This window comes from Erythranthe guttata, chromosome 14 (genome assembly GCF_056151865.1).
Source record: "Erythranthe guttata isolate IM_541 chromosome 14, IM_541, whole genome shotgun sequence".
NCBI classification, from domain to species: Eukaryota; Viridiplantae; Streptophyta; class Magnoliopsida; order Lamiales; family Phrymaceae; genus Erythranthe; species Erythranthe guttata.
This window is the reverse complement of record NC_142546.1, coordinates 14,347,876-14,414,020: the sequence shown is the minus strand read 5'-3', so window position 1 is coordinate 14,414,020 and position 66,145 is coordinate 14,347,876. Positions and strand designations below refer to the sequence as shown.

At 34.0% G+C, this 66,145-nt stretch overlaps 10 protein-coding genes and 1 non-coding gene across 15 annotated transcripts; 5 read left to right on the top strand and 6 right to left on the bottom strand.

Moving 5' to 3' along the window:
- Positions 1–6,380: 6,380 nt before the first annotated feature.
- On the bottom strand, positions 6,381–12,786 carry GOS12 (golgi snare 12). Of its 3 annotated transcripts, XR_016029686.1 has the most exons (8): positions 12,426–12,737; positions 11,111–11,307; positions 9,545–9,634; positions 9,386–9,457; positions 8,412–8,541; positions 8,195–8,317; positions 6,900–6,926; positions 6,716–6,835 (listed from the first exon to the last, which is right to left on the bottom strand). XR_016029686.1 is itself a non-coding variant. In XM_088813621.1 (7 exons), the coding sequence occupies exons 1-6, from the start codon at positions 12,544–12,546 to the stop codon at positions 8,220–8,222; spliced, it is 708 nt and encodes a 235-aa protein (XP_088669747.1). In that variant the 5' UTR covers positions 12,547–12,745; the 3' UTR covers positions 6,381–6,926; positions 8,195–8,219. The 3 variants fall into 3 exon arrangements, 2 of the variants coding, with proteins under 2 accessions (XP_088669747.1, XP_012845620.1); XM_088813621.1 differs by having other exon boundaries at positions 6,381–6,926; positions 12,426–12,745; XM_012990166.2 differs by lacking the exons at positions 6,716–6,835; positions 6,900–6,926 and having other exon boundaries at positions 7,994–8,317; positions 12,426–12,786.
- Positions 12,787–13,502: 716 nt separating this feature from the next.
- On the bottom strand, positions 13,503–22,178 carry TTN1 (ARM repeat superfamily protein). Its single transcript, XM_088814633.1, has 17 exons — positions 21,838–22,178; positions 20,624–21,171; positions 19,808–19,910; positions 19,507–19,683; positions 18,883–19,065; positions 18,485–18,601; positions 17,938–18,042; positions 17,544–17,714; positions 17,220–17,435; positions 16,787–16,985; positions 16,336–16,541; positions 16,015–16,239; positions 14,906–15,400; positions 14,577–14,819; positions 14,398–14,442; positions 14,095–14,280; positions 13,503–14,004 (listed from the first exon to the last, which is right to left on the bottom strand). The coding sequence occupies exons 1-17, from the start codon at positions 22,024–22,026 to the stop codon at positions 13,708–13,710; spliced, it is 3,705 nt and encodes a 1,234-aa protein (XP_088670759.1). The 5' UTR covers positions 22,027–22,178; the 3' UTR covers positions 13,503–13,707.
- A 1,443-nt stretch (positions 22,179–23,621) lies between these two features.
- Positions 23,622–24,439, bottom strand: LOC105965572 (pectinesterase inhibitor 9). The gene has a single exon (XM_012990135.2). The coding sequence runs from the start codon at positions 24,376–24,378 to the stop codon at positions 23,740–23,742; it is 639 nt and encodes a 212-aa protein (XP_012845589.1). The 5' UTR covers positions 24,379–24,439; the 3' UTR covers positions 23,622–23,739.
- Positions 24,440–28,849: 4,410 nt separating this feature from the next.
- LOC105971202 (uncharacterized) lies at positions 28,850–31,070 on the top strand. 2 transcript variants are annotated; one of them, XM_012982334.2, is made up of 3 exons: positions 28,850–29,032; positions 29,945–30,270; positions 30,363–31,070. In XM_012982334.2, the coding sequence occupies exons 2-3, from the start codon at positions 29,947–29,949 to the stop codon at positions 30,933–30,935; spliced, it is 897 nt and encodes a 298-aa protein (XP_012837788.2). In that variant the 5' UTR covers positions 28,850–29,032; positions 29,945–29,946; the 3' UTR covers positions 30,936–31,070. The 2 variants fall into 2 exon arrangements, with proteins under 2 accessions (XP_012837788.2, XP_012851508.2); XM_012996054.2 differs by lacking the exon at positions 28,850–29,032 and having other exon boundaries at positions 29,864–30,270.
- Positions 31,020–32,685, top strand: LOC105971235 (uncharacterized). Its single transcript, XM_088814210.1, has 3 exons — positions 31,020–31,646; positions 31,748–31,982; positions 32,063–32,685. The coding sequence occupies exons 1-3, from the start codon at positions 31,020–31,022 to the stop codon at positions 32,542–32,544; spliced, it is 1,344 nt and encodes a 447-aa protein (XP_088670336.1). The 3' UTR covers positions 32,545–32,685.
- Positions 32,686–33,681: 996 nt separating this feature from the next.
- LOC148765255 (uncharacterized) lies at positions 33,682–34,922 on the top strand. Its single transcript, XM_088814190.1, has 2 exons — positions 33,682–34,274; positions 34,347–34,922. Exons 1-2 carry the CDS (start codon positions 33,870–33,872, stop codon positions 34,806–34,808), a joined length of 867 nt encoding a protein of 288 aa, XP_088670316.1. The 5' UTR covers positions 33,682–33,869; the 3' UTR covers positions 34,809–34,922.
- Positions 34,923–37,729: 2,807 nt separating this feature from the next.
- LOC105965597 (myosin-4 protein (DUF641)) lies at positions 37,730–41,017 on the bottom strand. 2 transcript variants are annotated; one of them, XM_088814664.1, is made up of 3 exons: positions 40,852–40,979; positions 39,881–39,920; positions 37,730–39,206 (listed from the first exon to the last, which is right to left on the bottom strand). In XM_088814664.1, the coding sequence occupies exon 3, from the start codon at positions 39,160–39,162 to the stop codon at positions 37,894–37,896; it is 1,269 nt and encodes a 422-aa protein (XP_088670790.1). In that variant the 5' UTR covers positions 39,163–39,206; positions 39,881–39,920; positions 40,852–40,979; the 3' UTR covers positions 37,730–37,893. The 2 variants fall into 2 exon arrangements, with proteins under 2 accessions (XP_088670790.1, XP_012845619.1); XM_012990165.2 differs by lacking the exon at positions 39,881–39,920 and having other exon boundaries at positions 40,852–41,017.
- On the top strand, positions 39,512–57,456 carry LOC105965580 (Leucine-rich repeat protein kinase family protein). The gene is made up of 5 exons (XM_088814662.1): positions 39,512–39,534; positions 53,739–54,568; positions 55,154–55,414; positions 55,522–56,376; positions 56,667–57,456. The coding sequence occupies exons 2-5, from the start codon at positions 54,109–54,111 to the stop codon at positions 57,149–57,151; spliced, it is 2,061 nt and encodes a 686-aa protein (XP_088670788.1). The 5' UTR covers positions 39,512–39,534; positions 53,739–54,108; the 3' UTR covers positions 57,152–57,456.
- Positions 45,964–48,443, top strand: LOC105965582 (UDP-glucuronate 4-epimerase 3). Its single transcript, XR_016029947.1, has one exon. It is a non-coding gene; the product is annotated as a UDP-glucuronate 4-epimerase 3 (transcript).
- On the bottom strand, positions 49,194–51,500 carry LOC105965583 (uncharacterized). Its single transcript, XM_012990147.2, has 8 exons — positions 51,210–51,500; positions 50,983–51,102; positions 50,540–50,687; positions 50,327–50,416; positions 50,064–50,118; positions 49,840–49,962; positions 49,690–49,746; positions 49,194–49,579 (listed from the first exon to the last, which is right to left on the bottom strand). Exons 1-8 carry the CDS (start codon positions 51,353–51,355, stop codon positions 49,455–49,457), a joined length of 864 nt encoding a protein of 287 aa, XP_012845601.2. The 5' UTR covers positions 51,356–51,500; the 3' UTR covers positions 49,194–49,454.
- A 41-nt stretch (positions 57,457–57,497) lies between the features above and the next one.
- CRR4 (Pentatricopeptide repeat (PPR) superfamily protein) lies at positions 57,498–59,662 on the bottom strand. The gene has a single exon (XM_012990145.2). It carries the CDS (start codon positions 59,559–59,561, stop codon positions 57,720–57,722), a length of 1,842 nt encoding a protein of 613 aa, XP_012845599.2. The 5' UTR covers positions 59,562–59,662; the 3' UTR covers positions 57,498–57,719.
- Positions 59,663–66,145: the final 6,483 nt, after the last annotated feature.

Sequence of the window (66,145 nt, the reverse complement as noted above, 5' to 3'; positions counted from 1 at the left end):
AAACATATAACATATAGGCCTTTCTCCCAAACAAAGTTGAATGCCCAAAGGGCGTGACCCTTTGTCCCCATATTTTGATATAAATACAGCTCAGTACTTCTCTACTTTTCCAATGTGGGATAACTTAAAATCCCACTTTCCTTATATTTTTGGACTAGTAATTTTTCATTCACCACAAAATTGGTTCTAATCCAAAATTCATTTATGTATTAGACCGTACACTAATATTGATAAAAATTGTTCATGACTCAATTTTTAACCAATTTTCCCAACAGTTTGATGTATCGATATATATATAATCCATATACATACATACGTATAGAGTTATAGAGATAGAAGAAATGTATGGTCATCGTCGTCGGCATTCCCAATGGATTTGTGTGTGTGTGTGAGTGTGTGTGTATTAGTGTGAGAGAGAGAAAGTAGTGCATGCAGATGCGGCAGAGGTGGGGGAGAGGAGTGAGAAAGTGACTTGTGCATGGGGGCCATTATCTCTCACTCATTCACCCGTTGTTTTCACAGTTATGAACATCAATTCAATTTTGAAGATAATAACTTATTTTTATATATATTAGGGTAAATTACAGTCACCGGCCCCTGAGGTATGGTCAAATTACGAAACCCCCTCAGTTTGAGTAATTACAACCACCTCCCTCGACTATAAATCTTCTTACACGTCCACTCTTCCGGTTTCAAATTTAGTGGAATATAATCTTCTTGATTATAAGGAATATTATCACTTTTGTACCCGTTTTATCCCATTCGAGCTCTACATTTTGAAGCAAGAAGATCATAAATGTGTTTTTTGCTTGTATATATATATATATCAGATTGTGAGGCATCAGAAACTGTATTTTTGCACAAAACGAGTACAAATTAGAGACCATTACATGGAATCTAGATGATTATGTTGAATTTCACACCATAATGGTGGAGGTCTAAGAAAATTCATAGTTGAGGGGTAGATATAATATAATTATCCAAACAAGAGGGGATTTTCGTAATTTAACCATACCTCAGGGGTGGTTGTAATTTACCTTATATATTATTTTCACCTTTTATTATGTTATTTAAGTCTGAAATATATTCCATTTTCCATAATATATATTGGTAATAGGAATTCAAATTAGGGTGGACTTATAATTAGAAGTTACGGAGCGGCTGGGATATTTTTTTCTCTCTTTCGATTCATTCACATACAGTAGCACAGAATAACTACGCGAATTACCTTGTGATGGAATAGTTGATGTGTTCGGTGGATACTTCTATGACAAGAGAACGAAGCAGAAAACTTGAAAATGAACAGATACGCATAAGAATGTAACGCGGAGTATTAATTTTAAGAAACATATTTTGGCCTTAATTTGTGGATGGTTAAATTACGAAAGTTCCCCTCCTGTTTGGGTAATTACAAGCACCCCCCTCAATTATAAATCTTCTTATACGTCCACTCTTGCGGTTTCAAATTTAGTGGAATCTTCTTGATTATATGGAGTATTATCACTTTTGTATCCGTTTTATCACATTCGTACTCTATATTTTGAAGCAAGATGATCATAACATGTGTTTTTTGGCTTGTATATATCAGATTGTGGTGCATTATAAACTGTATTTTTACACAATACGACTACAAGATTCAAACTAGAGCATGCACATTCCCCGGAATCTAGATGATTATGTTGAATTTGACACTATAAGACTATAGGGTGGAGGTCTAAGAAGATTCATAGTTGAGGGAGTAGATATAATTATCCAAACAAGATGGGGATTTTCGTAATTTAACCATACCTCATGAGTGGTTGTAATTTACCTTATATATTATTTTCACCTTTTATTATTTTATTTTATTTTTAAATATATTCCATTTTCCATAATATATATTGGTAATAGGAATTCAAATTAGGGCGTGGACTTATAATTAGAAGTTACGGAGCGGCCAAGATATTTTTTTTCTCTCTTTCGATTCATGATTCACATGCAGTAGCACAAAATAACTACGCGAATTACCTTGAGATGGAATAGTTGATGTGTTTGATGGATACATCCATGGCAAGAAAACGAAGCAGAAAACTTGAAGAAGAACAGATACGCATAAGAATGTAATGCGGATTACTAATTTTAAGAAACATATTTTGGACTTTGTGGATGGTCAAAATTAAATTATTTGAGCTTGAACACAACCTTGCCAAAGGATGGCTACGCCACTGTGCAACCGACTATCGATCGAATATAGTGTTCTATTGTATTAACAATATTTTTAATAGTGGCAATCAAACGAGTTCTTAATTGATTAAACTAATTTCTTGATACAAATTTAATCGATGGATAACTTTAAAATTAAGTACGTGACACATGTGATTTACCTAGTGCACCTCGAATAGATGAGAATTCATTTTTATTTTTAATTCAAGTATTCAAGTTCGAGAGTGGGACATATATACCTTCAAAAATAATTTATATTTTTCATGACTTAGATTAATTAAAAAAAAAAATTATTGAGAATCAAGCCTTAATTAAATGGCGGGAACCTATCCTCTGCACTTACTATTATTGCTTTATAAGTTGGGATATTTTATGCCATCACAAGCCAATTTTGCTTTCTTTCTATTTTCTTAGGGATATTTTGACACAAACAACTTAGTTCATTACTATATTAAATAAGTTAAAGTCTCTAGAGATTTATATGTATATGTAGGTTATTGAGATGCTGCACTCGGTGAAATAGACCGAGTAATTATTAATCAGTAATGTGGTGAAATAACTTTTCATAAAGCACACATACACATGGGTGTGTCTGTGTGTGATTACGTGCAGATCAACAATTAATAATCACCCAATACATTGCATCGGGTGATTGTGTGGTTAGATTGAAATAAAAAGGCATCGGCGCGGGAATTTGAATTCAAGTCATTTGACTCTACGCTGTTCTACATCACCAATTAGGCCACTTTTACAGGTGTTTATTGTAATTTCATTTATGATTGTTGATCGAGAGAACTCTTAGAAGAATAATAGGCATACGACAAATCTCACTTAAGTGTAACATCGAGTAAATAATGTTACTAGTTGAATTCGAATCCCATTGTTAATGGTCGTTAGATCGAGCTTGTCACACATCTCTTATATGATTTACAAGCTATTATATTAGAATGTAAGTTTACCCGGTGCACCTATACAAAATAATTGAACGATTTTCTTGACGGTTTAAAGACGATCTGTTTAATTGACAAGAAAAATAGATCATGGGTCCATATATATATATATATATATATATATATATATATATATATATATATATCTTGATTTCTAATGTAACAAAATAAAAATAAAAGTTTGACAGACTCAATTAAATATTGGAATTCAAGCATTTATTACATGTCGTCTTTTATATGTTGGCCAAAAGTTAGGACCACTTCAAATTTCAAAAACCAGTTGTACAATAGCCTACTCTACATGCATCAATAATAATAATTCAATTCATACAAAGCCAAAGCAAATATTTTTCAGTCTTAATTCAACTTCTTGTGATTCATATTTCTAATATAATCATTAGTTAATAGGGAAAATTACGACCAGGCCCTTGAGATAAAGTTAAATTAAGAAAAAAAACCTTATGTTTGAGTAATTTACAACCACCCCTCAATTATGTATTGTCTGCAAAAAAACCCCTCTTTAATAGGTAAATTTGACTTCGTAAAGGTGGACGTGTAAGACGATACATAGTTGATGGGTACGATTGTAATTATCCAAACATGAGGGGTTATTTCATAATTTGGTCTTACCTCAGAGGGTTGGCCGTAATTTGCTCATATTGTCATAGTATTTATTCCAGCTCTTATACTTGGTATACATACATGATTTATGTATGGGTAAATTACAACCACCCCCATGAGGTATGGTCAAATTATGAACCCCTCCCCCGTTTGAGTAATTATAACCACCACCTTCAACTATAAATCTTATAACACGTCCATCCTTGCGGTTTTAAATTTAGTGGAATCTTCGAAATTATATGGAATGTTATCACTTTTGTACCCGTTTTGTCCCGTTCGAACTCCACATTTTGAAGCAAGATGATCATAATCTGCATTTTTTGACTTGTATATATCAGATTGTGGTGCATCAGAAATTGTATTTTTACACAAAACGAGTACAAATTAGAGCACATTCCACGAAATCTAGATGATTATGTTGAATTTGACACAATAAAGGTGAATGCGTGGAGGTGTAAGAAAAAAACATAGTTAAGGGGATATATGTAATTATCCAAATAAGAGGGATTTTTTCGTAAATTGCCTATACCTCAGGGTGGTTGTAATTTATCCTTTATATATTATATATTTGCCATGTTCAAATATTTTAGCATGTTGTAAAAATCAATTGTAGCATGTTGTAATGTACTTTGAGATAGATGAATAAGTAAATAAATGTGATATATGCAATAACATTTTGGATTATTTTCAATTATAATCTATATATAAAAATTAAAGTGAGGCAATTATATATAGGGTAAATTACAAACACCCCCTGAGGTATGGTCAAATTACAAAAACACCCCTCTTGTTTGGATAATTACAACCACCCCCTCAACTCATCAAATTTAGTGGAATCTTCGAGATTATATGGAATATTATTACTTTTGTACCCGTTTTATCCCATTCAAACTCTACATTATGAAGCAAGATGACCATAATATGTGATTTTTAGCTTGTATATATCAGTTTGTGGTGCATCGGAAACTGTATTTTTACACAAAAGAGTACAAACTAGAGCACATTTCACGGAATATAGATGACTATGTTGAATTTGGCACCATAAAGGTGGAGGTCTAAGAAAAAATCATAATTGATGGGATAGATGTAATTATCCAAACAAGATGGGGGTTTTTGTAATTTGACCATACCTAAGCGGGGTGTTTGTAATTTACCCTTATATATATTATTACTAAGGAACAATTACAAGTACAGAAAATTAAATGATGGTCATTATTTATTTTTATTTTAATTCTGATTTGACAGATCGATCAGACTCTCTCTCCCCCTCTCTCTCTATCTATCTCTCTCTTCTCTCTCTCACACAGACACACACACAGATACGTAATTGTCAGTGAAAGCTGAAGACAGACATCTTTTTCATTTATGTATAGCCTTTTGTCCTTACATTATTTTCTGCAACTCCCTTTGGACTATAATGTATATTTATGTATGCATCTTTGTAATTTTTTTATTTTAATTTCATTTTATTTAATATAAATAAAATATATATTATTAAAAAAAAAATTAAATTAAATTAAATTCTGTTTTTCATTGTTGCCCAATTAGCAACCACAGAGAGAACAAAGGCCTAGAAGATTTTGCTGAAAAAGAGGGCTGTCACTTCTTTAACATATATATAATTATATATCACAACTATCACATCCAAAATCTTCAACCTCGTCTACTTAAAAAAGAATCATTCTTAAACAGAATCTTATTATTTTGGGATTATATTCATTTTTGTTATTTTTATTACAAGTTTTTTGTTAGATGCTATGAAATGAAAATTTGGTTATATTTTACCATTTTTGGTTTATGGGGTAGGAGTTAATATATCATGTACGTCGTGTTGTAGTGCACACCACTCATGCACGAATATGACTACATATAACTGTGTAACACTGTATATTTCAGTCAACTCGCTATTTACGCACCGGAAGTTCACTATATTTGTTCGGCATTGAGGACATACTGCAATTTCAATCACGTAGTTAAGTTTGGGTTATTGTTTTAATACCATTGTTGGGGCCCACGAGCTAGCACAAACTCTATATTAATATCGTATTGTCTATTTTGGGCCGAGTTCAATTGATTTTGCTCTTGAGTTTTCCCAAAAGGTCTCATACCATTAAAATTGTTATCCCCTTCTTATAAACGAATGATATTTTTCCATATTAAACAATATGGGAAATTAAATTGAATACTAAACACTAAAATTTATAACCCAACCCCTCCTTATAAACGAATGATATTTTCCCATATTAAACAATATGGGAAATTAAATTAAATACAAAACACAAAAATTTATAACCATTTGGGTTGTCTTTCTAATTCAATTGGATGTATTTTTTTAATTATTTTTTTTTATAATTACCTAATCTGGATGTCGGGTGAGAAAGTTATGCATGAATGAATTAACATCAACAACAATTTTGGTATTTTGAGTTTTCTGAGATTCAAATTGTAACTCTTTCGTGCATAACTCTCGCTCTGACATTCAATCCAACTAATTTAAGTTGGATTACAAACCTACTTAAATAACCACAAATTAGGTGCCTAAGTTTTGCCAAATTCAGAATCGAAAGATGGGAAATCACATTTGAAGTCGGAACGGTACCAACAAAATTGAAACAACGTTTAACATTTATATATATTTATAAAAAAAAAAAAAAGAGAGAGAATTTCCAAAATTATTTCACAAATTATCAGAAATAGGAATCGTATGTATTCCAATTCCGATCTAAAAGAAATATTTGAAAAGAAAAAAACTAGAAATGAAAAAAAATGTTCCAAATTCGATTTCTTTTACTCGAAATTCACATATTCCGTTTCAATTTTCATCCCCAGTCCGACTCAATAAAGAATGTCATATTATTTGAAATAGAAGATTCTATTTGTAAAAGTAACATTCAAACCACTAAACATTACAACAACCAAATGATAGATAAAAAAAAAAACCATTTGTTTTGTTGTTATGTTTATTGCTTAGATTGTGTCTGTGACAATGCAACTGTCACCCACCTGTCGTTGTTACTTTACAGCAAAATCCCATGCCCCTCAAGAACAGTGTTTGCATTCATGTAAACCAACATATTATGTGTACCAACAAAATAGATTGACAGATATAGATGTCTATTATGTCATCTCTGTACTTAGGCAGCCACAGTATACCTAATTCAAATAAATAATTAAATTAATTAATTAAAAAATAAGTAAATTAAAAAGCAAAAACCCCCAAAAACATTTTTTTATTTTCCAGAAAATAAATTATCTCGAATAGAGAAAAATTGTCTAGAGAATTTTCCGGAAAATAGTTTATCGAAATGAAATTAAATTTCGACTAGATTTGACTCTAGCCGACGGATCAGATCGGAATTAGCACTTTCGAATTCAGTTATACGAAGAAAAAAAATGAAAAATCTTCGGAATTTGGATCGGAACTGAAAAAATCCATTCTTTCATTCACCTATAATACATAACACATAATAAGATAAATATTAAGAATATTATTTTCCGGAAAAAAAAAATTCAGAATTTTCCGAAATGTATTTTCTAAAATAATATATATTTTTTTTTATTGAAGTCGGCGGAAATCGGAAATCGAAAATCTCGTTCCAATTTCTACTACCACCCCCAACACACACATACACACAAAAAACAAGAATCATATATGATATGCACAAAATTCACACACACAAAACACACACTGAAGTGTGAAATTCATTCATCAAAAAGCAGGGGACTGAAACATGTTTTTAGCATCTCGTAGGCTTTGTCTTTTCTGTGCATATAATTCATTCATCATTCATATTGTATAGCACGTACGGCATTTATACATAGATTAGCTACCACACTATATCTATATATATACATACATACACATATAGCTATATAGATAAGTACCTCTCAGTTGAAAATAATACACACACAAAAACAAAAATAAAAAAAAATCCAACACACATACTCAGTGGTGAAAACTGTGCAGCTCACCTATGAGATCGACTCCAGGTATATATATATATATATATATATATATATATATATATATATATATATATATATATATATATCTTCCCATACTTGGGTGTTGGTGAAAAAAAGAGAGACAAAAGTCAAATATTGGACCTAGTTTTCTGTATAGCTACTACCTAAATAAAGTTGTCACCTTAATCACACACTTTTGGAGCTACATTGGTAGGGAAAGATTCTTTGACTCTCTCTCTCTCTCTAACAATCAATGAAAAATGAAATTTTTATGAATCTCTACTTTAAAACTAATATATAGATTCAGTATATAATTTCAATATAGGCCGATGATGAATTGACGAAAATTATAATCATCTAATATGTCGTTTGCGCAACGAAGTAACCAAAATGCATATAATTGATTGGAAAAAAGAAAAAGAAAAAGAAAAGACGGCCGATTTTCTCTCACTTACTTTTGAACCAAAGTAAAATGTCCGTTCACTTTGAGAGCCAGTAGATGATGAGGAAGAGCGTACAAGCAGCGATAACAGCGGAGAGGATGAGAGTGTCTCTTGATTTTTTTCTTCTGATCGAGCCTGTGAGGGGGATTAGGGAATGTTCGAATAATCAAGTACGGAATTTTCTATTTTATTTTTTTAAAAGTAAAATATTTTTATTCGGAAAGTTTACCAATTAGACCACGAATGACTGGGAATTTGTCGCCGAGTATCTTGACTTTTCCTTGAACGTCTCCGAATAAGGTCCTTTGAGAACCCAAGGCAGCTCTAGTTGCTTGAGCTTGACTAATCACATCATCAATCTGATAACAAGTTTGACCGAAATTGCCGATAAATTAAAGATGCATAATTGTACAAAAGCTGTAAAGGGTTTTATGTCGAAAGGCCAAAAGCGTAAAAAAAAGACAAACAAGAGATATTTCTTCACTTCTGATATGTCAAGTGATTCATGCATGTACTCTTTCTTCACTGGGGCCAAACAGTAAAAGTTTCATTGCCACTAAGAAACCCCAAAATGTCAAATTTCGTCTTCTACTAATCGTTTTATTGACTTGGGCCCCTCGTTTGGTTGGTAAGATTAACCATGATTAATTAAATAATTAGACATTATTTGATGTTTGGCTAGTCCAATAACTTTTTGGGTCGGCCCGCAATCAAATTTTCGTTAGTGGGAAATTGTGTATTAGACCTCCTCCAGTCCAATTACACAATTGGGTTCTCATAAAATTCGGTAATCTCATCTTGGCTAAGCCTATCTTGACAACCAAACGAGGACTAGATGAATTAGAGAGCCAATAATTCGATTAAATTTCACTCGCATGGAAGAAATAGCAGCAGGTTCTAACACTATATTGTCCAAGAAACCTCAGATCTGGAACATGTTAAATAATCTTGATATTACAGTTACAGGTTATAAATGGCTGTCTACTAGTTTCCACAGGGTAAATGCATTCGAACCCAAATGCATATTCAACCCTCATCCAATGAAACAATTCTCACTATGCCACCTAACCATATCACGAAGCAAACATTTTCTTCTGTAAAATTCACCCAGATAAACACAATATAGCCACACAAAAAAAAACATAATTAATAAAAAAATAAAATAAATAAAAGAAACATAATATAGCAGCTCATAGATCTTACATGAGATATGCTTCCATGTATGGCAGCTCTCTCACGTAATAATTGCATTCTTGGAGATACGCTGCCAGAGGCCTGCATAACAAATTATGAACTGTTAGCTAAAAGGGGCAATTATGAACAAATTTGTTCACATTCGTAGTTGTATTAAAATGTTCTTACCTTGTACTCACTGATATCGTCTCGCACAGAACTAAGAAGTTCTGCATGTTCCTTCATTGAGTTAATATTTCCCTTGATACGCCTAAATTCCTAGAGAAATAATCTTAAGTCAATTTGACCAATCTGCTATATCATTATTATAGTGAAACGGAAAGAACATTGCTATATAAAAAATAGATATATGTGTGCGTGTGTGTGTGCGCGTGTGTGTGTGTGTGTATTTAAAGGAAAAAAAGGGCTTCATGGCATATTGGTACAAAGCCATGCAGATACACGAACAATTTAGTTCAAACTCTTTGGAGTCCTAAATTTCATAACCACGATCCAATAGTTTCTAATCTGCCACATCCCAAATTATCATAAGAACGCAGGTTCAGGAAAATGGAGATATAAACCACTAGAAGTTGATTTCTGTTGCATGTGAAAGAAAAAAACGAATAAAATAAAATATAGGGGTATAATGGATTTAATCAGATTTTGATAAATCGAATATATAGTGGTAAAAGCTAAAACACTAACTTTAGATGATTTATAAGTGACCACATCACTTGTAAATGTATTACTGGTTCATTAGCTGAAAAGTTTTATATGTCAATCCATAAAGATGTGCAAAAGCTCAAAAGATTCACTATGTACAGAACTAGAATGTGGGACCACCTTTCAGATGATGCAGCTATATCCTTCACATCTTACGAGTCCACTAACAGTTTCACCACTTTTTGGAATATTAAAAAAAAAAAAAAAAAAAAATGCAGGACAAGTATACTCGGATGAGATTCCAATCAGCCTCAGACATAAGCAACATACAAGTGCTTCATCACTGTGGCAGAGAGTTACTTTTTATTGAACACCAAGAGATCATCCGAACAAGATCTTACATATTTATTGATCTCTCATGGGAAGAAAAAAATCACTTGTATATCAGAAGCACAGGAATGCGCTCAACATAAAAAATATTATTAGGAAATTTTAATATAGCAATTCATCAATCAGATATCATCCATGAACACAGAAGCCAATGCTATAAATTTCCGTAATGCATAGATATTAAGATATGATAGCTTAACTATGGTCCGCAAGTATGGTCAAACGCTCCAAGAAATTCTGATGAGAATCTCAAATGGGAGAGTAAAAAGTGGACCAAGTATTAAATGTATAAAGAAAATCCCGTGGACCAAGTACCAGGCCATGTGTATAGCTATCACTACCCACCCAAAACATGCAATTTTGACTCATCAAGATTCAATATATTAGGTGCTAAGTTGGAATTTCATTCTAACAAACAATTCTTGTAGTTAGTAGGAAGGACATTGTCACTTAATAATTCTGGATTTGATGTCGCAGAGTCGCAGACAATAGATTAAACTGACTGTCTGAAAATATTCGCAAAAGGATAAGCGCTAGTGTGTGATCCAATCAACACCATAATACCTATTCCGGATTCATCATTATTTTGAGCAGAAAGGCAACAGAACAAAGTAAAGCACAAGACCTTTTTACTGAAAAAATATATATTACTTCAAATCATAGAGTAACGAAAAGATCACACATGATAGGAAAATAAACCTGGGTAAACTCATGCAGTATGTCCCTGTGTCTAGCAAGCTTTTGAGTAACTGAAGTAGTAGGAGCAGCAGAAGCAGCACATCGACTCATAGAATCATTTATATCAAGTAGCTTCTCCAGCAAGGACTCAATCTCCATGTCCATAGACTTCCATGACCTGCTTGAGCCAAGAGTTGGTGAACCAGAATCCACATGACCTGGAAACCAGTCCAACGAAATGGTTTCGGTTTATTTTAGCAGGATTTTTTCTTAAAAGGCAAAAACATTTGATCACATTCAGAAAAAAAGGAGATGACTCGCTAGTCACTTGTGCTGAAAAACAAATATGCTTGAAATTATAATGTAATGATCCTAAACATTCGTCTAGGTTCCAAAATAATAGTAAATGAGTGCAAAACATACGTCCATATGCAGCACAAAATTTACTGATAAGGAATGCAAGCCCAGCTCCCAGAGCTAATTTTGTCTGTTTGACATACTTCCCAAAACCAAGAACTATTATCATGTAATCAAAATTCAACTTTTTAGCAGGCACAACTCCGGAGTGTTAACTGTAACTCACTTCTGAGGTAGCTGAAAAGATGCTGCTATTACTATATAATAGAGTTATTTTGATCACCTGTTTTCATCTTCATTGAGGAACAGCTGAAGAAGTAGATAGATTTATAAATTATAAGGGCTTCTACGTATCTTTCAAATTTCCAACTCACGGAGAAGAATTTCTTAATTTAAAGTTACTTTATAACGGGTGGTAAAAGCCACCTAGCAAAAATGAAGTTACTCGTATGGTACCAGAAGGCAGAATGCATCTACAACCATGTCTTGTACAAATCGAACCTCATATTTCCAACTGTTAAGACAATTGCTCCACATACTGAAAATTTCGATATTACTAGAGCTTCTAATTATCAAATTGATATTACTAAAACCAACACCTACATCGTCCTTCTTTCGACCAACGAACAAATTCACAATCTAAAGTCATTCATCAAATTTCGCACCCCGAAAAGCAGCATGAGACAAAATTACTGTACTAATTACACAAACCAAACGATCAATAACAATAAGCGATTAAAAATCAGAAATCGGCCAAACGTAAGCTCATATAATAAATCATGAAATTCAAACCCTCATAGATGTGCAGCAATAAAAAATTTGCTCGATCTGTAAAATGGTTAGAATTCAAAATTGTACAGGCTCAATACGATTAAAAAAATTGCGGAATTCACAGTATCAGAATAAATCCAACAGTCAACAGCAAAAACAACAGATTAATGAAAATTCGCGGCAGATTTTTCTCAAGTGGAATTCGTACCTCCTTGGTTGAAACGAGCGCCGAGCTTAGCGTAGGAAGATAGCTTGACATCGAGATCGCCTTCGATTTTACGGGCTTCTTTCCGGAGCTCCTCCCAACCCGATTCCTGCAGCGCATCCATATTCTGAGTGTGATCTATACGGATCCGACCCGTTTCCTGGACTGCTGCTTCCCTTCGACTGTGTACGGGTTATGACCCGAATCCGGTAGTTTGTTAACGGTTGAATAAAAAGCGGGTTATGGAATCCGAGGAGCACAACACAGTGTGTATGGTGAGAGTGATGCAGCAGTTTGAATCAGAAATGCGAGGAGAAATCTTCACTTTCATTATTTTTCATTTATTAATTAATATTTTCTTCACGAAAATGGTCCATTTTACCCTTTTACCTTTCGTAATATTTTTCTTGGGAAAAATTCAATTTTCGTCCCTCAAGTTTGCACTGATTACACATTTGGTCTCATTTGTTTATAAAAAATACAGTTGGTCCCTCATGTTTAAAAAATTCAACACATTTAACCCTTTCCGTCAATTTTCCGTTAGTGCTAACGGAATCATGCTTGTGCCTTTCACTGCCTTAACTGGCGGACTAACGGTAAATTGACGGAAAGGACAAAAAATATTGAATTATTGAGACATTAAGGATTAAATGTGTTTTTTGTGAACATGAGGAACCAAATGTTAAATCGATGTAAACTTAAGGGATGTAAATTGTATTTTTCCCATTCTTTTTGTGTTCCTAATTTATTTGCTTTCTTTAATTACTTACAAAAACTCATACATTGGAAATATGAATTTTGCGGAATTTATATTGTTTTATTGAAGTCCAAGTTATATACCACACCAATGGATAAAGTAGGACCTAAGTAAGAAGAAATAGTTATAAAGGGATCTTAATTGGAAAATGATAAAACAAAAGGAACCCGCAAACAATTATATAGGTGCACTGGGTAAACTTACACTATAGTATAATAGCTTGCATTGCAAACCATACGAGAGATCGTCAACGCTAACCATATGTGACGATCACACATATTAAAATATGTACAAAGTGGATAATTATCTATACACGTGCTTGGTGAGATTTAATTCGATAAAATTTATCGAAAATAGCATCGAGAATCAACACATGAAATAGGCTCATGTTCATTAATCATTATAGCTTTGAGGTTTTCACCCTTTCATTAAGCCTATTAATTAGGCAAAGTTCATACTTACTTGAGTTCATACTTACTTAAGCTTTAAAACACACACACACACACACATTGCAAGAAAATTATACTGCTAAAATCCAGCAGATCCAACTAAGGAAGAGTAGGAAGAATTTTCGTCGGTGGACACAACTTTCTGTCGAACAATATCCTTCTTCGATTCTATCTCGGTACCATTTAATAATGTTTGTGCATTTCCAATATTAGCCATTTCACATAACTGTACCTTTCTCTTCTTCGCTTCTTCCACATCCCCTTCCCAACAAGTCTCCGTAATAATTTCGTTCGCTTCATCTAATTTCTCCTCTTCCATTAGACTCTCGTTTTCCAGAAGAACAAGATACACTTGTTCAGCGGCAGATTTCCTGATCTGAAAACGAAAAAAAAAATTGTCTCATAATATGATATAGAATACAAATAACTCATAAGAAAATCGACTTTTATTTTGGCAATTGTAGACCTTGGGATATCTGTGGCCGAGGAAAGTGAGTAGATGGGAGAATGCCCTTGTGTTTATAGGGTCCGAAATTGAAGCAATATATCCGAGTATTGCAATTCCTGCATTTAGTTTGGAGAAGTCCTTTGTTCCTTTTAACTCTATAGCCACAGAATCCAAAACTCCCGCGCAGAAGACTGGAGTTTGAGCCTGTGAAATAAATCATTTAGATGCATTATTGAGAAAGTAGGACTGTAAAAATGGGATATTTTCAATGAAAATTTCATTTTTTAAAATTCAAAAAAATAAGATGAAAAAGATAATTACCTCCATGTTCAACAGTAACTTTCGGCTGAAAAGGATCTCGATAGTCTGAAACAAAGATGCATTAAATGGTAAAAAAATTCAAAACACACACAATTAATACATACAAATATATATATATATATATATATATATATATATATATATATATATATATATATATATATATATATATATATTACCTTCAAAGAGGGAATAATGACTCTATCACATCTTCGATATTTCTGAAGCACCCATAGAATATCTATTGACAGACTGAACTGTCTCGAGTCATCAAGAAGATAGTCTAACAAAGAAGTGAGTGATGCCTTCTTCAAAGAATCTTGTAAACCGCCAATAGATATAACTAGCCCCGACACAACATATTTACTATAACAATCAAATTGAAGAAGTTGTACAAAACGAGGATACGAAAACGTCGGCACCTGCATGGAAAAATTAGAATAAATAAATAAATATATATTTATCAGCAAATATTAACAGGATTCACTTGCTATTTATTTTAACTCACCCCCCACTTAAAATCAGCCTCGTCCGGAACTATATTTTCGAGAGTATCCCTTTCTGGTATATGTGGGACGAAAGTTGTTTTATTGTATAGAATTCTCTGGAGAATCTTTGCTGCTGATTCCCTTATTTTATCCATTTTCTCCACAGCTTGCTTCAAAATGCCTCCAACTAAATCATTTGCCAAAACGGGATCGAAATACGAATCTTTTTCTTGATTTGTAGAATCCCTCGTGCACAGAATATATGTGCATTTTTCAAGGCCATCCATTGCAGCCTCACGTACCCAAGAACCTACATCGCCCCTGTTGTCAGTGGAGTAATCATCCAGAGCTTTAAAAAGACTGCACATAACTTCATTTCTGATGAAATGGAATAGGTTGGACTCGTCTTCTTTGGTAAAGCAAGATTCTCCAGCTTCGGTTAAGGTTTCACAAACAGATACAAGTCCTTTGACAGCATTGACTCGTGCTTCAGCGTCCCTTTCTTCAGCATTATTCTGAATAAAACCAGAATCATTTCGTCAGAAAAGAATGAGGGGTGAAAATTGGAATGGAATTTCCGATTTCCACAGATTCCGATCCAAATTTTTCCGACTTTGGAACAGTATTTTTCATTCAGGATTCTCAAATTCCGATTTTTCCGAAATTTCTAAATAAATATAAGATTCCGATTTTCGATCCGATTTCAAGTCCGAGAATTCCGATTTGTTTTATGAAATCTACGCTTATAATATCAAAATTATTATGTATTTTGTATTTCAGGTGACTAAGAATTGGAATTTTTAGAATTCCGCTGATTCCGATACGAATATTTCCGATTTCGGAACTATTTTCTCATTTTAATTTCCAAATTTCCGACGTCCAATTTTTCCCCTTTTTTTTAGCAGAACTGGAATCAGATTTTCACTTTCGAAAAAAATCGGATTTTTTTCCGAAAGTGCTAATTCCGACTCGATCTGTCCGATTTTCATCTCTAAGCATAACAATGCCTTCGAAATTTTTTTCCAACTCTATATGGATTCATATATTTACCCTCCTCTATTTCTCATTTGTAACAGGACTTGAATGCAAGAAAAAAAAAACGAAGGAAAAAGAAAAACTATACACATACCTCAATTTCACAGGAAGAACAGAGTTTTGTCAACACAGATTTCCACCCTTGAGACAGAAACTCGAAAGGCAGAACACCTAGTGCAAGAGCCGATCCTCGTCTTGCAGCAACATTAGGATCAGACAACTGTGCAAGATATCTTGAAATGATATCGTTCATTCCCTTGTTGTCCATGGATATCAGGTAAGCAGGAATGTAGTGTTTAAAGGCTTCAATAGCAGCATTCTAAAAGCACGAATAAAAAGAATTTATTCAAGAGACAGAAGAATACGAAGATGCACCTGTAAGTAAGAGCTTTATTTTACTAAGGGAAAAAAGGACCTGTATGTGAGAATTAGGATGTTTCATGTTCTCGTTGAGCGTATCAAGCAAACTTCGTTTTATCTTGTCAGTCAGAGATATTTGAGCTTGGGAAATGCACTCGATGAAACGAGAAACAGCAGAGCGCATTATTTCCCCTCCTTTACCACGGTAAAGACGTGCTTTCTCAATGGAGGGAACTATACCAGCAACTACTATTTGCTTATCTGCAAAGAACAAATGCGAAGGAGGAAATTACTGATAGTGCATATAACTACACTCCAATTAGTGAACTACGTAGGATCTCCCTTGAGGATTGCGTAAGCTACTTACTGCACCTTCGTTAATACATAGAAAACAAAGAAACACTAAGCTGTAGCATGTATATAATACATAGAATCAAGTGCATGTGGGTACAAGAAAGTTGCATCGGGATAAAAATTGCAACAAATTGTAAAAGGTGTGTTCTAACCTGTGGAAAGAGTATAGTTGTGCTTATGTAAAGCCAACACCACCTCCGCAGAGGCCAAGGTTGCACCGTGCCGCATGCACAAATCAGACGATAGAGTACAAGGAACTAATTTCTCCAAAACTACATTAGCAAAATATTCCGGCTCAAATTTCACAAGAGATGACATGGCAGTTGCTGCAAGTTCTCTCAAACCCTTGTCCTGCACATTGAACATAATTTGTCAAGCATTAGCTAAACCAATATGTAGAGACACAGATTTATACATTGTGTATTGCAAAAGAAGTACATCACAGCAAGTAGCAACAACATTAAGTACATAGGAACAAATATCAACTGATATTTGATAATATATTTTTGTATGCAAAGTATGGAAAGTTCATTTAATTGATAAACTGCGGTATTGAACTAGAAAAGGAACAAGAAAGATACATACCCAGTGGCAAATCTTACTATTCAACAGCACATCCACAAATTGATGAAGGTAGCCATCATATTGAGCAATGCCAACAGCAACGTGAAGGTACGAGTTTGCTCGAGAGGAAAGGGCAAAATAGTCAGCTGTATTTACTATATCAATGCCATGGGGGAAATTTCCTTGTCTCCCGACATTTTCCTGGAAAGCAGCTGCTGCTGCTCTTCTGCAATTAACCTAAACAGTAAGCTCACAGACTCAGCACTATGACAACAAGCTCAAAACGAAAATTAAAAGAATTATCTGTTCTTGCAAAGAGAAAACTTATGTTATATAATTAATCACCTCACGGTCATAACAGGCCACGGTTAGAAGATGTGGTGCCAGCTGTTCCAGCACATCTTTCATGTCTCTGTGGAAATAGGCACGACCAAAAGCCCAGCAAACATAAGCCGCAGCATCACGTACATGAGATCCAACACTATGAGGTCCTCTTCGAATATCATAATGTAAAGCCTGTAAGAATAAATCAATAAATAAATAACTTGCTGAAAAGAAGAAGAGGAATAATGCAGTTCTCCATTTACACCATAGATAAATATGCACAATGTACCGATCGAATACTTAAATGAAGACTCAGAAAAAAAAAACAAAAAAAAAAAAAAAGAAAATAAGTTATCCAAAAAGTATAGCATTTTTTTTTAACTCAATAGCACAAAAGAAAAAAAAAAAGGAATACCTTTACGATAACAGGAACAACTTTAGGAAAACTGATTGGTAAGAGCAATCCTCTGCGTGCCAGTTCTGCCAGTGCCAAGCATCCACCATGCCATGAACCATCTCCCTTAAACATATAACATTACAAAGTCAGAATGAGAGCATAAGCCACAATATTTCGACATAGAAATGTGTCTTTATTGATAGAAGCGTCTAAATGCATTATGGTTTCTATGTGACCAGCAAAAGATACATGCATGTTTGAATTGTTTTGTGTGCTCCAGAAAGTTGGGGTTTTGGATATTTTCATTCAGAAGCTAGAATAGTTTGCTGTGAGTTCTTCAGATGAGACAACAATTTCAATCAAGATATCATGGCTAATGTTCGAAGAAGTTATCAATATTCTACAACATGAGAGATTTTACATTATTTTTCTATGCTCTGAAATTATATCTTTATGGAAAACAAGGAACATAAGTAATAGGTTAGTATTCTCCATATCATTTAGATACATATCATGAGTTCCAAATTAGTGGCAAGAGACATAAAAGATGATTTTGGAAGCATACCTCACCAGGAGAAAAGAGCTCCAAAACAGATGACAAGACTTCGTCTGAGAGCGAATAAGTTAGGCGTGATGTGATGCGGCCAATACCTTTTGCAGCAGACCATCGGACAACAGTGTCCTGCATAAGTAAATGGAGCATAAATCGAATTCATCAAGAACAAATCCAGAGAAAATGATAGCTCAAACAAGAAAGTTATATGATAACTTCAAAAATCTATTTGATACAGCAAAAAGTTGGTTGCATACAAATTTGTTTTTGCCTTAAATAATGAAACCAAGAGAAAAAGAATACTACTGGAAAAGACGTTGCAATTGTCAGTAAGTAAACTACTTAGTGATTAGTTAATTATGGTGAAGCACTCAAATTATTTGAACACAAACTCTAGAGTCTAGACATACCGTATCTTTCAATCCTGACAGCAGAAGTTCGATAATATCTTCTATGATATCTGGAATATCCATATATTCCTCTTCAACACAGCTTGTCTCTTGAGAGGAGTTTGCGTTAACCGAATCATTGAATTGGTTACTATCGCTTGTCACATGTAAGGAATTATTGTCTCCAAGAGTCCTTTTTGTACCCTATAAGATATCAACACAAACAAAGAATCAGTATTTGTTTGAACTATAGTACAAGATGTGTAACCAAATGTTCACACGAAACCAATGGAGTAAAGATACGCATAAAGCTATACTGTAATAATTTTTCAAGAACTTCGAACAATTGTCGAAAAACTCAATCACTGAGTCATTTCTATCATGTTTGTCAAGCAAATCCAATGTTTCTCTTCCAAGAATTTGCTTTATGTTTTTTTTCTTTTGAGAGGGAGAGAGTTTACTAAAGGGCTCAATCTAAAAATCATTCACATCAAACACTGATTTCTTTTTTAGAGATACATTCCCTACAGGCCTCTAAAAGGTTAACTTGCAGAGCTGTTTGTTAACCACCTAACTAGAATATACAATTATCAAGTCAGAAAACATACACGGGAATTGGAAATACAAAAGTTCAACTTGACTGACCACATAGCGCCATGATGCAGGACGATGAGGCAGGCAAGTAAGCCCAATCCGCTGGGTTAGCTTTACCAGATACTTCCGAAGTAAGGGACTCTTAGAAGCAGCACGAGACTTTATCAAAGCTGATGTGTCATTCCATAAATCTGCTGCAACATTCAGCAATACTGATGTGCTACCAATCTGCATTCACGGAAGAATTACTAAAAATAGCCCTTAATTTGGATCATTGAAACCCAAGCTAACAGAAACAAAAATCCATAACATGTTTAGCAATGAATTAGAACCAGAGAAAGGAAAACTGAACCTTAAAAATGGCAGCTAGAGCTTCGATCACACCTAGCAACCGGAAGTGTTCTATAACATTGTCCTCCACGGAAGAGAGAATTTTATGCGTCCAATCAATAAAGCTGAAAGTTAACAAAACAACCAAATCATGTAAGTTCAATCATTACTGAAGGATGACAATAACCTGCAAAGCAAAGCATTTGGGTGCCATTATTATCATTATCCGTAAATATGTTAATACAGATCTCTGTTATCTAAATTATCATAAAATTTCGAGAGGATGAGTGGAATCCACTTGGAAGGATAGTTACTTTGAGCGTTTACACACACACACACTGACACACACACACAAAGGTTAAGATTATTATTATTATTAGGAAATGGAAAGAAAAGAAAAGACCCATAATGAACTTCCTGATTGTTCATACGTTTCTGCCTTTGAAGCTAAAGAATCAATACAATTTACAAAGATAATCTGTTTCACAACGAACATAAAAATGATGATCACTTAGTGTAAAATGGACACAACATATTCTGGTTCAAGAAGTAGAAGATGCATTGAAAGGTAAAACAGAGGACTGCCAGTAAAATCAACAGAGGTGAAGGACACAAGAATCATTGCAAGGATTTCCTTAATCGTGTTATTAGTTTCCAAGTTTGATATAAATACAAGATGGTTCTTCCGTATCAATAGTAGATTCATAGCTGAATACCATGTACACAATGCATTTTATAACTGGCAAAAGAAAAATCCTCGTTCTTCTATGTCAGTGCCTATACCATAGAGGTCACATTTTTACCTTACGGAAACGAGAAGGGAAAAGAAGAAAAAAACCTGCTAAATGCCTTCATCATATCAGGGCGTGTTAAGAGCTTCGACAGCAGCAATCCTGCTATGGTGCGCATAGGACCGGCATTTGATAAATAGTCCTTACAGATATCCAAAATCCTCACTACCAATGGAGGAGGCTCATCACTCCCAGCATAGTTGCTACTGGTTATACTAGTATCCACAGAAGATATATCAAAAGGAATCAGCACTAGAATCGAAAGCCAAAGAAGTACAATGCACTTTGTTTCCATCTCTCCGGTACTTTCCTGCCTCAGTGATGAGGCAGTATTCGTGTTATGGCATTTCTCTAAAAGAGATACCGCAAGTTCCAAATCGGAAACCTGATGGGGGAAAAACTTGATAACAGACTTGTATCCGCAAACTGTAACCAGGGAATAAATTATGATGCATATAGGCTTGATTACTTCCAAGATTTCATCAGAGGCGGCTCCTAATTCGGTTGTTCTCGAGCAGACAATAGCCATGAGAGGTGAAACTATACTCTCGAGATAAGGCTCTATCAGCTGACCTTGCTCTTGATACTTGTCCATCTACAGATAAGCGATTTAGTTTAGATTCAATGAACCATTTCCATAAAGACCACAGACTCGTAAAAAGCCCAGCACTAGTATTGTACCTTCTAAAATTAATTGCCAAAGGAACCAGAAATAACGAAACTATTAATTTTCCACGAGGCATGTTTCTAACAAGATTCATAAAACAAAAATTTATTGAAAAAAAAAGGGAGTGGATATGAGGTCCCTTAAGTAAAAATATTCAGTAACCGGAAAAACATTACTATTTTCTCGATATTTACCACTTTTGTTCTAATGTGAATAATTTAGTAAAGTAAAGGTCGATTCGAGTTTCGAAGAAGTATATCATCTATCCACTGACCTGTTCCATACTTTTTTAAAATTGAATGCTGAAAGGTCCCATTTTGCTACAAACAAATATAGTTAGTTTATCCACCAATTCACACTCAGAAGTAAAAAAAAATAAAAAAAAAATGCCATACAACTTCAGCTGATTTAACAATCTCCAAGAGTAAATTAACAAACAGATAATCTGAACCACCACACTTCAGTTAAATTTTAATAGCTCAATATCTCAATCAGCTTGCAAACCGATAAACTTATAAATCGAGCAAATTGTGAGTGCGAGCGGGTGTGAAAATAAAAATAAAAAGTAGAAGGGGGAAGTATGGGGCGGCGTACAATGGATCGAATCCGGTTGACGGCGGAGAGATCGGAGACGCGGCGAGCTGAAACGACGTCGTCTAGGAATGACTTGACGAGATTCCATTCTAGAAGGAAGTACCGCTGCAGAACACTCTCTTTGGATTCGTGCTCGTCTTCTCCTTCACCTCGCAATGCCGATAATAGTGAAGCTTCATCCATTTCCATCTTCTCCAACCCTTGAATCTGCTCTCTGCAACTACTCCGACGAATATCGATTTACGTTTCCCGCGTGCAAAGGGTTAAATCATAAATGAATATTCATTTATTAGTGGTAATGAATATGTGTTTATGAATTATGAGTGCAATTATTCCCTTTCTTTTTTCTTCCCTGGTTATATCGGAAAAATTACAGTTTTAGTCCATCAATTGTGTACTGATTCCACATTTAGTCCTTCATGTTCACAAAAGACATATGTGGTCCCTCATGTTTCAACAATTTAACACTTTCGATCATTTTCGTCAATATACTATCGGGAATACTATAGTCTTCGTCGCTCAAGTTTGCACTTATTTCACATTTGGTCCCTCATGTTTCAATAATTTAACATTTTTTTTTCATGTTTGTCAATATACTGTTACTCAGTCAGTTAAGGAAGTGATGGGCACACGCTTGATTCCGTTAGTATTAGTGAAAAAATTATAGAAATGACTAAAAAAGTTGAATTTGTGAAATATGAGGGATCAAATATGTTTTTTTGTGAATATTAGGGACCAAATGTAAAATTGGGGCAAATTTGAGGGACCAAAACTGTATTTTTTCCATTTACTATACAATTAAAACAGTGATGGTCACATGCTTGATTCCGTTAGCTACTAACGGAAAATCGAAAGAATTACCAAAAGCATTGAATTTTTTAAACACGAGGGATTAAACCTGTTTTTTTTTTACAAGAAGGACCAAATATGTAATTAGGGTAAACTTAAGGGGCAAAAAAGTGTAGTTTTTGTGTGTGTTTTTTAATACATTTTTATTTTCTTAGCCCTATAATCAACAAACCGGTCTAAAAGTAATAATGCAATTTGAATCATTTGGGCTTGGGCTTGGGGCTCTAATGGGCCACAAATTACATGTGACTAAGTGATTGTGTGGCCCCATTAAACACAAACTTGCTATAACAAACATTAGAGGAAGCGAACCCCGTGTTGCCCTTGTTAAAATCGTACGGTTTATGAGATCCTACATCTGATGAAATACACCATGTTATTTTAAATTGTAGATCGACATAAATAGTTGTCCACTAACTACACATACATATTCGTACGTGTACTATTATGTACAGATCAATGGTGTATTTCACCAGATGTAGGTTCTACAAAATCGTACAACAACATAGATAAATGAATTTGAAATCCGATAAATTACATCACTAGAAAAAGAAAATTTATTAATTCAATTCTTCCAACGGTCATATTATCTTAGGAGACAAGAATGTAAATAACTTTTCATAAGGACACATGCAATTATTTATTTATTTATTTATTTATTTATATGTAGTAAATAATTAATAGTACATATTTGTACTTGTAAAATTGAAAAATCTACAAGCAACTCCATTTTTTGTCACGGGATCCAAGAATTGCTTGCATACATTGCGGCCCAATTCTTTAATTGTGTAATTAATTAACTTAATCACATGGCCTTCTAGTCACAAAGTCAACGTTGACCAGTTGATTTCACAAATAAAGAGGAAATTAAAAAAAAGGTTAAAAAATAGAAGAGCTTATATTGCAATTGAAGTAAATATTGGAAAATAGAATTCACAAATTCAACCCCAAAACTTTTATATATTCACATTTCCTTGTTTCTTCCTCACACGTGCACATGCAATTTAATTCCCACATCCATAAAAAGTCAACCTCTAAATTGCTCAAAAGGGCCTACACTTTAGGTTTATCAACATGAGAGGACCTATATCTTGCAGCAAACCTATTGAACAAGGCCAATGATATACTAGTAGCTTGTTGAAGATTAAGAACCTTAGCCTTAATCATGGCCCTCTTCTTTCCCCCAAAAGCCCGGCCCGAAAACCCGTCCACACACGTACTCGCATCGGTTAGGGCGGTGCTCATCCACGTTTTGACATTGCTTGCATGCCAAGGAAAGTCGATGGTTTCCCCGTCTTCCTTAATCATCTGCGTCTCTTTGATACAATTCGACAGCTGCGCCACGCCGTCGCTTATTTGATCCAAACACTCTTTCGCGAAACGATACGACTTTGTTTGATTGAGATCTTTAGCCACGTCGGCCACATAGGTTTTTGTTGACTCCGCGTTGGCTAGGGTTACTCTTAGCGCGACTTGAGCTAACTGTCGTAGGCTGAGATTTGCTGTGAAATTGCTAACATAGTACGAAAGACTCCGTATACATAAATCGGGGTAGAGTGTTTGCTGACATTGTATCTCGATAAACGCCCTAGCACGAGATCTTCGACGTACGGTGTGGTGTTCGGCTTGAGCTAGGGTAAAGATGAGAAGGGATATGAGAAGAAGATCAATAATTTTATTTGGTTTTGCCATGTATATATCTATATGTATATATATTGTGGTTGAAGATATTGATTATATTGAAAGTGTGAGGTACTAGTGATTGTGCATGAAATGAAGAGGGTGTGATGTGGTTTATATAGAGGGGAGTTTGATGAATTGTCGTCACAACTAAGTATTTGACTAAGTACTCTAATTTATATATATATATATATATATATATATATATATATATATATATATATATATATATATATATATATATATATATATATATATATTTCTCACCTTTTTTTAATGATTATGCACGTGTCTTGGGGTTTCGACAAACCAGGTGGTCGGTTTTTTTGTCGGGATTAGGGCGATTAGGGCAAACAAGAACCTTGATTCTTGTTGGGGCAATTTTCATTAATTATAGTGTAAGATTGATATTTTCAGATCCAAATTAACTATACCAACATGGAGTTGCTTTAAATAGCATATATAAATTTGATTTGATTATCATAAGTTTTACCTATAAGGGTTGATTTGCAATTATTTGAAAGTTGTAATAAGAGAAATATAAAAAATATATCTACACTAGTTGGCCACAATTTTAAGTTCGGGACCATAATACTAATTATTATATATGAATTTTATTATTTTTTTACATAAAAATAAGGATTCAAGAATTATTGGGGAGGAGGCTATGGCCCCCTCTGGCCCTATACTAACTCTGCCACCAGAAATCTATATAGAGACTCACTTTAGTGTTCCTTCAATTAAGTACTAAACCAACCGAAACAATCAAGGGGAAATATGCAATCCCCCCCTAAAATGGAAAATATTATGTAAAAAACCCATTTGACTTTTTAGACTTTTTCCCACACCCATATCCCAATCTTAATTAGTGAGACCCCCTTATTAAGATAGGATAAGACATAATTACCCTTAACAACAGTTTTTTTTCCCTTCTTCTTTGCCGTTCTCTCTCTCACGTGAAACTCTCTATGTTCTCTCATAATCTCTATTTCCTTTTTTTTTTTTTTTTTTTCCGTATTCTTCTTTGCAGATCTGTTGCTGCCGCTCGCATTTGAGATTTACATCAGCGTCGCCGCCCTCCTCCCTCCTTTTCACATCACCGCCATTATCCACTCACCCAACCACCGAGATCACAACCGCCGTCTAGGGTTGTACCGTCAAGACTTGCTACGGTGTCAAACCTCCCAAAAAACTCATGTTGTCGCCTCCTAGACATCACACCACCTTCCTTTCGTTATTTGCGATTTTTTTCTTTTTTTGTCTCTCCAGATCTGAAGCAGCAACATCAACGTGACTATAGTCTGGTTCGAATGTGACTATTCGATTTTTTTTTTGCTACTTTCTGTTTTTGTGTTCTTGGAAGCTTCTCAGCAACTCAAGATTCCTTTGGCATTTAAGGTTTTTTCCTTGTGACTGTGTGTGTTTAAATTTTAGAGAGAGAGAGCGCCCATCATCATACTTGAGTTCGTGGAGTCGATATATATATATATATATATATATATATATATATATATATATATATATATATATATATATATATATATATATATATATATATATCGGCGGGAGTTTTGACAATGGTGGGGTTTTGAATGAAGACAGTGTGCCTACATCTGTTTTTGAGGTGTTGAAGAACTGTTTCGTGCATAAAATCGGTAGGGAGAAGTACGAGGACGTTGCGGGGAGTTTGGTGTGCCTATATATATAATGATTTTTTATTAATTTTTTTTATTTATGTATTTTTCGATTTCTCCATTTTTTTCTTTTTTCCAGATCTGAAAATACAGTTTAAATATGTACAGTAGCAGCAACATGACTATAGTCATATTCGAACATGACTATAGTCATATTTATGTATTTTTCGAATATGACTATTGTTGAATATGTTTATAGTCATATTCGAATATAGTCTATATTCTCGTTTCAAGTTGACTTGTAATAACAAGATTCAACTTGTGGTTTTTTGTGATTTTTTTGTGTGGATGTTGATTGCATTGTTTCCCTAAACAATAGGGAATTTTAGTTGTTTTATATAATTTGATAAACATCACTTTACCTCACTATATAATCGGAATTTTGAAGTTAAAAATTTTAAAAAATGCAATATAAAGAAAGAATATGACTACAGTTGATATAGTCACATATAGTCACATATGGTCATATTAGACTATAGTCTTATTCAACTATAGTCATATTCGGCGTAGTACACTTGTCGGGGAAAAAAAATCAATTTTTCGTTTAAAAAAAATTAAGAAAATATGCCTATAATCTTATTCAACTATAGTCATATTCGGCGTAGTAAACTTGTCGGGAAAAAAAATCAGTTTTTCGTTTAAAAGAATTTAAGAAAATATTAAAAAAAAATATGAAAAAAAATATAATTAAAAAAGACAAAAAAACTTCATCTTCACGTGAAGAAGATTTTTTTTTTTTATTTGTTGGCTGATTTTATGGAGCCTATTAAGGTGATTTTTTATTTTTTTAATTAGTTGGCTAATTTCAAGGAATTTGAATATTGAGTTGGAAAAAAATTGCTATTATTTTGGCATTATTTAAGGAAAGCGGACGTGTATTATTGGGATGGATTATTGGGTAGGAGATTTTCTAATTTCAGAAGGGTAGTATTGGAATTAATATTTATAGGGGTTTATCACAAAGAAAGATTTAAGGGTTGGACATATCACTATTTATTACTCATCCAAGGGGTTTATTGCTAAAGACCCCAACAATCAAAGCATCTACATTTATCATATATCATTACTACTAACTAATATACAATTAGTTTAAGGGTTAATCACAAAAAGACCCATGACAAGGGCACTTAATTAAAAGAGGGACATCCAATGTTTTTATCTTTCAAATAAATTCAGCTCATTCAAACTTATTTGCAAATAAGGAAAATCCTTTTATATATGCCAAAATTACCCTCAATTCATTGAAACTCAATTCAACTCCAATTTCATGATTTACATCCTAATTTAGCCCAATTTCATCAATTAACCAATTTTAACACTAATTTCAATTTTGACCTCAATTTTGACCCGCCACCACCGGAGACCGCCGGTCCCGCCGTTGACCGTCGGGTTTCCGGCGTTGACTTTTTTTTTTTATATATAATTTTGTTTTTTCTTAAAAAAAATTATTTAATTAATATTACTGTCTTACCTGCTAAATTACTGTCTCCGTCAGTTATTTAACTGTCGGAGACAGTAATTTAACTGTTAATTGACTTTTTTTTTCTTCAAAAATATTTTAATTAATATCATTGTCTTTGCTGATAAATTACTGTCTCCAGCAGTTATTTAACTATTGGAGACAATAATTTAACTGTTAATTGACTTTTTTTTTAATATTTTAATTAATATTACTGTATTTGTTGCTAAATTACTGTCTCCAACAATTAGTTAACTGTCGGAGACAGTAATTTAACTGATTATTGACTTTTTTATTCTTAAAAAAAATATTTTTAATTAATATTAATGTATTCATTGCTAAATTACTGTCTTCAACAGTTATTTAACTGTCGGAGACATTAATTTAACTGTTAATTGACTTTTTTCTTACAAAAAAAAAAATTCTTAAAAAAACTTATTTTAATTAATATTATTGACTTGGCTGCTAAATTACTGTGTCCAACAGTAATTTAACTGTCTTAGACAATAATATTAATAATATTACTGTTCGGGAAAATAATATTCATAATATTACTGTCCCAAACAGTAATATTACTGTTTGAGACAGTAATTTAGTAGTCAAGACAGTAATATTAATTAAATATTTTTTTCTTAGAAAAAAAAAAAGTCAACGTCGGAGACCGACGGTCAACGGTGGTTGACCTGCCGGAAAAAAATTTCATGGAAAAAAAAGTTCAAAAAAAAAAAGAAAAGTCAACGCCGGAATTTGGCTGGAAAAAAAAATTCAGAAAAAAAAATTATTTTCTGAAAAAAGAAAATATTTTGGGGTTAATGTGATATATTTGTTTAAATCGGGGTTAATGTGTAATATTAAGGAAGTTAGAGCATAATGGACAAAATTAATAAGAATTATATTATGGAGGGTATTTTACACTAAAGATATGAGGATGTGTTTAATTGAGGGAGTGTTTTTTTTGTGGACCAAAATGCATTTAAGTTTCATGTCCCTTAGTTTAATTTATTTTATTCATTCAAGATTTGATATTTAATCATATATCATTACTACTAACTAATATACAATTAGTTTAATTTATTTTATTTATTCAAGAATTGATTGGTCAACGGTTCTTTAGCTTCTTGCTTTTCTAAAGTACTATTACAGCCATTAATCGAATTATTTTCTCGAAAATGTCTAATCTTTTCAACCTGACTTAGGGCCCGTTTGATTGCACTTAATGGACCTCTTAATGAGTCCTATGCTGATTCGGTCAGTAGATTTGCCGTTAAGTCCATTTGGTAACCATCTCTTAATCGGTCCACTAATCTCTTAACCATTCAACCGAAAATTTGCCGCTTATTCGGTAAGAGGAGTATCTGAACGAATATTGGACTCTTTTATTCTTAAATAAATATTTAAATATTTACCCTACCTCATAACGCGTTATTTTTTCTCTCCATCTCCATCAACAATCTGCTGGGGGCGACGACAGTGAAGCACGACAAAAACTATCGAACGAAAAATTTTCAGGCCGGTAGGTTAGATCTTTCTTCTTCATCAATTTTCATCTGAATAAACCTTTATGTTCTTGAATTTTTATATATGTTAATTATGTTTTTAAATCCATAGTACATGGACTACATAGATTATTTATCCTCTATTAATAATCTTAAAACATATTTATCTTCAAAATGCTGAGATCAATGTCTTTATCTTCAAACTTCTTGATAAATGGGTGGCTCTGCGAATTACACTATAGTTGTTAATTAAAAGATTAATGAAAGCTTGTGTAAAGGACAAGTTATGTTGAACTAAACTAACCAGTAGTTCCAAAGACGAAGATCTGTCTCTAGGATCCTTTTGTATGCTGCACCAGAAAATGAATCGAACTAAATTAATTTACTTGATAGGAAAACCACAAAATAAAGGATTATCGGCAAGTAGGAATATTCAGAATACACGCATGAAAAAGAGAATAATTCGCAATTGTGAGGCGTAACAGAAATTGGCCGTCATCCACTGAATTCTCTGACACCAATAAGTTCTCAATAATTACTTTTATATTTTACGTATTTCATGTTTCCATATTTCAAAACAAGCCCATGTTTTAGAGAAAGAGTTGGTGACAATTATGAGAGTGATCGAATTTTTCACAAAAACTTCAACTGTGTGTTTTCTTGAAAGAGTTGATTTCCTATTGAATTCTATGTACTTCAGATTAAAGTTATTCAACTATTTTTTATTTAATTAGGATGGTAAAAAAATTGAACTCTTATAATTCAAGAGTGAATATTGTCTATTGGTTTAAATTTTCTTGTTTGTCGATAGTTTGTCTATTCGCATTTTTCTTGTTTGTCGGTAGTTTGTCGGTTGTTTGTAGTAATGATATGTGATACTGTATATTGGTTTAAATTTTCCTTTTGCGCATAAATATCCATGAGTATAGGGATGGAAGAATCAGAGGAAAATAATAGAGTCAGATGGAACAATACTGAAGTAGATAAATGTTTTCTCGAAGCGTGTATCCAAGAAGTTGCACTAAATGGCAGGGAAGGAGGAAGCCTTAAGGCTGAATCTTGGACCAAGATTATGGATACTCTCAAGAAAAATTATAATTTTGTGGTTTCTCAAAGACAAATGAAGAATAGATACGACTACTTAAAACAAAAGTATCAAGCTTGGTTACCGTTAACTATGAAAACAGGCAATATTTACAATCATGCGACCAACACCATCAACATGACAAAGGATGAGTGGACAGAGTATATAAAGGTCTAGTGTTTAAGTTCTTCACTGTGTTATCTCAGTAATTTTCATTAACTATTCCACTATATTAAGAATTCTTATTTCATATCTAAATACAGGCTCATCCTAAGGCAAAGAGTTTAAGACTTGCCCCCTTACCGTATCCTGACCTTTGTAGAGCACTATTTGATGGAACCACTGCTACAGGGATTCATTCTTGGGGACCTAGTTCCCAAGATCCAAATCCTGGTACTAGCTCATTTTCTTCAACTGTTCGAAATGCGGAACAACATGACATAGAAGATATTTTGTTTGGTGATGAAGATGAAAATTTTGTCCCTACCACAGACACTCAGAGTAATGATTCCAACCATCAGTCACGAGGAGAAAAACCTAAAAAGAAAAAGAAAAAGATCCAACCTTCATCTAGTGATAATAATTTAGTAGAAGAGATGTCAGCTGCTTTGAAGTTTATGATAAAAAATAATAGTGGACCGTCAGTTACAGATTGCATTGCTAAATTGGATGAACTTGGATGGGATAAAGAAGACATCTTTTATGTCTCTGCTGTTGTGATATTTGGTAGTTGTGCGGGACATAGAGAAGCTTGGATGGTGTTTCCTAAGGATAATGTGGGTGTTCTGAAAGCATGGATTAAAAGAATTGGACAAAACATGGGATTTGAATTTTAACTTGCAAGGACTTATGTAGATTAATTTGAAGACTTCAGTAGTATTTATTTTTAATGAATTTGTTTTAATTTCCGTACAATAGTTATGAACTTTGCATTTTTTTGGTATTTAATAATGATAGACTTTGTTTTATATTTGCCTTGTGAGTTGAATTATCTTTATGATTTAATTATGTGCTTAAGAAATATTGATTCTCAAATATTTAATGTATTATTCATTTATGTTAACAGGTTAAATATGGAAATTTATGAGATTATGATATTGATGATGATCTATTGGTACACACAAATTCGACCGAGACATTTAATGCGTGTACCCAGAAATATAGATAACAACTCAGCATTGTCCGGTCATGCTTACACGTTAGAGCTATTGTCTGGGTCAGACACACAATGTATGGATTTAATGCGCATGTCTCGTATTGCGTATATTCGCTTGAGTATGCATTTTAGACAAAGAGGGTGGCTACATGATAGTAAACATATATCTGTAGAAGAAAAAATGGCAATGTTCTTGCAGATTATTGGGCATAGTAAGCGTCTTCGTGTGGTGAAGCGTAGATTTCAACACTCTTCACAAACAGTTCATGCGTGTTTTCACGAAGTGTTACGTGCAATGATGAATATGGCAAGGGAGGTAATAGTACCCACAACATTTGATCCAAATCCAAACATTTCAGCAAGTTTTAGGAGATTAAACCGCATTTTTAAGGTATTTTTGTGCATTGTATATTTTTTTTGTCATTATTTTATTGCTTTAGATTTGTAAGTTTTCTAATGTTTGCATAATTTTTTAATTTTATTTAAATGTAGGGAGCAGTTGGTGCACTTGATGGAACATTAATACCTGCCATTATTCCAATTTCACAACAGACTATGTATAGGGGTAGAGGAAAGGGAGAATGTTATCAAAATATTTTAGGAATATGCGACTTTAATATGATTTTTACGTTCGTTTGGGCAGGCTGGGAAGGGGTAACACATGATTCAAGAGTCCTAACGGATACAGTTGCTGATCCAAGAAACGGGTTTCCATGGCCTCCACCTGGTATTACTTTAAATTCAAACTAAATTCTTAATATTTATACGTTAAATTTTGATATTACTTTATATTTATAATGGTTACAGGTAAATACTATCTTTGTGATGCTGCATATACACATACTAGAGGATTTATGGTTCCATATCGTAATGTACGATATTGGTTAGGAGATTATCGTCGTAGGCGTCCTTTAACTAAAGAAGAAAGATTTAACCATGCTCATGCTCAACTAAGGAATGTCATCGAACGAGCTTATGGAGTTCTGAAGAAAAGATTTCCAATTTTACAAAAAATGGCCCCTTTTTCGTTTAATGTGCAGAGAAATATAGTGATTGCTTGTTTTGCGGTTCATAATTTTATAAGAAAAGAGCGTATAAGTGATACACTTTTTGAGGAGTTTGATCAACCTAATATGTCATTTGATGGTGCGAATGAGGATGAGCAAAATCTTGTGAATGATGGTACAACTACTGGACCATGGTGGGGGGATGAAGACATGCAATACATGGCAAATGTGCGCGATGAAATAGCAACTCGATTGATGCCTGGAGGGACCAGGACCAATTAGAATTTATTATTTTTTTTTCAGTTTAATTTTAGGGATTAATATTTTTGAGCCAATTTTAATGACTTTAATGTATTTTTATATTTTCTCTGCTTTTATTTATGACTTTTATTTTTATTAGTTGTTTGAATTTGAAATTTGAAATTTATATTTTGTCTATGTTAGATATTATAAGTTCATATCAAGATATGTAATGTCTGTTAAATTTTTATAACTTACTTATTAAGTAGATCATGCTTAAAAAATATGTTTATTCAGATATTTTAATCAAATTTAATTACTAATAATGTTTCATAATTATACAAAGGTATATCAGGAAAATTATAATATTCAGACGTTACAGATATTCAGTTATCAAATGAACTTAATTATTCAACATTCAGCAATCAGACACAGCTCTTACCCATTCAGAGATTTATTCAGCATTCAGCATTAAGCACTTAATCCTATCAAACGGAGCCTTAGTCAACAAATAATCACCATAGTATATTTATTATTTACAACTGTGATAGGGCAACTCCAACCGAGACCCTAAATGAGGCCCCAAAACCAATAACTGCCATTTTGATGGCCAAAGTCTGGATTTTTTTGTTCCAACCGAGCCATCAAAACAGGCCCCATTTTAGGACCTCTCCACCTCTGCCATCAAAAATGGGGTCTGAAAACTGGGTAATCAAAAATTGGAGGGAAGCTCCAACGGATCTATTTCCTCCCAACGGATATATTTCCACCCAACGTCTCTTTATTTTGCAGATTCAACTTTAATTAAAAAAAAAATTCTATAAAGAAGACCATTTCGATTTGAAAAAAATACATAATTTCAAAACTCAAACTTAAAAGAAAAACAACAAAAAAAAGGTAACCTTTTATGGGTTTCTGAGTTTCTGATTTTTCTTGTGAATCGGAGCACGAAAAAAATAGTGAAAGAGAGATGAGAGAAAAGGGGTTAGAAAAAAAAAGAGAAGATTAGGGAGAATGAGTGAGAGGGAAAAAAAAAAAAAAAAAAAAAGAACAATCAGACGATGAAAAGAGAGGGGAGAGAAGGAGAGAATTAGAGAGAGAGAGAGAGAGAGAACAGAGAAGAAAAGAAAAAGAAATTAGAGAGAGAGAGAGAACAGAGGAGAAGAAATAGATGAGAATAAGAGAGAGGGGTGTTGACGGCTCAAAGCGGTGGGGGTGGGGTGATTAGGGTATATATATTAGGTTAATTAGGGTTATTTAATTAAGTGTTTATTTTTGTATATTATTTTTTATTTATATGCTAATTATTATTAGGTTAATTATTTTTAGATGTATGCTAATTAATAATTATTTTTTTGCTTTTGTAGATGGATGACGATATGTATCATTCTTACGCTGATTTGCTAAATAGCACGTCACCGGAATTTGTGGAAACTAATCAATTCGACGAGATTTCTACACCTCTCGAAAGTGCAGTGGCAGGGCAAGTATTATCAAAAAGAAAAAAGAATTTTTCCCGCGATGAGGATATTATTCTTGTTTCAGCATGGCTAAATACAAGTAAGGATGCTATTACTGGAAATGATCAGAGAGCCACTACGTTTTGGGGAAAAATATATGATATGTTTATGAGTCATGGCGGTGATGTGGGGCGTACCGAGAAAAGTATAAAACATCGTTGGGGGCAAATTAATGCACGATGTGCTAAATTTGCCGGTTGTGTCAAACAAATCGACGATAGACATCAATCCGGTCAATCGACTCATGGAAAGGTAAATATTTATATTTCAAATTTTTGTACATAGAATACTATTTACTTATTTTTCACCTTATATTTTTTGCAGTTGATTGAAGCAAAACAACTATATGTTGCCGATGAAGGTAGAGCTTTCCAACTAGAACATTGCTTTGAACTTCTTCAAAATGAGAGAAAATGGCAAACACTAAAAAAAAGTAAAATTGTCGACCTCGATGTTGATGCAAGCCCACTTGGTGATAGTAGTGATCATTCCACTACTCACGTTCGGCCTCTCGGTAACAAGGCGTCAAAAGAACAATTGTCAAGGAAGAAAGCAAACTTAAAGACCGGTAGCTCATCTACGATGTCTGTTACGGATGAGCGTTGGGCAAAAAAGATTGAAATAGAAGAACAAAAGTTTGAGCAGCGCAAAAAAATGATTGAAGAGTCTCAAAAAAGTCGTGAGATTGCAATTATGGGGACAAACACTAGCGGAATGGATCCAATTCATGCCGCTTATTGGGAGGCCCAGAAAAATGAAATACTTAGCAAAAGAGGTTTTAATTAATTAATCTTGTATGTTTATTTCTCTAGTAATTTCAAATTGTATGTTTACTGTTTTCTAGATAAAATGAAAAATTTTAATTGTAATCAACGTTATTTTATTAATATTAGAAAATGCCGTTGAGATAAACTGAAACATTATAAATTGAAATAAATTGAAACACTACAAATAGAAATATTGCCACAAATTGAAATATTACAAATACAACTATCAATCTTCTTGACCGTGCAAATTCCAAAGATGCTCAACAAGATCACGTTGGAGTTGGGAATGAGTACTCCTATCACGAATCTGGTGATGACTTTGAATAAACTCAACAAACTCATTTGTGTGCTCGTGTGAAGGAATAACATCTGGAGTTGCATTGTCAAAATTCACATTACTTGCACCTTCTTTTTCATCCTCAACAATCATATTATGCATTATGATGCATGCTTTCATTATATTAGATAGGGTGTTTTCATCCCAAAACCTAGCTGGTCCACACACTATATTGAAACGAGCTTGAAGTACTCCAAATGCCCGTTCTACATCTTTTCTAGCACCTTCTTGGAGTTTTGCAAAATGTTTCGCTTTAAAGCCTTGTGGTGCAGATATAGTCTTAACAAAAGTAGCCCAAGATGGATATATACCATCCGCTAGGTAATAACCCATGGAATAATTATTACCATTGACGATAAAATTGACTGGAGGAGCACGACCGTTGGTTAATGCTAAAAAGACATGAGATCTATCTAAAACATTTATATCATTAAGTGAGCCTGGCATCCCAAAAAAAGCATGCCATATCCAAAGATCCTGAGAAGCAACCGCCTCTAATACAATAGTCGGTGAACGAGAATGGCCAGTGTACATACCTTTCCAAGCAGTTGGGCAATTTTTCCACTCCCAGTGCATGCAATCAATGCTTCCAAGCATTCCTGGAAATCCACGTTGCTCGTTAACTTGGAGCAGTCGCGATAGATCTGTTTCGGTTGGTGTTCTTAGATATACTTCACTGAAAATGACAACTATCGCTTCGACAAAATGACGTAAGCTATCAAGGGAGGTGCTTTGACCTATGCGTATATGATCATCTAGAAGATCAGCTGGAATTCCATAGGCAAGTATTCTGAGTGCAGCTATTACCTTTTGAAGAGATGATAAGCCAGGGACCCCGATTGCATCATTTCTTTGTACGAAGTAGGGATCATATGATTCAACTGCATTTAGAATTCGACAAAAAAGAGGCCTCCGCATCCGAAATCTTCTTCTGAATTGATCATCAGAATATGTTGGATTATCAGAAAAATAATCCTGATAAAGCCTTCTGTGCCCTCCAGCTCTGTCACGATGAATTACCCTTCGGCCCGGAACAGAACCACGACGACGCCTATTTCGCCTTTCGCTTTCCTCATTTTGAGTTGCTATTAAAAGCAAATCAAGATCGTCATCAGACTCAGAAGTTAAGAAAGTGTTTAGCAACTCAAGATTTCGATACATGGTGAAATGATGAGACGAAAATTGCAAATAGAGAATAAATGTTATAATATGAATAAGTTATTGAAGTGTTGAAAACTGCATCCTATGAACCTCCTAAATAGATGTTTGGGGATGAAGATAAGATGTACGATATGGACACAAAATCTTATCAGAAATTTTAACGTCCTCTCAAAACTCGACATGTATCCCAACAAATCTTATCGGCTAAAATGTAATAGTAATTTTGACGTCCTCTAAAAAATTGACAAGTGTCCCCGAAAATCTTATCAGATAAAATATGATAGTTGCAATATGTAGAATAATTCTTTAATCGACACCTCGACAAGATAAAGATAACAGGTGTGACGTGACACAAATTATTTTTTTCGTATTATTAAATTTATTTTATTTTTATTTCATTTAAATTTAAATTTAAATATATTTATTGATTTATTTATTTCTAACAAAATATAGGTAGTTTTCATTTAAATAAAATAAATTTAAAAATGGGGCCCCAATTTGATGTTTGCCATTGGAGTGAAAACCTTTTTGTGAAGCCCCATAACACTATAGCAAGCCCCAAATAAGTGTTTGGGGACTTCAATATGGGGTCTCCCATTGGAGTTGCCCTAATAGTACTAGTACTAGTAATAAAAATAAATTAATAATAATTGAATATTTGAAATCAAGAGTGTAATTTTTTTATTTTATTTTTTTATTCTTTAACCGACCAATTTTTTTATATTTCTTGTGAAATAAAATAGGGTAAATTACAACCAACCACCTGAGCTATGGTCAAATTACAAAAATCTCCCTCCTGTTTGGGTAATTACAACCACCCATCAACTATAAAATTTAGTGGAATTTTCTAGATTATATGTAATATTATCACTTTTCTACCCGTTTTATCCCATTCGAACTCCACATTTTGAAGCAAGATGATCACAATATGTGTTTTTTGGCTTGTATATATCAGATTTTGATGCATCAGAAATTGTATTTTTATACAAAATGAGTACAAACTAGAGCACATTTCACGAAATCTAGATGATTATGTTGAATTTGACACAATAAGGGTGGAGATGTAAGAAAATATCATAGTTGAGGGGGATAGATGTAATTATCCAAACAAGAGGGGTTTTTTCTTAAATTGATCATACTCAGGGGTGGTTGTAATTTACCCTATAAAATAATGAATATGGCAGATTTCATGGTCCATGCATAACGCTATTAGTCAACGTGATTAGATAGCTTTGAATGTGATATTCTAATTAAATATCAGAACATGCACACTCAACCATTTACACCAAAAAATAATAATAATAAATACTTAATTAATTAATTAAATTATAAGCTATTGTAATTCAGTATCAAAATAAACTAGAAGCTAGACTTAAAAAAGATGGCCTTTAGGTAGAGCAATAACATGAAATATACTTGTAACAAAGGTACAAAACCAAATATACTTTTGAATGTAATAACTATATTAAAGAATAGTACATACATAACACATCATAAAATTACATATTAAGATAATAACCATGATCTGATGATACACACACAGTTACATACAAAATCCCAAAAAAAAAAAAAAAAAACAGCCAAAAGAAATCGAAAAATCGAAAGATTATTCTGCTACCTTAACCCCAGTAAGATAGACTTGCGATTGGATAACACTACCACCAATCCAAAATCCAGGCATAACCATCAAACCGACTTTCGGCTTTTCATCGCCATCTTCTAAAATAAAATTCTTCACAACACTTTCCATATAAACCTCCGAAAACTCACTATCCCTTTTCGCCTGAAAAATCTTAACCGAAGGTTCAAAAGAATGCGCCAGCCTGTGCAGAAGCCAAATCGACTTTGCCAGTTTCAGAAAAGCCTGGTAGAAAGCAGTCCTTGGATGCCCACCTCCCATTATATAATTCCGTTGATCCAAATTTCCGAAAAACGAAGCTTCCATTTTCTGATGAAGAACCTCGAGATATTTACTCTGGCAGAATATTCCAAACGTGGAATCTGGATCCTGGCCCACAGCATCTAGTGGGTCCATTTCCCTCAAGGCGAGATACTGCTGAAAAAAACTTTCTTTAGTTTCGATCGGATTTTTCTCCGGCTTTTTCATGGAGAAATTTTCGTCTTGAAATCCGACGAACATTCTCTGGCAAATGTGAGATTCGAACGCGTATTTCTTGTGGGCCCTCTTTGCGTAATTAACGTTTGGCTCGATTGAGTTTGCTGCTGCATCGAGATCCCATCCAGCAGCTTTCATCATGTTGATTAACGGCTTCGAAAAATCATGAATAGCCCTCGAAGCAGCTTCTACAGCCGACTTAAAAAGATCGGGAGATAAATCCAACGACGAGAAAACCCCGTTTACACCTTCCGACTCTTTTGCAGATAAGCCCCTTAGCTTCAGATTCTTCTCGAGTTTCACCCGCTTCTGATTCGCCTCTTGGATTTGCTGCTCCAATTGAAGAATTTCCGAATCTTTATTATGAATTTCGGATTGGAATTTTTTCACCATCACCTCGTAAGTTTTCAACAAGCTCTGCTGCTCTTGAATCTCTGCAGCCAATCGAGAATCTTGTGGAGAGACACAAACAGGTTTAGGGTTGTTCTCTCTGTAGAAATGCTTCAGTTCGGATAAATTCTTTAGCTCCGAAATTACAAGTTTATCCGCGGCTTGAATTTTATCGGGGTCATAAGGAGTGTGGGCTGCTTGGAGTTGAATGTAGGCAGATTTGAGGGAAGAGATGTTTGTGAATATTCTAGAAACTAGGGCTTCCATGGCTTCGGGATTTTGATTTGCGGCCTCCTCCATTGGCTGGGGGTGAACCTTTTGGTTGCTGCTTTCACGAAGTAGGGTATCTTTGGCACCACTATTTTGCATATCTACTTTTACCAGGAAGAATATTCACCAAGTCGAAGCGGTAACTGCATGCAAAAGAATGTTTTGCATGATATTAGATAGATATTATAAGTACATAAACATATGGCTTCTTGGCAATGTTATTACACGATGAAGAAACATTAAACCCTGTCCTGCTGCAACTCTGGATCGAAGTGCTAACCAAGTATTAACAGCTATATAAGACAAAAACTGGACTTCAATCGGAACCCAAAAATTTATGAGCAGTTAGGATTACAAGTTTCTGAAACAAGAAACTGAAATGTCACACATAAGATTATACATGCATTAAAACAAACCAACAAAAGATCCTTGATACGCCTGTATATATTAGACACACACACACACACACACATATATTGAGTAACAAAATTTTCGTGGCTTTTATTACCATTTACAGTTAAGAACTTCTACATTTATATTTTTTTACTTTTGTGGCATCCGTAATAACCTTAAATTATTGTGCACAAATAGAATTCTATTGGATAAAAACATTTGACGATTATTTAATTGCTTCTTTGAACTGCTTATTTTAACTTTACGTGACCATTTACAGGATTTACTGACACGTACGTATAAGTTGAGTGGATAATAGATGGTAAGATCTGTATTAAATAACTTGCCTCCTATGCATAAAACCTAATAAGCACATGCTGATTCAGCTATCGTTTTCGTAATCAATGAAATCGAAACAACTTACACTTAACCTTGCTCAACTAAATGAGAGACTTGGGCTGCCACTATGAGGAAACAATAAATTTTGCAGAAATGTTAGAATTGTGACGTAACAAAAACGGATTGTTCCTCTAGTGAAGAAAAAAGGGAACGTAATCTTGCAACGACAAAAAATACAATGCAACAACATGGCTAGTCCAACGTTAACTAAATATACAGGTACGTTTTGCATCAAGAAAAGGAAACGGAGGGAAAGGCGAAGGTGAAGGATTTTTGATCTTTCCTTAATGGATATGAATTACCTTCTCAACGTTCGTAAAAGGTAACTTTATTCCTTGATTCGCTTCGTAATAAAAAAAATTAACCTCAATCTCTCGTCAGCTAACAAATGTAGCTTAAATATTGAATCGGAGCAATAAATCGTATATTTTAAGTGCCGCGGGAAACAAACTCATCTTTTAACCTTTTATGAAAAAAATTCACTAATCCAACAACCAATTCAAAGCAATCAACAGAACGACTAGAAGATAAATTTAACTGATATAAACGGGTGAGACAAACAAAGATTTGAGATACACAAAACAACAATCAGTACATCATAACATATCTCACACGCAAAAACTTCCCTCCTGTTTACAAAGTTTTGGCACTAAACATACGACGAATCACTATTCGATGAATCACGAAAGAAAAAATAAAAGATTCCATACAAAATGGTGCAGATGACAATAAAAAACACCTTCATTCAACAATTATATATGATATATCACAATCAAAATTTGCAGTAGGTACACACAAATTTAGCTAGCCCACCAGTCCACATTCACTTCTAATTATATTCTAATTATAAACAATCAGATTAACTATAAATAAACCCAAAAATTTCAAGCAAACCCTAGAAATGGCGAAACCTAAAACATCAACAGGACTTCCAAAAAAACATTAGGCGTAAAACAAATCAAGAGAAAACAAACACAGCTCGGTACACGAAATTACCCGATCGGAGATCTCGCCGGAAAATTGGGACGCGACGCTGCTGAATTTGCGAGGAAGGAGAGAGAAGCTTCGCCGCAGCTTTGTAAATGTTTTCCGACAGAAGTTACCAGCATTACTGCCTACAGTATGAAAACTAAATTGGGGGCCGCAACTTTTCCTTTCTAGTGTTGTTAAAGGATCTTTTCGGCAATCATTAATGTTTTTATTTATGATTATTATGTTTTAAAAATATAATATTTTATTGCTTAATAATATTCAAATTAACAAACCAATTTTACTAATTACAAAAAAGAAACCCTTTATGTTTGGATAATTACAACTCTTTCATCAACTATGAATTTTTTTAAACGTCCACCCTTGTGGTGTCAAATTCAATGTAATCTTCTAGATTATGTGGAATGTTCTCTAGTTTGTACTCGTTTTCTGCAAAAATGCAGTTTCTGATGCAAGACAATCTGATATATACAAGCTAAAAAAAACATCTTATGATCATCTTGCTTTAAAACGTGGAGCTCGAATGGGTACAAAATTGAGAATATTCAACATAATCTAGAAGATTCCACTAAATTTGACACTGCAATGGTGGACGTGTAAGAAGATTTATAGTTGAGGGAGATAGTTGTAATTACCCAAACATACAGTATTTTTTTTCTTCGAAATTTGATCATACCTTAGAGGGTGGTTGTAATTTACCCTTACAAAAAATCAGCCCATAAATTGAATTACAGAAAACAAGACGTATGGATAATTACTTGCAGGAATATTAGATGCTACACCTGATGAAAAATATCGGGTGATTTTGCATCATAAATTTATACTCAGAACTATCCACTAAACACACATATACATAGTTGTCTGTTATTATATGTAAATCAATGATGCATGATCATTCGATGTACTTCACCAGATACATCATCTACAAAACCTTATTTGCATCACGAACAATTATACGAGTGCCAATACTCACCTTTGGCAAAGTAGTAATTATTTATTAAAAAAAAAAAAAAAAAAAGTAGATGAAAACTTAATTACAATTTATGTAATTTTGATTGTAGTGGTGATGATGAATACTATAATTAGGCATACAAAAGTTTGCTTTGATTCTAAGCCAAACTTGGGACTAGAGTATAAGGCACCTTCTCATCTAATTGATTATGTCAGTCATTTAATTTTGGTAAATATCACTTAACTCCCTCTGGTTTAAATTTGATGCACATAATTTTCTTATACTTTCAATATAGTATATAAGTTTCTTGTATTTTAATATAAGCACATAAAAAATATGTACTTATTTCATCTTCCTAATGAGTATGATTATTTATCAATTGGAATAGCATGGGGGTTATGTGTTTGTATTAAAAGTATAAGGGAGTTACGTGCAAAAAGTTCAAACTACAGGGGTCATGTGCTTATATTTAAAAATTTCAATTGGACTGAGTTGACCCGCCCATCAATGGAATCGGGTTTGGACCATAAACTAGCAACCCATGAACTGTAATGGGCCTAATTCGGATCCACGACATGGCCCACCAAATAAGCCTAAAACAGTAAAAGTTGCTATGGCCCAATATATATATATATATATATATATATATATATATATATATATATATATATATACACATATATAATATTATATATATATATGATATAAATTTATTATACTTAGAAATTTTTTATACCTCCAAAAATGATGAAATATAAACAAATTTCCTGAAATTTTTAGAATTTTCGTATAATAAAAATAGGTCCATAATAATAATAATAATAATAATAATAATAATAATAATAATAATAATAATAATAATAATAATAATAATAATAATAAAATGAGAACAATCATTTAATTTGAATTTATCACTTTGCATTAAAGCATGAATTTATTGGTGAAGAAAGGAATTTGTTACCTTTCTCAAATTATCACAGAGTAATTAATTATTATTTAAATCGAAGCTTCTGAAATTAGGTATATAATTTGTTTTTTATTGATAGGCAAATTATTTTCAATAAATATAGTTTCCCTAATACAGAACAAGTCATTCTCAGTGACTGTCAAATATATTTCGAGTGATTTAGGTGTCAACAATTAAAAATCGAAAATGGACAAATAAAAATAGATTTCATTATTATTATTTTCTTCTTCTTTTCCTCTTTATCTTATATATAAAAGAAAGAAACGCTAGGGCAACCCTAAGAAACCCTAATGTCATATTTGTAATTGTTTTTCAATTTTTATCAAATTTTTATCTCCTTAATATTATTTTATATATTATTTTCGAATTTTATCATATTTGTATCCCCTAAATATTATTTTTTATTTTTATGAGATTTTTGTCTCCTAAATATTATTTTTTTATTTTTATCAAATTTTTATCTTCTAAATATTATTATAAATAATATTTTTTTAATTTTATCAATTTCATATCTCATAACTATAATTTTAAATATAATTTTCAACTTTTAGCAGATTTTTATCTCCTAAATATTAATTTTGAATTTTATCAAAGTTATATCTCCTAAATAATATTTTAAATATTTTTTTTGAGTTTTATCATGTTTTTATTAGTTTTTTATCTCCTAAATATTAATTTTGTTTTTTATCAGATTATTGTCTCCTAAACATTATTTTTGATTTTTATCAAATTTTTATCTCTTAAATATTATTTTAAATAATAATTTTGATTTTAATCATATTTTATCTCCTAAATATTATTCTAATTATTATTTTCGTATTTTATCAACTTTTATCTCATTAACATTATTTGAAATATTATTTTCGATTTTTATCCAATTTTTATCTTCTAACTATTATTTTAAATTTTATTTTCGATTTTTATCAGATTTTTATCTCCTAAATATTATTTTTTGATTGTTTTATCAAATTTTTATCTCCTAAATATTATTTTAAATATTATTATCGATTTTCATCAAATTCTCCTAGATATTATTTATAATAATCTGATTTTCGATTTTTACAGAAAAGGGTAAATAAATCTGATTTTCATCCCTAGCGAATTTTGTGACATCGTTTTACATAATGTCTGCAACATTTGAATTTTATTTATTCCCTACCTAAGGCTTCTTCTTTTGGTAACCCGACTTTAGATTTTGTGTTTTATCTTCTTCATCCTATTGACTGTGTGGCAATTAGTTTACATCTTTTTCCATCATGGCTTATAGGTAATTTCATTTTGTTAAATTATGTGTTTCATTAATTTATACCAAAGTTTTCAAATTTTATGTATAGCAATTATTTCATTTTATATGTTATAGGACATGTTATTGGACATGTTATTGAAATGGATGATTTGAGAGAATTAACCAAAAATGGGCGGAGCCACAAGCTATTGGAAGTTGACCTTCAAGACTTATTGTTTGTATGCGATATTTAATTTATTGTTTATATTTATTTTTGTTTCTAAATTTTCCAATTGTTAATTCCAGTGGCAAAAATAGCCTGAAAATGAGGCAGTGGAGAAGGGGTTAGTTCCGATGCAAGATGTATAGATGACCTTTTATGTTGTCGATAGTTTAGTTTTGATTATGTTAACTAAGTTATTAAATCTAATTACTTTTAAGCTCAACATGAAAGATATAGTTGATGATTTTATTCCTGGTTCAAATTTTCAATCTACTGGTATTAGCTGATTCAATTCATTTGGAAAATTATTCAACAATAAAGTTATTTCCTTTTTTTGGTGTGTAGTATACTTAATGATGTTCCAGTATAATAGAATTTTGATCAAACGTTTGTTCATATTCTTACAACATCAAAACAATGCAATTTGTTGTCCCGTGCATCGCACGGGTACAATTACTAGTTTATCTAAAAAAAATTGTAAGTGGGGTTTTATTTTCTTTGCAACATTACTTTTTTTTTTTGCAACATTACTTTGTGTGCCTAGAATATTCTAGATTCTTTTTTCAGCCCTTTTTTTGCAGAACAAAACAAATATACCCCCCTTATATTCTATATTCTACTCACAAAGTCAAAAAGTATAAAAGTTTAATCCCACTTTGCACCTTTGAATATAGCCTATTGACACTCTGCACCTCGAAAAATATTAATAGCACTTTGCACCTTCGAAATATGTTGGAAGTAGAAGAAAATAATAATTTAATTTGTTATTTGCCGCTTAAAAATAAAAAAAAACAAAAAAAAATGAAATTACCCTTATTAATTTTTAATTATTCAACTATGATGAATTGTGAATGATTAAGTGTGTTTCGAAAGTGCCAAGTGCTATTACTTTTTTTTAAGGGTGCAAATTGTCAAAATACTAAATTTCAAGTTAAATATTTAATTTATGGCACATTGTGAATGATTAAATGTATTTCGAAGGTGCAAAGTGCTGTTTAATTTTTTCAAGGGTACAAAGTGTGAAAATACTACATTTCAAGGATGCAAAGTGAAGTTAACCCAAATTATGAAAGCACACGAAAAAAAATAGTAAGAATTTCATCTTTTAGTAAGCTCAAATTTAGAATAAAATGCAAGAGAATATTCCTTTTCATCTATTTTTTTAATCTTATTAAATATAATAATAATAATAATAATAATATAATAATAATAATAATAATAATAATAATAATAATAATAATAATAATAATAATAATAATAATAATAATAATAATAATAATTATTATTATTATTATTATTATTATTATTATTATTGTTGTTATTATTATTATTATTATTATTATTATTATTATTATTATTATTATTATTATTATTATTATTATTATTATTATTATTATTTTACTTTTTATTTGTATTTTTTTTAATTATTGGGACCATCCATTTTCACTTTATTAGTGAAAATACTACTTTTTAAATGAGGGACTAATAAAATTTTCCTAATTTCCAAAAATATCTCAACATTCAATGGCTTCAAAACTATGAACCCCTTATTGCTTACCCCAAAAAATCTCTCATCCACACATCATCTCCAACAAACACACCCCAAATTCAATGTGAAATTAAAGGACAAAATTTGATCAAAATTCTTGTATACATCATAAATTAATTAAAATAAATTGATCTTTATATAGTATTTGTTAGTTAAATAATGTTTCGAGCGAGCTCAAAATCTTTTTTTATCGGTTATATCTTGATTTATCGAAAATTATAAAAATATTAACGGTCCTTATCCAAACTATAAACTTGAATCATAATAAAATTACAAATAATCTCACTTTGACTAATTATCATCCAAAAAATTTCCCTAATATGTAATAAAAAGAACAAATTAATGTAATTTCCCCTACACACACAAAAAGAAACCCATAATCCAATTAAAACATTAACTCACTAATCATGTTAATCAAAAGATTAACTAAACAAAGTTACATTAATTACACCCCCACCCCCCACCCCCCACATTTCATTTTGACCCCTCCCCCAATTATTCATCCATTTAGTCCACTCTTGATCTTCCATTATAATCCAATATTAAATTTTTCTTCTTCTTCAAAACTTATTCTTCTCCCTCTTCCCCAATCTTGTTCATTCATTCATCCACCCCCTCTTTCCACTCTTTCTTATTCCCTTCAACCAGATCTCTCTACATTTCGTTCTTTTCTCCAAGAAATTGAAAAGACCACCCCCCACCCCACCCCACCTCCACCCCACCACCCCCAAAGCAAAAAAAAAACTCAAGATTTTTTTTTTTTTCATCAATTCGTTGAAAAAAAGAAGAACCCACATTCATCAAAGCAAAAAAATCCAATCTTGAATCCATTTCCCACTACCCATTTCAAGAAAACCCAAGAAAAGGTCAAATTTACACAAATTTGACGAAAAATTTCCAAGTGGGCACTTCGATTTTTTCTTCCAAGATTGCATTTTTAAATTAGTGGGATTTAATCTGGCACTTCGAATTTTTCCTTCCAAGATTGCATTTTTCATTTAGTGGGATTTGATTTCAATTCAAAAAAAAGAAAAAAAGAAAGATTATACATTTACATTTAGAGAAGAGATGAAGCAGCACATTGACAGCGCACCATCAACGCCAGGCAAATTCAAGATGGAGAAATCTCCTTACAACCGTCTGAGGCTCCATTCTTCCTTAGCCAAGCTCACTTTCTGGTCTCTCTTCTTCCTCGTACTGATCTACTTCTTCTTCTTCAAATCCCCATCTCCATCTTCTTCTTCTTCATCGTCTTCCCTACCCTCAGATCTCTCCAGAAGATCCCTCCGCACGAGCTCCTACGCCGGCCCGAACTTCGAAAAGCGGGTCCGGGCCTCCGCCAAAATCCGGTCCAGAACCGGCATCTCCGTCCTCGTCACCGGCGCCGCCGGCTTCGTCGGGACCCACGTCTCCGCCGCTCTGAAACGCCGCGGCGACGGCGTCGTCGGCCTCGACAATTTCAACGACTACTACGACCCGTCCCTGAAGCGGGCCCGGCAGGCCCTCTTGGAGCGCAGCGGGGTCTACATTGTCGAAGGCGATATAAACGACGCCGTTTTGGTGACGAAGCTATTCGACATTGTCCCGTTCACCCACGTAATGCACCTCGCCGCGCAGGCCGGCGTTCGGTACGCGATGGAGAATCCGGGCTCGTACGTGCACAGCAACATAGCGGGCCTAGTCAGCATCCTCGAAGTCTGCAAGAACGCAAACCCTCAGCCCTCCATCGTATGGGCGTCGAGCAGCTCCGTTTACGGGTTGAATACCAAAGTGCCCTTCTCCGAGAAGGACCGAACCGACCAACCGGCCAGCCTCTACGCCGCCACGAAGAAAGCCGGCGAAGAATTTGCCCACACGTACAACCACATATACGGGCTCTCCTTAACCGGGCTGAGATTCTTCACCGTTTACGGGCCGTGGGGAAGGCCCGACATGGCGTACTTTTTCTTCACGAGAGATATCTTGAAAGGAAAATCGATTCCGATTTTCGAGGCGGCCAATCACGGGACTGTGGCTAGAGATTTCACGTACATTGACGATATCGTGAAGGGCTGTTTGGGCGCGTTGGATACTGCCGAAAAAAGTACGGGGAGCGGTGGCAAGAAAAAAGGGGTGGCTCAATTGAGGGTTTTCAATTTGGGGAATACTTCGCCGGTTCCGGTTTCGGATCTTGTCGGTATTTTGGAGAAGTTGCTTAAGGTGAAGGCGAAGAGGTTGGTTATGAAGTTGCCGAGAAACGGAGACGTGCAGTTTACGCATGCGAATATAAGTTTGGCTGAAAGGGAGATTGGTTATAAGCCGAGTACCGATCTTCAGACAGGGTTGAAGAAGTTTGTGCAATGGTACCTTAGTTATTACGAGAACGGCAAGAAAGCTGCGCAGTGATACGGGTTCTCTTTTTTTGTTTCACAATCCCGATATTCTTGAGTTCGTTTTTTCGATTCTTGTGATTTTATTTTTTCTTTTTAAATATATTTTTGTTGTTCATCCACATTATTTTTTTCTTACGTTTATGTTCATGATCCCACGATGAAGAACAAGAACCAGTAACCGAACTTTTGTTGTTGTATTTTATGATTGTAGAATTTTGTGACAGATAGATCGATTTTTCTTTATTGATGGAACAGCGTGTATTATCGGAATTCGATTCGATTAATAATAGCACGTGATTTTTTTTCTTAATTTACTTTGATGTACTTTTGTTGTATGGAGTTTGTAACATCAATTGCTGATTCAAAGTATCGAGTGCGTTGTTTGGAACCAAGTTTATCGGCTCTCTTATTACACTACTTACGGTAATGAATCTTGATATGAGACGTGTTAGTGTTTTTTTCATTCCTTCGAACATGATATAAATGCAGTTAAGTACGATCACGATTTTGCAGGAAACCGTTTAATGACCACTTTATCCGAATTGGATTAGGTATTCCGTATATAGATCCCGTTTATTTGAATTTACCCATCTTGTTGTGAAGAAGAAAAGCCATACGTTGTGGTTAATCATCATGGTGTCGAACTATAGTCCAAATGCAGAGGAATGATGAAAAACGAAACACTCTCTTAATCCATCCTTGTGGAACCAATCGATCCCGAAAGTAACTCTCGATTTGTTTTTTCATCGACTAAATGAGATGTTTAGTCCATCTTTGTGGAAATAATCGATCCCGAAAGTAACTCTCGAGTTTTTTTTTTTTCATTGACTAAATGAGGTGTTTAACAGTTGCTATCTATAGCTAAATTGATGATTTCTGTTGATATTAGTTATTTTAATTAATCAATTGACTAACTAATCAGTATCATTGAGAAAAAAAAAATCTATTGTAAGAACAACAATTTCAGGTGTTCTTAACGACAGTCGAATTTTAGCAGACGAGGAATGGAATTACCGAAAAACAGAATTAGTTCTCGACTCGTCGGATGTCGAATACGACATTTCAATCAAAGCATTTGGTTCAGCTGTGGTAATATTCCATATTCAAATATTCGACACACGGATATAATACAACACACTTGTCCAATTTTCGAATCCCTCAAAATCGCCGACTAAAAATATTACATTGGATATAGCCGGGGGCGAAACGGTCTTTATTTTTTCTTCGAGACTCCCACTGATTTTAATAAATACAGAAAAACAAAACCGTAAAAAATAAAATAAAATTATAAATTTAAAGTAACAGTTGCCGAATTTGCGGACTAAAACGGTATAATTTCTCTGCGTGGCCATGATTCAATCTTGAGGAAATACTTGACAGGGACTACCCCATCGAAACCCTCTGTTAGAATCACCTTGTTGTCTGATACGTACAGCTTCATTCCCTCTGAATACAAGACGATAACAAAATTAAGTGAGAAGCAACATAAAAAAACCACACGAAAAACTTTTCTTTCGTGAATTTTTTTTTTTTTTTTTTTTTTGTGGTTAAAATACCTTCCAAAGCCTTTCTTGCATCGAGAAAGATTAACACGTTGACATCTCGTCTCATACCTGAAAAAATCATATCACACACAATTTGTTGATTTAATAATAAAATATAAACGACAGATCTTAATTTATGATTCCACCATTCGAAAATCTTACCGCTAATAACTTCTCCATCTGTGGGGAGGCCACACGAAAAATGCACGTGTAATCTATTCATACGATTTAGACCCCCCTCTAGAATCGATTCCAAGTTTTTCTTGTAGGTCCCATGCACACAAACTGCCGCACAAAATCATGCAGGGTAAACAGATTCATCGAAGATGTAAAACAACTCACTACTTAAAAAAAAAAAACCAAAAAAAACGGTGGTAAAATCTAACCCGGGATTTCTTCGGGTGAAAGTATAGGTTTCAGTAAGCTCTCTGTTTCGACTGTCTGTCAAAAGTTCAAAAAGAATAAGACAAAACCATGAAATGCTTCGGTCAATGAAACATTACGGAATTCCCAGGACAATTGCATAACTTTGCGTGTCAAAGTGTTCCGTTTTTTCTTTTTTTTTTCCGAAAACATTCCGGAAAAGTAAAACAGCAAAGCAATGAGATCATCGGACGAGTAAAAGAGAAAGCATAGATATTCATATTACCGCAATAGTGTGACCTTGGTTGGCACGTATTAAAAGCTCTCCATTCTCTTCCAAAAGACTAAACCGCTGCTTGTTATCTTTTCTTACAGCCTATTAGCATATAAAAATCACCAAACAATATCGTCAAACGTAAATTAAACTAGTAAAGGAAAGTCGAAGAACCGACTTAAGAAAAACATGTGTAGATAAACACAAGAAAAGCGAGATTCAAACCTCTCTGACATCGTCAATTGTGTGTGATCGTAGGGGAACATTAGCAAATGTTTTCAGATTCAACTTCAGCAGGTCTTCGACTTTGATAAATCCGTCACTCCTCATATCTAATTTCAACTCGGAAGCCATGTGTCTCAATACACGTGTTCTGAAATATTTAAACAAAAAAATAACGAGCAACTCCGAATGAATCAAAGTTCGACATATTTCAACTATATTCGATCGCAAACTTAGAATCTATCTTACATTTCAAAATTCAAAACGAGTCTCGCTTCCAACGTTTATAAATCCGTCGAGTTCAGTTCGAAAGTCTTTATTTTTCAATGTTGAATCGGTTTTTTTGTTTTCCAGCATTTATATTTCTTTCTCTTCCAATGTTAATAGATTGAGAATAAAAAAAATTCTAAAAAAATGGAATAAAGTGTAGAAACACAGGTGCATACAACAATCTGCCAAGAGCGTCAATTTTATCATTCCCAGAAGAACCGCCACCACCGCCTCTACCTCTTGATCTATGCCGATTATCTTTCATTTCCACTCCTCTTCCTCTACCACCACCACTACTGCTACAAATTACCGACAAGTATTAGCCGCAAAAAGAAAAAAAAAAATTGGCTAAACAGAGAAATTCGGCAGAGATTTAAATTAAAAGAGAGGGTAAGAAATTGACCTGGTGTTAGAATGTGCGGTGGCGGTGAAAGAGGGATTTCCGGCGGTGAAATTCCGGCGACTCTCCATCAGCTTTGAGTATCGGAATTTGACAAGGCGGCTGCACAGAATTCGTAAGCCAGCGCCGGTGATTGAAGAAACCCACATCTACGCTTTGAAGCTGGTTCTGGTTGAGAGGGTTCGCGGGTCGGGTCGGGTCGGGTCGGGTGAAAAACATGAAATTGGAGATTGGATGTCAATTGGGGACCTGGGCCAATGAGATTGGGGTTGAACTGAAAATTCTGAAAATTTCAGTTTGGGCTTATAAAATTCTGGGGTAAATATGTAATTTTGAAATTTTTACTTTACAGGGTATTTCAGTCTTTCTCACTTTGACTAATTGTCATAGTTGGTGGGATCAGAAGAGGAAACAAGCACGCTACTAATCGTGTTATTGGTTTTCGGATTTTTGAATTGATAAAAAAAATTGTATACAGTTCGATTTTCGGTTTTTGTTTTTTCCCGATGTTTGAAACTATATTCGGCCAAACTCACAAACAACAAAGAAGGTCGGCCTAGTTCTTCATGTAATCCCAATTTTGTGGTTGTTTGTTTTGTGTACTATAGTTTTTGGTCTATGCTCAATACAAATTACAACGTAAAAGGCAAAGACGGGTTTTGGGTTTTCGGATATCGGGAGCTAATTGTATATTAAATTTCATATATGATTCTGATCCGAACTGAATCAGGAAAAATAAATGGAATTATGAATGAAATTGTTTCAAAATTGAATAAGATCGGATCTAAATCGGAGAAAATCGAAAAATGCATTTTTTATCTTCATTTATTATTGTTCCAATGTGAAAATGAAAATATATTTTTATGTTCATTTATTTATTCTTTAATTAAAGGACTTGAAAATAAAAGAACATGAATAATTATAAAACAATGAAATGTGAGACTTGTGACTCTTTAAATGAATCTATTTACAAGTTCAAATATTGAATCAAATTTTGGCACTCAAATTAAATTAAAGTCACCTTGATTGCGGTAGGTCAGAACAAACATAATTGATTACTCCTTCCGTTTCTCGAGAATTTTTTATGTTCCGTCACTTTACAATTCCAATACTGAATTAATTAATAAACAAGAATATTTTGGTCTATCCAATAATTATTTTTCGTGAAATGAAAACACATATTGAAAACAAAGGGAGTAATAGTCTAATAGACACTAGGATTAAACTTTTTTCTACTAATGAATCCAAACAAAATAAGGTATATATGGACAAAAATCAGACAAACAAAAAATGGTTAAAAAAATGTTGCATAGTAAAATGCATTTTGACAATGATGGAGATTGGCACTCGTGAATCTCTTACAACTTTTTAAACCTTTTCACGTTTCCAACAAATCTTACATAAATTGCAACATTTTATAAATCAAATAAATTAAATATTACTAACTTGTTTTTATCACTAGAAATCACATGTTGACTATGACACAATTTAGCTAAACTAGTGAAAAATAAAATACACGATAAAATATTTATAAATTCAGCAAAAATTCCATTAATTTAGCGATATCGAACTGATATAATTTTACCAAGTTCTGACAAAGAATATTTTTATCGAGGTTCAACTGTATTATTATGTAAATGAAGTATAAATATTAAATAGGAGGGCCATCAATTGAGAAGGAAGTTAGATGCATGTTGATTTTAATATTCATATTCGAAATAAGAAATTTGAAAATGAGTATTTATTGTGTTGACAACTAGTACAAGATTCAAAATTATTACATAAACATCTGTAATAAATTATCAAGAATCTTTTTGGGGCCGTCACCACTTAAAATAACATACTATTTTAAAGGATAAGATCTCAAAACTGCTCAAGTATCTAACAACGGTACATACTACAAATACTTTTTTATGATTTTTTTTTTTTTTGTTATATTTAAAAAATAGTTTTTTAATGTTAGATTTAATAATAAAAAATCAATTAAACTTTCAAGATTATATTTTTGAAATTCGATCTATAAATCTAGTAGAATGTATATACACATCTTGGACTTAGATTTTTCATTCACTTCTTTATTATTTGTAATTATTATTCATTGATTTTTTATTTATTTTATACGATTTACTCATTGAATTTGTAACTATATATTTACATTAAATATTGGAATAAAAAAAATAAAAAAATAGAAAAGGGGATCACATTTTAGATTGGGAGCATGAGCGTACAATAACAAGCAGCACTTTTTCAGTAGAAAAGAAAACACTCTCTAAAAGGCTGCAGCAGTCACAAGCCATGTGATTACAACCGGCTACCGGTATTTCCGGTTACCACAATTTCAAATTCTGTCCCAACACTACCAGACAAAGATCTACCCTCCTCTCTCTCTCTCACACACACACTCAAACACACTCTCTCTCTCTCTCTCTCTCTCTCTCTCACACACACACACACACACACACACACACACTCTCTCCCCCTCTTTCTCTCCCCCTCTCTCTCTCTCACACACACACACACACACACACACACACACTCTGTCTCTCTCTGTCTCTCTCACACACACACACACAGTGCCTCACTGAATATTAATTTGAACCAAAGAAGCCATCTTTGCCAACAAACTGATACAGAGTAACTCAGCTCCATACTCCATTAGAATCTCTCTTGTTTCTCTTTCCAAAACACACACTGAAACACACACACAGTGCCTTACTGAGTATTCATTTTGAACCAAAGAAGCAATCTTTGCCAACAACAGACACAAAATTATTCAGCTCCATACTCCATTAGAATCTCTCTTGTTTCTCTCTCCAAAACACACACCAAAACACACACAGTAGCTCCATTAGAGAACCAATAAAGAACCCAACTTTTCCCCACACTCCACACCTAAAAAAAAATGGCTTCCATCTCCCTCTTCACACTCTACATAACACTGCTCCTCCCATTTCTGCCACCCACCACAGCCTCACTTTCTCTCTCATCATCAAAAACCAACACAACTTCTCTCTCTCTACTAATAAAAATCAAATCTTTATTAGACCCTCAAAACCTGATTCTCACAACATGGTCACCCAATGCCACTCAGCCATGCAATGGCTCATTTGAAGGGATCGCCTGCAATGAGTATGGTCAAGTGGTCAACATTTCCTTGCAGGGCAAAGGGCTTTATGGTCAAATCCCACCTGAGATTGGCCAGCTCAACACCTTATCTGGGTTGTACCTCCACTTCAATAAGCTTCATGGGGTTGTACCTAAGGAGCTTGCTAACTTGACTCACCTCTCTGATTTGTACCTCAATGTCAATAACCTCTCCGGTCATATTCCTCCTCAGATTGGTCTTATGCCCAATTTGCAAGGTAAGAAGTTCTTTTTTATTTTATTTTATTTTATTTATTTATTATTTTTTTTTTGAATTTGTAATTTATTTCAAGGCTAGAAAAAGAGAATACAAGAGCATGCATTTTATATTGTCATTGGATCTGTGATTTTTGTTGCATATAATTTGTGATTCTTGGTGCCCTTCTCTAGATTTTGATTCTTTAGCATTACATGCATAGTAATATTTAGGGTAAATTACGAAAAACCCCTTGAACCTAGGCTAAATCATGAAAAACACCCCCACCTATTCGTAATTACCAAAAACTTCCTGAGGTTTGTTTCCGTCTTTTTTGATTCCAGACGTTACACAATTTTTTTGATTCCAGACGTTACACAATTTCAGATATTTTCTTTTATTTCTCACCTATTTAATAGAAGGAATAATACCGTGTACATATTTTATGTTAAAAAACTCGATCAACAGTTAATCAGAGGGGGATTTTGGATCGTTATTTAGCCTAAGTTCAAGGGGTTTTTCGAAATTTACCCTAATATTTATAGTATTTTCTTTGATTTTATTATTTATTTATAATTTATATAATATATATACATACTTTTTGCAGTGTTGCAACTATGTTACAACAAGTTAAGTGGGAATATTCCAACTCAGCTTGGATCTCTAAAGAAACTGAATGTTCTTGCTCTACAATCCAATCAGTTGAGTGGTGCAATTCCTGCTAGTTTAGGAGAATTATTATTATTAAACAGATTGGATTTGAGCTTTAATCATCTGTTTGGATCAATCCCACTTAAATTGGCTGATCTACCCCTGCTCAAAGTTCTCGATATTCGAAACAACACTCTTTCCGGCAACGTCCCTCTAGGTAATTTACGCTAGCGTCCCTCTCTCTTTGGTATTTGCAATAACCTCTTCCGTGTCAAAAATCTGATAATCTTTTGTTCTTTTCTTGTGATTACTGTAATGATGCAGCCTTAAAGAAACTCGACGAAGGCTTCCAGTATTCAAACAACACAGAATTATGTGGGACCGGTTTCCCTTCTCTACAAATTTGCTCTGCTTCCACTCCAAATTCAAATAAACCAGAACCATTCGGAGCCGACACAAATCATTTACCTTCTAAAGACGTACCCGAGTCAGCAAATGTCCAAACAAACAAACCGAACAATTCAAGAAAATCCCTATCTGCCGTTGTGGTTGGAGTGGCAGGAGTAATTATTGCTCTGGCGGTAGCAGGACTTCTCACATTCACATGGCATCGCCGTCAGAAACAAAAAATCGGAAGCACGTTTGATAATGGCGAGAGCCGGTTGAGCACCGATGATGTCATGGAGGTTCGTAGGCGAAGTGCTTCTCCTCTTATTAGTCTCGAGTATTCGAACGGGTGGGACCCACTGGGCAAACGGGACGAAGTAAGCAGTTTCTCACAGGAGGTTTTCGAAAGCTACATGTTCAATTTGGATGAAGTGGAATCGGCAACGCAGTACTTTTCGGAGACGAATTTATTGGGAAAGAGTGGTTTTTCAGCTATCTATAAAGGGATGTTGAGGGACGGATCTATAGTTGCGATTAAGTGCGTTTCGAAGGTTAGCTGCAAATCGGACGAAGCTGAATTTGTTAAGGGATTGAAAGTGTTGACCTCGTTGAAACACGAGAATCTTTTGCGGTTGAGAGGGTTTTGTTGTTCGAAGGGCAGAGGAGAGTGTTTTCTTATATACGAATTTGTTTCGAATGGGAACTTGTTGCAGCACCTCGATGTGAAGGAAGGTGGAAGAAAGGTTCTTGATTGGCCTACTCGAAAATCTATAATCAGAGGAATTGCTAAAGGTCAGTTTACAACTTAAGATTATGAAACAAGATTTCGTTTTTTAGATTTCATGTTAAAGTAAAGAACGGCGCCCTTATTTCGGCAATTTTATTGTTGGAATTTGGGAAAACTCAAAACATCAAGATTGTGGTCCTTTGAATTGGGTTTCTAACCCAATCTGAATGAGCTAATTCGGTGGTTGGATGAGAAAGTTATGCATTATCTTAGATTAGACTACGGTACATATAAAATTGAATCGACATTTAGCATATCGGTTACTAATATTCTTCTTCTTCTTTTACTTGACCAGGTATTGAGTACTTGCATGGAAGCAAGAACGGAAAACCAACACTGGTCCACCGAAACATTTCGGCGGAAAAGATTCTAATCGACCAACACTACAACCCTCTTCTCTCGGATTCGGGCATTCACAAGCTATTAGCCGACGATATAGTTTTCTCGACACTCAAGGGAAGTGCTGCAATGGGCTACCTCGCGCCCGAATACACAACCACGGGTCGATTCACCGAAAAAAGCGACATCTACGCCTTTGGAATGATCATATTTCAAATTTTATCGGGCAAAAGCAGAATCACGCAATTAAACTGTCACGGGGCGGGAATATCAAGATTTGAGGACTTTATAGACGTAAGTCTTGCTGGGAATTTTAAGGAATCGGAGGCTGCTAGGTTAGGTGAAGTTGCTCTTCTCTGCACTCACGAGTCTCCCAATCTCAGGCCGGAGATTGGGGCGGTGATGCAAGAATTGGATGGCATCATCACTTCCAATTCTTGATCGGATTTTCCGAAAACCGTATTATGAGGAAACACGCCCCATGCTACTAATTTCTTACTAACTAGTGATTAGTGAGAGATAATCTCTGTTTTGTTAGTTGTTAGCGAGAGAGAGCAGTCGAGAAGTAGATTGCACACGAGATTATTAGGTGCATGTCTCGGGCGAGTTAAACTACCTTGACTCAGCATGACTAAATCTCATTACAACTGCAATTTGTACTCTTTGTATCATGTAATGTACTCTTTTTATCATGTATTATACGCAGGCTACTGAGTCATTAAAACATGGAAAAATCTATTTTATCAGCTATAATCTTGCAATAGTATGGGCATAGAACAATTACCACTTGACCGAAAGAATCTCATCCACTTGAAAATTTTCTGTAATAATAAAGTATTGTTTCTTTAATCTTAAACTAAGGTTAGGTGGGAATCCTAAAGCATGTGGGTGTCATTTGTAATATAATGCACACTAATACATTAACATGCTCAGTACACAACTTTCACGGCGAATTTTACGCGGAATATACAGCGATATACGAAACATAAAAAAAAAAAAAAAAAAAACACTAAAACTTACTGGAGGAGCTCAAGTTAAGATTCGATATACTTCCAGCAAAGAACTCGTGTACAGTTCCCTCAAGTTCGATCCAGCTGCAGCCAGGAACTTTATCCAGTTCCCTCTGTTTCATCACTGTCCTAACTCTTCTAACATACTCCCAAAGACCAAACTGAGCATACATATTCGATAAAAGTACGTAAGAACTCGAATCACAAGAATCCATTCCGATCAAATGTTTCGCAACCGGCTCGCCTATATTTAAATTCTCACGATTTGTGCATGCGCTCAGCAAAGTTCGCCAAACCACGTCGTTTGGCGGCACAGGCATTTCATTGACAAATTTTGCCGCCGCCTCAATTTGCCCTCCTCTGCTTAAAATATCCACCATGCATCCATAGTGTTGAAGCTTCGGCACAATTCTGTGAAATCGTCTCATAATTTCGAAGCAAACGAGGCCTTCCTTTATCATTCCGGAATGTCCACAAGCATGCAGAACCGCGACGAATGTAATATCATCCGGTTTTACAGAAAGTCTCTCCATTTCCATGAATAAATCGAAAGCTAAATAACCGAGCCCGTGAATGGCTAATCCACCAATCATAGCATTCCAATGGTCAATACTTTTATCTTGAACACCCTCAAACACACGCATAGCTTGCTCTATGGTGCCACACTTTGCATACATATCGATTAAAGCAACACCGAGTTTTCCATTCGTAGCAAACCGATGTTTCTGGATATACCGATGTATTGCAATTCCTTCGTTTATGCAGTTCAATTGTGTAGTTGCTGAAAGAGCAGTCAATAAAGTCACACTATCGGGGGCCAAACCGAAACCACCCCCTAACGTATCGTGGAACACTTTTAGTGCCTCGTTGTAACATCCGTTATTGACATAACCAGCCATCATTGCATTGCAGGAGATCACATCCCTTTGGGGCATAGCATCGAAAAAATATCTGGCAGCATCGACATTTCCTACTTTAGCATAACCGTCGACCATACTAGCCCAACTCACTACATCCCTTTTTGACATTTTATCAAACAAATTCTGAGCCAAATTCATATTCCCATTCTTTGCGCAGCAATCAAGCATGAGATTCCAAGAAACCAAGTCTCTGTCAGGCATTTTATCGAACAAGTCCCATGCGTATTCGAACCCATTCTCTAGTTTCACATAACCACTAATCATAGTGTTCCAAGAAACTAGATTTTTGATATCTGCAGGCATTATGTCAAATAATTCGCGAGCCGAACTCACCATTCCACACTTCACATACCCGTCGATCATCAAATTGTACGAAAACGAATCCTTTATAAGCATTCTATCGAAAATTCGTCGCCCAAATTGAAGAATCCCACATTTTATATACATGCAAATCAAACTATTCTGCAAAAAAACATCCGACCCAAATTGAAATTTACACATTAACCCATGAATCTGAATTCCTTCTCTCAACAAATGCAGCCTCGAACAAGATTTCAAAACCAACGAGAATGAGTACTCATCCACTAAAACCCCTCTCACAAGCATTAAAACAAACACTTGGTACGCATTTCCCGGTTCGTTCCCATGCGAAAACGACCTGATAATTGCATTCCACAGAAACGGGTCTCTGTAACTGTAATCTAGAAAGAGGCGTCTCGCGAAGTCCACGCTCGGTTTGTGATGAGAAAATACGAAATCGAGAATGATTTTTGACGTCAATGTAGGATTATGGATATGACCGGTTGTGATTAAATTTGCATGGATTTGGTTAATTTCCATCTGGGTTTTGCATCTTGAGGCAAATGTATACGCGGGAAATACGGAGCTCCATGGTTGGATTGAAGTTGCAGAAAGGAGCATTGGATTGAAAGAAAGCTCAGTTCTTGGCTGAAATTTGATTGGATGGAATTCTGTTGGGCCTGTAATCAACCAAAGCCCTCAAAATACTGCATATTTGTTTCCACCGTAAATTACAAAAAAGAACCCCTCATGTTTCAATAATTACTAACCACTCCTCAACTATGAATCTTCTTACACGTTCACCCTTATGGTATCAAATTCAAAAAATATTCTAGATTTTGTGGAACCTTCTCTATAGATTTTGTCGGTTGGTCGATATTACCCGACCAACCGAACCAGTGACCAACACATTTATACATGGATCGGTTAAATTACCGACATGAAGATAAAAACGGATCGAGAGCAGGTCGGTTGGCCGATAAAACCAACCCATGCTCAATGGCGAAGCTAGCATAGGGCCGGCCGATGAAATAGTTCATTATTGATTTTGGTTACTAGATTTGTTTAATTAAAATAGTACGCAATGATAGATTTATATCCCTGAAAAATTAAAAATTAAAATTTAAAATATATAATAAAATTATAATAGTAAATATCATTGTAAAGATTTTCGAATAAATAATAGAAAAAAATTATTGAGTAAAAAATATTTTCACTATGATTCTTATGATATTTTATAGGGATTATTTTGTAAACCCCCTCATTTCCAAATTATATAGAACTAACTACTAACTGGATTACACTCTAGGGGAAACCCCCCTCATTTCGAAAATATTTTGACATACCCCCCTGGGCTACCCTGAAGTTCCTATAATACCCTTCTAAAATCAGTTTTAAACCCTAGCCACTCACGGTCTCTCTCTTCTTCTCCCACATTCAAAATCCCGCCTCCACAAACCTCCCACCGGCGAAATTGCTTCCCGGAGCCATAACACTCTCTCCGGTGGTCGGAATTCAATGGTTTAACTACCGTTGGATTCCTCTCGTCGAACTCTTTATTTTGGTGGTGATTTTATTCAGTTTCGAGCGCGGATCTGTTTCTGCAAACTTTTTTCTTTCGAGGATGGTGGTCTTGCCGGAGCTTTATTTTGTGTTCCACCCGTCGAAATTTGACGGGTCACCCACCGTTGGATTCCTCTCGTCGTGATCTATATTTTGATGGTAATTTCGTTTATTTTAACATTTTCAGATTTATTTCTATATTTTTTTGCATTAATTTGTGGCGGAACCGTGGGTGGTTATTAGCGGCGTCTAGGGTTTTGGTAGGAGGTGAGGGGGTGAGGAGTCACTGTCTGTTTTGATTTAAAATTTGTATCATAACCCAGCAATAACCTCTCTCTCTATCTCTCGATCTCTTAGTGTTTGTTGATTTTTTGAGTGTTTTGATGTTTTTCTTCAAATTTTGTTGATTTGCACTAAAGTAATTTCTTTTTGTTTTGATTTTGCAATTGCAGCTTAATGAAGGCCATTGATCCTTTCCTTGAAGGTGTCAATTTGTTTTTTGAAGTTACATCTGATTTGTTTAACAGACTGTATACATTACTGTACATTACTATACATTACTATAGTAACATGTAGTTACATATGCGTATATTTGTGTATTTTCGATTTGCTTTTTATTGGTTCTGAGTGATTTATAATAAAAAATATTGAAATTTGTAAATTTTTGTTGGGGTTTTATGAATTTATTTTGTATAAGTCAGTATTCGTGTGTGTACACAATTGATCGACTAAAAACATGGGAAAAAAACCGAACATAACTATGAATTACTATAGGTACATGTAGTTATTTTCAGTACTGTAAACATATTGTTTTGAAAATTAAAAAAGAAAAATAAAAAAAAATTAAAAAAAAATTATTTTTTTTAATTTAAAAAAAATTAAAAAATTAAAAAAATTAAAAAATATATATATATATATATATATATATATATATATATATATATATATATATATATATATATTTAACAAACAGGTTTATAAAAAAAAATAAAAAAGAAAAAAAGAAAATAAAATAATAATAAATAAATCAGCGAAAATGATAAATGCAGGACCATATATGCAGATGCAGTTTGGCCGAAAATTGCATATAAGGGTAGTATAGTACTTTCACTTCTCCAGGGGGGTATGTCAAAGTATGATTTGGGCTTGGGTTTATCCCTAGTTATTTGGTGGCTAGGGGTATGTAAAATAACCCCTATTTTATATTTTACTTATCTTTAGAACCTATATCAGTTAGATGAAAAATATGGTTATAGCATTCAATACATGTAAACAATAAACGAAAGGGGTCATTAGCAACACACCCCTCCTATGGATAAAAACTAGTGATATATCCATACCATAATTCTTCCTTTGTGAAAACCCCCTAAAATATTTAATTCCCATCTTACCCCTCTAGTAGCATCTCACGTTTATTTTTTATATCTATATATTATTTTCAAAATCCCTATTAATGAGGCACCTAATCCCGGTAATTAGGCTTAATTATATACTTTGCCTAATAAAAATTGTTCCTACTATAATTTATCTCAATTATTCATTTTTTCTCTCTTTCCATAACAACAATTTAATTCCTAAAAATCTGCTTCCAAATTCCTAAAAAATTGCTACCAAATCAAAAAAAACAAAAAAACCGGATTTTAATTTTTTAATTTTTTATTTTTATATTATTTTCTAACTTTATTTAGTCATTTTTTATTTATTTTTATTTTTAATATTTTTTAATAAAAATATTATTTTAATTTAAACAAAAAATTGAAATTTTTTTCTCAACAGGTTTGCAACGCCGAATATGACTATGGTTGAATATGACTATATGTGACTATAAACTGTTGTCATATTCTTCCTTTATATAGTCTTTTTTTACATTTTGAACTTAAAAATTCCGATTATATGGCATAGTCATGTTAACCAAATCATATAAAACAACGAAGATTCCCTATTATTTACGAAAACAATTCAATCAACATCCACACAAAAAATCACAATTTGAATCTTGTTATTAGAAGTCAACTTGAAAACGAGAAGATAGAACATATTCAACAATAGTCATATTCGAATAGGACTACGCTCATATTCGAAAAATACATAAATATGACTATAGTCATATTTGAATATAACTATAGTCATGTTACTACTGCTGTTCAGATCTGGAAAAAAAAAATCGTAAAACATAAATAAAGATAGAAAAATAACAAGAGAGAGGGATGAGAGTCGACGAGGTCTTCATACACAAAATCACCCTGGCATATCTATACCCCCAACGACCGTCCATACTTCAACACAATCATCAAGGTTGACGACATGATGTGCAGCACTATAAAAAAACATGAGAATGTGACTACTATGTGAATAATTCTGCTGAATGAATCTGCACTATTCTATAAATGCACCTTAAAATAAAATTACGTGAATTCAGTTCAGCCACAACAAACACATTGAAACTTACACTAACATATCAAGTAACACACTGTTGGCCGAAAACCTACACGCAAGTGCACGTATCGTACAAGTAATATAGTGGACTAAAAGTCCGGATATCGAACCCACAGGGAATATTTAATTATCTAATCCTAGACGCTAAATTCTACCAATTATTATCAAGCCCACCCTACACAGTCGAATTTTAGAGAGAATTAACTAAATTAAACTAAATTAAAAGCGAGCAAAAACAAGAAAGCAATTTAAAACGAAGATTCAATCAAGATAGCAAGCCTAGGATTTTATTCTTCCCCCTATGTGATTATTACTCCCCCAATTCCTTCAATTATGCAAGCAATTAACCCGAATTATTAACATGAGATGCTAAAATAATCATAACCCGCTTCCGCGTGTATTACGATTCTAATACTCTAGATTCAATTACTATATTCCTATGCAATTAATTCTAGAACACAACATTAAGCAAAAATCTCAATAATGGCTACCTAAGAGATTAACTATATTCCTATGTTAATTAGTACCACAAATGCTCTTTCTACCACAGTTCTAATTATTAACCCGATCTTCCGATTCATGCGATTAACAATAACATAAAAGCGCATAAAGTGGCCAGTTTCATGAACTTAATAAAAAAAGTAGAAGAAATAATCCGGAATTAAAACTTGCATAAAATCATAGAATTGGGTTCATAAATCCCACATAGGGTTCCAAATAAAATCCTAGAAATAAGAAAATTAGTTACTCATGATTAAAGGAAAAACACAAATAAAATAAGTCATAAACGATAAATCTATGCTTAGAGTCTTCAAATTCTTCGTCTTCGTTATTGCTTTGTTGCTCTCCAAATTGCGTAAAAAAGATGATCCCCAATTGTGTGCTTGGGTTGGTCTTTGATACACGTAAAACCTACGTATAAATAACCGCAAGTGTACAGTATCGCGTTTTGCAGAATAGTGAATTCCGGATATCGATCCACAGGGAATTAAGTTCCTAAATCAACCAAGTACCGTAATTATACCATCCTAAACTTTATCTAGACGAGAGAAAAAGATGGGAGATGACATGAAGCCAAAAGGAAACAAAAATAAAAACAACGGTCCGCCAGAACAAGCGAAGAATTATGACGTGTGATGGCTTCTAGGGTAAAATTCACCAATGTACTATCGATAAAGATCTACAAATCCGAATCTAATGTCAATTCTATATTCGCTAACCCAGACACTAAAATACTGTAACCCCCGTCTCCAGTGTAGTTAGAGTCTACCCACAGGTCCGACGTCTCCGTTCAGAACCTGATATTAAGAGAGCATTTAGGTCAAGTCCTTAAGGGCTACCCGAGGTGCATCACGTCTCCGTTTCCACAACCCGAGCTATGTTTTCCTAAAATCAAACGAGAAATCCTCTCTCGAGTTCATTCCCATTTAGAATCAATTCAACTGTTGGCCAAACAATCGAAAGCATTTAATACAGGAAAACATAAACATAATCAAAGAACGACAAATAGATCACAGATCTGGAAATCAAAATCAATATATACAAGGTTTCATTTCCCTAAAAGAAAATGCTCAGTTCATTACAAACATAGCATCAAAATGAAGAACACGAGAAATTATAAACTAAACGTAAAGAAAAGCTTATGAAAAACCCGAGTCGAAACCCTCGTCGAAGCTTCCCGCGAAGAACTGGCGAGAACCGAAGAGAAAACCGAAGAAGAAGTCGAGAGATAATCGAGAGTTGGTCGAGATTCCATAAAATGAATAAGAGACCTTCTATTTCTAGTAATAAATCATTGAAAAATATCTCGTCTCGAATTCTGTGCCCAGATCGCGATCTGGGCTTCTTGGATCACGATCTGGCAGCCTTGGAAACTGCGCACCGCCTTTCCAGATCGCGATACGGAATGGTGGATCGCGATCTGGTTCTTCAGCAAAAAATGTACTGTGAGACCCCCCAGATCGCGATCCAGGAAAGCTGGATCGCGATCTGGATCTGACCCCAATTTGCTCTCTGTAAGACCCCCCAGATCGCGATCCAGAAAGGCTGGATCGCGATCTGGTCTTCTACGCCAACTTCAAACACTGTTTTGACCATTTTTTAGCCCCAATTTGACAATTTTTCATTTCATAAAAGTTGTATATCTTGAAGTTAGCTTTCTAAGGCCACTTGAATCAGCTCAATCGGATGTCGTATGCAAAAGTTATGCTTGAAATACGAAACAGTGCCACACCCGCGATAATGCACTTTTGCACGTGTTTGGTTTGATTTTCGGCTTCGCTTCCAAAATCGTTTCGAATCGGCAAAAATAGCTTCTTGTTAGAATTTATTTCGTGCAGATATTAAATTATTTGTGTCAGATTCAGTTTTTCGTTACTGTTGCGTGAAGTGTTGCAACAGTTCGTGAAACAGTTTGTAAAAACAGAAATAAACGAGACACAAATTTTAATGTGGTTCGGATACAATTGTACCCTACATCCACGGGGACCTGCAAATAAAATTTACTAATTTTTAGTTTTACGAATACAATAATAGGACTTAATCAAAATACAAAGACTCCCTCTTTGTTGACGCCGTTCTTGTATACTACGCTGAATTATAAATCTTCAATTTGCAGCACGTCCCTTGCTCCGCACGGTTGAACTCCCTTCAACGCTGAATCCCTCAGTCGGCGGATCGATCTCCTCCCGAGATCTGTTTAAGCCCCTCTCCCGAAGAACCGATCTTCTTTTTGTATAGAAGAAGCAAACTTGTGATACTCCTTGAATCTTGGTGTCTTCACCACAAAGCCTTGAAGCCGGTATATTTTCTATGAAAATCACGTATCACGATGGAACAATAAAAACGAGAGGAAAAATATTTTCTGTGAAAAATTTCTCTCGATCAAAGACGTTCCGGGAGCAGCGAAATTAAGAGCAGAAAAATATATTTTTTCTCTCCAATCAAACGCCTACAGATAACGATGCTTGAAGCCCTCTTTATACGTTCATAATTATTCCTGCACAAGAAAATACAAATCTAATTAGATCTCTTATTCACGTTAAAAAGAGTTGTATAGGAAAATACAACTATTCATTCCTTATCTAAAAACTAATTCCCTTAACTATTAAAACACAAGGAAATACAATCCATTAGGTTAGGGATTCTTATTCACGTAGGAGAATAAGTTGTAAAATAAGAAAACTCTTTGTATAAAGATAATTCCT

Excerpts from the sequence above, each read along its gene's own strand:
- LOC105965580 (XM_088814662.1), top strand. The coding sequence starts at position 54,109 with ATGGCTTCCATCTCCCTCTTCACACTCTACATAACACTGCTCCTCCCA. Across the intron at positions 54,569-55,153 it reads TCTTATGCCCAATTTGCAAG|TGTTGCAACTATGTTACAAC; the intron begins GTAAGAAGTTCT and ends TACTTTTTGCAG. Across the intron at positions 56,377-56,666 it reads AATCAGAGGAATTGCTAAAG|GTATTGAGTACTTGCATGGA; the intron begins GTCAGTTTACAA and ends TTACTTGACCAG.
- LOC148765255 (XM_088814190.1), top strand. The coding sequence starts at position 33,870 with ATGGATGACGATATGTATCATTCTTACGCTGATTTGCTAAATAGCACG. Across the intron at positions 34,275-34,346 it reads GTCAATCGACTCATGGAAAG|TTGATTGAAGCAAAACAACT; the intron begins GTAAATATTTAT and ends TATTTTTTGCAG.
- LOC105965597 (XM_012990165.2), bottom strand. The coding sequence starts at position 39,162 with ATGCAAAATAGTGGTGCCAAAGATACCCTACTTCGTGAAAGCAGCAAC.
- LOC105971235 (XM_088814210.1), top strand. The coding sequence starts at position 31,020 with ATGAACTTTGCATTTTTTTGGTATTTAATAATGATAGACTTTGTTTTA. Across the intron at positions 31,647-31,747 it reads GATTAAACCGCATTTTTAAG|GGAGCAGTTGGTGCACTTGA; the intron begins GTATTTTTGTGC and ends ATTTAAATGTAG. Across the intron at positions 31,983-32,062 it reads GTTTCCATGGCCTCCACCTG|GTAAATACTATCTTTGTGAT; the intron begins GTATTACTTTAA and ends TAATGGTTACAG.
- LOC105971202 (XM_012996054.2), top strand. The coding sequence starts at position 29,935 with ATGAGTATAGGGATGGAAGAATCAGAGGAAAATAATAGAGTCAGATGG. Across the intron at positions 30,271-30,362 it reads AGTGGACAGAGTATATAAAG|GCTCATCCTAAGGCAAAGAG; the intron begins GTCTAGTGTTTA and ends ATCTAAATACAG.
- TTN1 (XM_088814633.1), bottom strand. The coding sequence starts at position 22,026 with ATGGAAATGGATGAAGCTTCACTATTATCGGCATTGCGAGGTGAAGGA. Across the intron at positions 19,066-19,506 it reads CTGCATCATGGCGCTATGTG|GGTACAAAAAGGACTCTTGG; the intron begins GTCAGTCAAGTT and ends GATATCTTATAG. Across the intron at positions 18,602-18,882 it reads TGTCAGGATTGAAAGATACG|GACACTGTTGTCCGATGGTC; the intron begins GTATGTCTAGAC and ends TTACTTATGCAG.
- LOC105965572 (XM_012990135.2), bottom strand. The coding sequence starts at position 24,378 with ATGGCAAAACCAAATAAAATTATTGATCTTCTTCTCATATCCCTTCTC.
- GOS12 (XM_012990166.2), bottom strand. The coding sequence starts at position 12,546 with ATGGATGCGCTGCAGGAATCGGGTTGGGAGGAGCTCCGGAAAGAAGCC. Across the intron at positions 11,308-12,425 it reads CGCTCGTTTCAACCAAGGAG|GTCATGTGGATTCTGGTTCA; the intron begins GTACGAATTCCA and ends ACTGGTTTCCAG. Across the intron at positions 9,635-11,110 it reads TACTGCATGAGTTTACCCAG|GAATTTAGGCGTATCAAGGG; the intron begins GTTTATTTTCCT and ends TTATTTCTCTAG.
- LOC105965583 (XM_012990147.2), bottom strand. The coding sequence starts at position 51,355 with ATGTGGGTTTCTTCAATCACCGGCGCTGGCTTACGAATTCTGTGCAGC. Across the intron at positions 50,688-50,982 it reads GACGCTCTTGGCAGATTGTT|AACACGTGTATTGAGACACA; the intron begins GTATGCACCTGT and ends TAAATATTTCAG. Across the intron at positions 50,119-50,326 it reads ACCAAGGTCACACTATTGCG|ACAGTCGAAACAGAGAGCTT; the intron begins GTAATATGAATA and ends AACTTTTGACAG.
- CRR4 (XM_012990145.2), bottom strand. The coding sequence starts at position 59,561 with ATGCTCCTTTCTGCAACTTCAATCCAACCATGGAGCTCCGTATTTCCC.